This window comes from Neoarius graeffei, chromosome 2 (assembly GCF_027579695.1).
Source record: "Neoarius graeffei isolate fNeoGra1 chromosome 2, fNeoGra1.pri, whole genome shotgun sequence".
In the NCBI taxonomy this organism is placed as follows: Eukaryota; Metazoa; Chordata; class Actinopteri; order Siluriformes; family Ariidae; genus Neoarius; species Neoarius graeffei.
In genome coordinates this window covers 53,102,992-53,175,080 of record NC_083570.1, presented here as the reverse complement: position 1 = coordinate 53,175,080, position 72,089 = coordinate 53,102,992, and the positions used below count along the sequence as shown (strand labels likewise).

Here is a 72,089-nt window from a genome sequence, read left to right as displayed (position 1 = left end):
TACGGTTTTGTCGATGTCTGACACATCTGTGCCTTCATTTAAAAGAAGCACGTCCATGCTGGCAAAACCGAAAGTAATTTGACGCGCTCTAGTGATGGAAATCGAAGGGCCTATGTCCGGTGAAATATGGCCTTATACGCAGTACTCGAGTTGAGGGGGGGGGGATGTGGGGGGAGGCATCCCCCTTCTGAAATAAAAATCTCAAATCATCCCCCTTATAAAACGGCCATCCCCCCATCACATATCTTGGGACATTTTACCAATTAACGTGGAAATTAGCCTACTATTATTTTAACAAATATTACTACCATTTCAACATTAGAGGCTTTGAACAGTAATAGCCTACATGTAGTTGGATAAAAATGACGCATATTTATTTATTCAGTTGCACCTCTCATTCAGGGGCGGCACGGTGGTGTAGTGGTTAGCGCTGTCGCCTCACAGCAAGAAGGTCCTGGGTTCGAGCCCCGGGGCCGGCGAGGGCCTTTCTGTGTGGAGTTTGCATGTTCTCCCCGTGTCCGCGTGGGTTTCCTCCGGGTGCTCCGGTTTCCCCCACAGTCCAAAGACATGCAGGTTAGGTTAACTGGTGACTCTAAATTGACAGTAGGTGTGAATGTGAGTGTGAATGGTTGTCTGTGTCCATGTGTCAGCCCTGTGATGACCTGGCGACTTGTCCAGGGTGTACCCCGCCTCTCGCCTGTAGTCAGCTGGGATGGGCTCCAGCTTGCCTGCGACCCTGTAGAAGGATGGAGCGGCTAGAGATAATGAGATGAGATGAGACCTCTCATTCACACCTATACGGAGGTTTCAGTCACTGAAAACAGCTACTTTTGCAAACTCTGGGCAGAGTGGAGATTTCTGAAAACTCCATCTTCAGACACTCGTGTAAATCGGGAAAACGAAGCAACAGTGGGCGAGAGGGTACGCGCGAATATAATGAGTCATAGGTGTGAATCTTTCACCGAATGCCAATTGTCCCGGTTCTTCATGAAATCGCACGCGCACGCACAAATTCATTAGGTTAACTTTCAAATAACTGTTCTTGTGCACTTGCGACACCGGAGCCACTTTCCTGAATTTTGAGCTTCGGAGTATTGGCTTCTTTATCTATTTAATCAATTAATTTATTTGTTACATACATTAAATTACTAATGTAAACCATTAGTATCCTATTTAAGCAATAGCTGTTTTCGCCACTGTTTTCTGACCTTTTGTGCTTAGTGAATGAGACACTTCATTACACTCCACTGACCGACTTCCAATTCCGGACTTTTTTGAAAATGTAAAATATAGACCTATGAGATGTTTTTTTGGGACTTAATTCACGTTGCTCCTTCACTATTAATTTTTGAGACTGACGAGGCACTAAATACTGTGGAATTATTTTCTCCTTACTATGAAGTTTGGCATCTTAAACAAGTGTCGGGAAATCTTGCAGCCTCCAATGTTTAAGCGAACTGCTGAAACCATAATGTTTAAAGATTAAATCGTAGGCTAATCAAACCAAAGAAAAACACAGCCTTTCCAGAACGTTGTGTGCCGAAGCCTGTTTAACCTACAAAAGGCTTAATAGCAAAGGTCCTGCTGCGGCTTCAACAGGGCTGTTTAGATTTTTCACCTGATCACCTTTCAATAGGCAAATATCATTATTATTATTATTACTACTACTACAATAAGCCTAGTATTAGTAGTAGGCAAGTAGTTGCCTAGTAGTAGGACAGCCAGATTGTTTCATCAGTGGAGCCGCCGTTAAAAGGAAACTGATGTGGAGCGCCGCGGCTCGCCTCGGGGTGAATCGCATCCCGAGGCATGGGGCTGGCCCGCCCTGGCAGCGCTGGTTCGTTGGGGAGAGGGCAGAGGTCACTGGCTGCCAAGTTTGGAGAGGCTGGGACCTCCCCTGGCCGAGTTACGAGTGTGCAAAGTTGGGCTGGAGCCGCCGATAGAAACGAAACTCAAGCCGAGCACCGCGGCTGGCTGCCTACGCCGAGCCTCCCCGGGACTAGATAGTAGCGGAGGCTGTATTTATTTATTTAGGCCTATCTAGCACAACAACTTATTCCTTTACATATACTCAAACATAGCACAAGAAAGGGTTCAACAACAGGCAATCACAGCAGCTTGGTGAAGTTCTAAATCACATCGGTGTCAGACCTATGGGCCTACCCCCCCCCCCCCCTTTTCTTCCTCGGATCTGCATCAATCTCATTATTGACCTTTATGGCCCTTTTCCACTACCCTTTTTCAGCTCACTTCAGCTCGCTTCAGCTCACTTCAGCCCGACACGGCTCGCGTTTCGACTACCAAAAACCAGCACGACTCAGCTCGTTTCAGCCCCGCTTAGCCCCTAAAACTCGCACCGTTTTGGAGTGGGGCTGAAGTGAGCCAAACCGTGCTGAGTGAGGCTGGGGGCGTGAGCAGACACTCCCCTGTGCACTGATTGGTGAGGAGGAGTGTCCTCACATGCCCACACACGCCCCGCGAGCACGCTGGGATCTGTAAACACCGCAAACCCGGAAGAAGAAGAATTATGAATTACGAGAATTTCTGAAGCCTTATGCGCCTCGCCTCATCTATACGCTCTTGCCAGTATCTGTCCGCGTTGTCGGTGACAACAAGCCACAGCACCGAGACCAGCAACACTAACGACTCCATGTCCTCCATGTTTATTGTTTACTTTTCGGGTCGTGAGACTACCGCTTAAAAGCTCACTGAATCAGTGACATACAGAGCATCGTGGACGAGTTCGCGGAGCGCAAGGCTCGCCCTTCAAATAATGCGCGCAGTAGGCTATTGATGTTTTATTATGAGCCATGTACAGTATGTCGCCGAATGTTTTTTTGTTTGAGTTACATGTTCGTTTGAAGGACTTAATGTACAAAATAACATAGTTGCACCCCGTAGTGTTGAAATTGGTAAACACAGTGCATTCAGTGAGGTTTGCACCGCCCTCCTTTTATTTCTGACTCTTCCTGTCACCACTCTGAGCGCTCATTCGTATGCCCTTCAAATAATGTGCGCAGTATAGGCTATTGATGTTTTATTATGAGCCATGTACAGTATCCTAATGTTTTTTGTTTCTGAGTTACATGTTCGTTTGAAGGACTTGATGTACTAAATAACATAGTTGCACCCGGTAGTGTTGAAATTGGTAAACACTGCAGTTGCGGACATTTTGTAGCCTAAAATGATGTTATGATAAGCTTTAATAAAATGCCCGGTCATTTGCCCCGCCCCCGGCCCGGCTCTGACTTGTTCCGCCACTGTCACTGATGTCACTGTTTGCGCTGCTTAACGACATCACGTGACGTCCACCCACTTTCGCTAACTCCACCCAATGTGTCCACCCACTTCCAGCCAGCACGGTTCAGCGCGGTTGTAGTCGAAATGCAACTTCAATAGCCCCGCTCAGCTCGACTCGGCACGGCACGGCTCAGCCGCGTTTGTAGTGGAAAAGCGGCATTAGTGCTCCCAGTTGACGGAAATCCGTCGTAGCGACGGAAAACTTTAATCCACGTAATTGGGCGACAGACATTAGCTGTGTTCACATATATACCGGTACGATAGTGGTATAACTATCGATACAAAGTATACCGGTACAGTTTAGTGCATCTGTCCACACAAGCGATGCACTAGTGTTTGCGGTTTTCTTTCACGGTAGTTGAAATGCACGTGCGCGAAATGTTTCCGTGGTTACCGAGTAACTTCCTTCCGAGAATATGGCGGATGAAACAACGTGTGTGTGCTTTTTGATGTCAATGTACAGTCTGTATTTCTGCTGGTCATTTATTCAGTCGAATCGTATAAAACGCGCGAGGCAGTTGAGAAAGAAACAAAGAAAACGAATCTCCCTTTCTCCCCCCTCACTTTCTTTCTCTTCCCCTCTTCCTCCTTTCTCCCTCCCTTTCTCCCCCCTTTCTTTGCTCCATGTAGCTCCATGGTCGTTTTGAGCCATTTTGACGTTTTATTTACAGCTGGAAAACGCGTGCGTATTGCCGGAAGACGTAGGAATGGTTCATTGCGCATGCATATTATATTTGTATCCATACAGAACCGCTTCATCTGTCCACACTACAGCGAAGCGCTACAGTACCGGTACTGTAGCGGTACGAAACCCATACATTTGTGGGTTTCGTACCGCTACAGTACCGGTATAGTTGCTAGTGTGGGCAGGTGTTGCGATACGAAAGTAGTTTCGTATCGGTACAAAATCTCTAGTGTGGACAGGGTAAAGCAACCATGGTGCAGGAGGCGGGGCTTGCTGGGCTCTCATGGCTCCTCCCCGGATGCCCACAGTCTCCACCCCTCCGGCGTCCAGCTGTAACAGTCACCCCTCTCTCACTCTCGGCCGGATTCGGGTCTTTCATGGTGCGGGCTTGCGAGAGAAAGATGAAGTTCTTGGTCGCGATTACGATTATTGTCGCCTCGGTGTTTTTCCTCTTGCTGCCGAACGGCTCGCAGGCTGATGAGAAGAAGAAAGGGCCCAAAGTCACGGCCAAGGTAAAGAAACAAACCCCGCAGACTGAAAGCTGCACTAATGGACGCTGCTATTCCACGGTGATGCTAACTAGAGCTAAAAACTCATTAAAAGTCGCGCGCGCACACAGTATTTCCCTGTTTATTAGATATTTACTATAATATAAACATCTAAATGTAGCTTGTAATATTTCCAGTGTGCTTCCTGGCGCGTTTTGTTGAGATTTAGTATAGTGACGATGCCGTATTTGGTGTTTTTTACGCGTTAGTAAGTTGATTTGTTGGTAGATGTGGAGTGTGTATTATGCAGCAGCCGCATCCGGGGCTTTGTGCGCGCGCTCTGAATGCTGTGTAATGGCGCGTGCTGTGGAGGCCACGTCTGCGTTAACCGGCTGGTGCGCAGTGCGTTTGCGCAGCACGCGCTCGCTTTCCTGATTCACTGAAAGCTCATGTTTCTGAACTGCCACACGTGCACGCGCCCTATTGTTCTGTCCACCCAGACACATGGTGCGTTCATGTGCTATGGGAATTATGGTAAATACCAAACGCCGACATGGAAAGCACACACGAACGCCTCCTCTTGTGGTATTTTCCACTGGGCAACTCGTAGAAAATTTTGATACACGAGTTGCCGAGATGAGATGAATGCTGCGTTCATGTGTTATGGGAAGATATTTTCCAGTTGGGAAGTGGTATTTACCAGTGTGTTGTGTTCACATGCTTTTGTTGTTGTTGACAAATTAAAGATGGTGGACCAGATTCAGAATCAGGCCTGTTATTCCTTGCCTTGTTCATCAGCTGCAGCAGGAATACGAGTTATCAAAAGTCAAATAATGCTGAATATTTCCTGATCATGACAAGTAGAGATTTTCTTAACACAGTGGTTCTCAACCTTTTTGGGGTCCTGGACCCCCTGCATATTTTTGATCGACCCTGAGGACCCCCACCCGATCTGGAGGCTAGTGTGCAATTTGATAGAAACAGCAGAAACTGCATTTTAAATTGCATTATGGCATTTATTCACTCTATTCACAACACAACAGCATAGTTTCCAGATGTAACAAAACAGGATATTTATGGCATAAATATCCTATCTGCATAAATTTTATGCAGCATCTTCTGAACATTATGTAACAAAACAGAACTTTTATATAGTAACTTTCAGAAATATGAATGTAATGAAACAGATTTCATCTTCTGAACATTATGTAACAAAACAGAACATTTATATAGTAGCTTTCAGAAATATGAATGTAATGAAACAGATTTTTTATGCACTCTTCAAGAACAAAAACAAACATAAGTATGAAATCTCAATGAATATAATATATAATTAAGCAATAATATAATATAATTATGTAATTAAGTCTTGGTTTTATCTGTAGAGGCAGATGGTGTGTGTGTGTGTTATCAAAGCAAAGCATCCTCACTTCTGTTTTTGTGCCACTTGGGTGTGGTGTAGTGAGGTTTGTAACATTAGCTTAATTTTGAGCGCCAACCGGAACCTTGCAAGTTAATGAGTTTTACCACATCAGCTTCCTGCAAATATTTTTATATATCTTATATATTATACAACTCTGTAGTTTAGCTAGATAAAGGTCTCGGTCACATTTGAACAAAATTTTTATTTTTTTTAAAGATATTTTATTTTCTCGGACCCCTTGCAATTACACCACGGACCACTAGGGGTCCGCGGACCCCCGGTTGAGAATCGCTGTCTTAACACATTGAATGCCACGCAGTTTTTGGAAATTTGGCTGTAGCCACAATGAGAGTAGCTAGTATCTAGATCATTGTTGGCGTTCTTTGGACAGCCACAGAATATTTTGTATTAGGCTATAATATACGTATTATAATAATATAATATACATAACATGACTCGTTTAAAAGGTGAGAGTCAGCTTTCCGTAGGTGAAAACCACTTCTTTCTTGGTTCATAAACTAGTCTTGTACCGCTCGCCGCCATGTTGAAAAGGTTAAAGTTCATCTCATCTCGGCAACTCGTGTATCAAAATTTTCTACGAGTTGCCCAGTGGAAAATACCACAAGAGGGGGCGTTCATGTGTGCTTTCCATGTCGGCGTTTGGTATTTACCATAATTCCCATAGCACATGAACGCACCAGAACTTTAACCTTTTCAACATGGCGGCGAGCGGTACAAGACTAGCTTATGAACCAAGAAAGAAGTGGTTTTCACCTACGGAAAGCTGACTCTCACCTTCTAAACGAGTCATGTTATGTATATTATAATACGTATATTATAGCCTAATACAAAATATTCTGTGGCTGTCCAAAGAACGCCAACAATGATCTAGATACTGGCTACTCTCATTGTGGCTACAGCCAAATTTCCAAAAACTGCGTGGCATTCAGTGTGTTAAGAAAATCTCTACTTGTCATGATCAGGAAATATTCAGCATTTTTTGACTTTTGATAACTCATATTCCTGCTGCAGCTGATGAACAAGGCAATCTATAATTGTTTTAGCCAAATAACAGGCCTGATTCTGAATCTGGTCCACCATCTTTAATTTGTCAACAACAATAAAAGCATGTGAACACAACACACTGGTAAATACCACTTCCCAACTGGAAAATATCATCTTCCCATAGCACATGAACACAGCATTATTTATTGTGCACTCTAGCCTATCAGTAATGTGTGCTGGGGTTTGTCGCTCTGGTTCTTTGTCCCATCACGGTGTAATAAAATTATACAACCCAGAAACACCCACGTTAGGTTGTGATCCAGACAGCAGATGTTGCTAATTTGCATGTCAAATCACTTCCTGTGTTCTTTAGCCAAACTGAAAGTGAGCTTTGATTCATTCTGTGTAGATGCAGAGGTTTTGGTGCAGCAGGAAGACCTGGATGAAAATGCATACATACAGTACCAGTCAAAAGTTTGGAAACACCTTCAAATTCAGTGGGTTTTTTTTTCCCTACGTTGTAGAACTGAACTCATCAAAACTATGAAATAACATATGAAATTATATGGTAAACAAAAAAAATTGTTAAAAAAAACGTTTCATCTTTTAGATTCTTCAAAGTCGTCACTATTTACCTTTTTTTTTTAGATTTTTTTTTGGGGGGGCTTTTTCCACCTTTATTGGATAGGACAGTGTAGAGACAGGAAATGAACGGGAGAGAGAGACAGGGAGGGGTTGGAATCGAACCCGGGTCCCCGGATTTAAAGTAGGGCGCCTTATCCACCTGAGCCACGATGCATGAGGTAGTCACCTGGAATGCTTCTCAATTAACAGGTGTGTCTTGGCAAGAAATCCCATTTTTGACTTCTTAATGCATTTGACACCAACCAGTAAAGAGTAAATAATAAAAATACAGTAAATAGCCCTGTTTGACAACTGTAGGAATCCATATTATGTCAAGAACCACTCTTGAAATGACAGTCATTACTTTGACACGAAGTGTCTTTGTATTAATTAACTAAAAGAAAAAACATCGAATTTGAAGGTGTTTCTAAACTTTTGACTGGTACTAGGGCTGAACGATATCGTTATCGTATCTATATCTAGATATGAACATTCAAGATATTAATATCAAAAAAGCAACAATATAGATTTCCCCTCCCCGCGCTCGCCCTGCATGTACAGCTCTGGCAGTCACAACAAACATCATTTTTACGATTGCCCTTGAATGCACCGCTAAGGCCAACCAACCACAAATCTTATTTCATGCTTGCTGTGGATCGACAGCTGAAGCCAACCAATGACAAACATATGAGGGCGGGAGTGAGGGAGACGGAGACCGACGCGCGCACACTACAGACACAGCGGGGAAATTAAAAAGAAAGAAAGAAAAGGAGTGTGGAAAATAATGCAGCCGGTGGCGGTGCAGAATCTGACTTGGTGCCAAAACACAAATCATCCTCCATTATTTGGAGGTATTTTGGATTCAAAAAGGACGATGTTAACCAGAGTGAGGTGTTGTGCAGGTCGTGCTTAGCAAAAATTGCAACGAAGCAAGGAAGCACAACAAACATGTTTCACCACCTGAAACAACACCGTCGCATGCTGCATGAAGAGTGTATGACAATGAGAGAAACACCGGGGACTTCTCAGTCATCCCAAAATAAGCCAAAGCAAAGTTTGATTGCTGATGCGTTCAGTAGCGTTACACCGTACGAGTCGACGTCCACCAGACATAAAGAAATTATAAACGCTATAACATACCACATTGCAAAAGACATGGTACCTGTGTACACAGTCTCGAAAGAGGGCTTTAAAAAAAAAAAAAAAAAATGGTTCGGACGCTGGACAACCGTTATAAAATACCACCCCGAACACATTTTAATCAAGTGGCCATTCCAAAACTCTATAATGAGTGTAAAATGAATGTTGAATCCGAGCTCCGTGAAATCGATAATTTCGTCACAACCACGGACCTGTGGTCGAGCCGGACAACCGAACCTTACATCAGTTTAACAGTCCATTTTATTACAACAAACTTCGAACTCAAGACCCGCTGTCTGCAGACGTCCTTCACGAGGGTCTAATTCGTGCCGTGACGGCACTTTTTTCCCACTAGTTCCATATCATGCGAATTCCCTTTACTGTCTATCTGCGCATCTCAGAATGACACAGGACAATGGGCGAACTAGATTTTTTTTTTCCCCAGCCACGGTACGCCGGAAATCCGGCGCGGCGCCGGAACGCTATCACCCCTGCTAGCGATTTCGCGACTTCGCGCCCCCTTGCGTTGTGGCGGTGAATAACATCGTGCACACCTATTACTCCCCGCTCAACGATAAATTACAACCGTCTGCGAAAAGCTATCTGCGAAAGCCTTGTCGCAAGAGCATGCAGAGGCCTTAAGGAGCTTGGACTGCAGTCAGTGTTCCAGTTCATCCCAAAAGTGTGTTCAGTGGGGATGAGGTCAGGGCTTTGTGCAGGACACTCGAGTTCTTCTATGTTAAACTTGTTTGTCCTGGAGCTGGCTTTGTGCTCAGGGGCATTGTCATGCTGGAACAGGTTTGGGCCTCTTGGTTCCGGTGAAGGAAAACTTGTAACTGTACAGCATACGAAGATATTCTAGACAATTTTGTGGTAACAGTTTGGGGATAAACCACACATGGCTTGACTAATCACACCCGTTGTTTAGATTTTCTAGGAACATCCCAGCTCATGAAATCTATCCGAATTCAGTTTTGAACACTACTTCATCCTAAAGGTTCCCATTTCTGTACAAGAAATTCTTTTAATGTAACCTACCTGTCTGTCTTGTCTCAGGTATACTTTGATATCCGAATTGGAGATGAGGACGTAGGGCGCATAGTTATCGGAGTGTTCGGAAAAACCGTCCCGAAGACCACTGAGAATTTCCTTGCCTTGGCTACAGGAGAGGTGCGAGCTTTCATCGTTACTTATTCAACCAAATTCACTTACACGTTAAGATTAATGCCAGTTACATAATATACTGAATTAATGCATAAACGAGTGACACCGAGTGCTCTTGTGCCTCAACAGAAAGGATTCGGTTACAAGGGCAGCAAGTTCCATCGTGTGATTAAGGACTTCATGATCCAGGGAGGTGACTTCACCAGAGGAGATGGAACTGGTGGTATGGAACCTATCTTCTGTCTACACCTTTAACATTGTCATTTATTTTTTGATTGATCTGTATATATTGGAGCATATTTTGCACCCATTTAACAATCCACCTCACCACAGATTTAGTTAATGAACAAAATCCAACAATTCAAAAAAAAATAGTGGTTTTTGTTTTTTTAAAGTTCATGAACTTCCCACCTACAGCAGACAATAACTCCAGAAAGACATTACTTGTAGTCTTAATTGTCTGACTTATTTCGTTTTATAGTGGATATAAAGTGTACACACCCTGTTAAAAAAAAAAATGATTTCAAAACTTTTCCCACCTTTAATGTGATCTATAACCTGTACAATTCAATTGAAAAACAAATCTGTTGGGGGAAAAACATAAAAAAAAGTACAAGAAGCTGGTTGCACACCCTTAAACTAATACTTTGTTGAAGCACCTTTTGATTTAATTACAGCATTCAGTCTTTTTGGGTTCACACCTACCATCAACTAAATGATTCTGATTAACCCCAAATAAAGTTCAGACATTTACTCAGTTGCCTCCTCCAGCAAAAGCCAGCGTTCACAGAGAGCTTACAAAGCATCAAAGGGATCTCATTGTTGAAACGTATCAGTCAGGAGAAGGGGACAAAAACATTTCTGCGGCATTAGATAGATATACTATGGAGCACAGTGAAGACAGGCATCAAGAAGTGGAGAAAATATGGGACAACAGTAACATTACTGAGAACTGGACGTCCCTCTAAAATTGATGAGAAGACAAGACGAAAACTGGTCAGGGAGGCGGCCGACAGCAACGCTGAAGGAGCTGCAGGAATTTCTGGCAAGTACTGGTTGTGTACTACGTACATGTGACAGCAATCTCCCGTATTCTCCATATGTCTGGACTATGAGGTAGGGTCAAAGAAAAACATCCAGGGCCAGCTAAATTTTTCAAAAAAAAAAAAAAACACTCTTGCAAAAGCATGTGGGAAAATGTGTTATGGTCTGATGAAACCAAGGTTGAACTTTTTGGCCACAATTCCAAAAGGTATGTTTGGTGCAAAAACAACACTGCGCATCACCAAAAGAACCCCATACCCACGGTGAAGCATGGTGGTGGCAGCATCATGTTTTGGGGTTGTTTTTCTTCAGCTGGAACAGGGGCTTTAGTCGAGGTGGCGGGAATTATGAACAGTTCTAAATACCAGTCAATTTTGGCCCAAAACCTTCAGGTGTCTGCTAGAAAGATGATGAATTTCATCTTTCAGCACGACAATGACCCCAAAAAAGTTTTGGAACGGCCCAGCCAGAGCCCAGACCTAAATCCAATTGAAAATCTATGGGATGACCTGAAGAGGGCTGTGCACAAGAGACTCCCTCGCAATCTGACAAATCCAGAGCGCTTTTGCAAGGAAGAGTGGGCAAATATTGCCAAGTCTAGATGTGGCAGGCTGATGGACTCCGACCCAAAAAGACTGAATGCTGTAATTAAATCAAAAGGTGCTTCAGTAAAATTAGTTTAAGGGTGTGCACACTTGGGGCCTCTGCATGCTCTTGCGACAAGGCTTTCGCAGATAGCTTTTCGCAGACAGTTGTAATTTATTGTTGAGCGGGGGAATAGGCGTGCGCGATGTTATTCACCGCCACAACACAAGGGGGCGCGAAATCGCTAGGAGTAGTTGGTGGGTGTGGTTAGGAGTGTTTATCCTCCGGTTACTTATAATGACTAGAACTGGAGTCGTATAGATGTACGTACTTCCTCGATCAACCGCTCTTCGTGCTGCTCCATCTTCGCTCGTGTTTTTAAAAATGGCGGTAGTGAAAACAAACCAAACCAGGAAAGTAGGGAAGCCGAAGTGCGTGTACAGCGGATGTAGAGTGGACCAATCGGAGCCCTCTTGTCTGCGATGCTGTCTGTGAGGCTTCTGCGGTGGTCACAATTTTTGGGAGGTGCGCGCAGAGCGTCTGCGAAGGGGGGGGGGCTACGCAGACGCCATCTGCGACGCCATCTGCGAGGACTGCGTTGTCAGCATAAATTGGCCTTTATGCAACCAGCTTTTTGTATGCTTATTATGTTTTCCCCCCAAACAGATATTTTCAATTGAATTGTACAGGTCACATTAAAGGTGGGAAAAATTTTGAAATTATTTATCGTGGTCTCTTTTTTACATCAGAAAAACCTATCATATCCACTGTAGATTAAACCCACTCAAAAAGTCAAATCCACTAATAACTATAAGAGCTCAGTAATAAATATGACTCTGGTAATCATGGGGTTTGGTTTCCAACAAATAATCAGACCCTCAAGACCCCAATTTGAGGACCAGAACACTTTACGTTCAGGGTTACAGATAATCTGCTGTATTAAAAACAACGTTGTTTTACAGTTTAAATGCATTAATGCCCCTATGCAATTAGCTTCTCTACAGGCCATGTCTAGTTTAAATGTCAGATTAAAATTTTATCCCATTACAAGTGTGTAAGCAGTTCTGTTCTGCTGCTTTGGTAGGAAAAAGTATCTATGGCGATCGCTTCCCTGATGAGAACTTCAAGCTGAAGCACTATGGCCCAGGATGGCTGAGCATGGCCAATGCAGGCAAAGACACTAATGGTTCCCAGTTCTTCATTACTACTGTGCGGACGACATGGCTTGATGGGAAACATGTCGTCTTTGGCAAGATCCTGGAGGGCATGGTGAGTTTCTTCATTTATCTTCAGAAACTCAGTAAAATTTTACAGAAAATGGCTTTTATCAGAGCATCTGTTATAATTGTCAGTGGTAAGTGGTGATGGAGTCTTGTTTTGTGTGTTGCACCATGGTCCTGAAGAAATGCCATTTTCTTCCAATGTATACAAGCTATATAGAGGAATGACAAAAACCCACTTGACTTGGAGGGCCAGCCTTTTTGTTGCTCCTGTTTATTCCTGAATCTTTTTTTTTTCCCCCCCTCAGGAGGTGGTGAACAAGATTGAGAACACAAAAACAGACGCCAGGGATAAACCTCTCAAAGATGTCATCATCCACGAATGTGGCAAAATTGAGGTGGAAAAGCCTTTTGCTGTTGCAAAGGAGTAAAATCACCCTGAGGAGAGCAACAGGACTGTGGGGTTCTGGGGTTTTAGCAGGTGTGCTGTACCACTAATATTTTAGTGGCATATGTACATGTGAGTGTTTTGGCGTTTAAACCCAACCAGCCTCACACTCCATCTGTAGCGGTCCACCTTGGGTCCATTTCAAACAGGCATTCCATATGGTCACACAGTGACCCACTTAACACCTGCTTTTTGTAAACAAATCTTCAATAAAGGATCCAGGTTTTGTTAACTGTCCTGTGTGACTTACTAATATGCACACCATGAACACACACGGTTTCTTTTATGAAATGTGTACACAACTACCTCTACGCGTCTTTAAAAAAGTGAATGGATTAATTCATGGATTAACAGAGAACTGACTTGGTACACCAGCTAGGAGTGAAACCTTAAATAGAGACGGCCTTTCGATTTCATAAAACTGGTGAAATTTAGTTCCCTCTGAAATGGTCGTTGTGATATGTTTATTTCTGTAATATCTCACAAAATATCAGGCCATTCTGTGGCTGGGAAGTTATTTAATTTGAAGGGATTCCCGAGCAAATAATATGCATGAAATCACTCACTTTGTGCAGTCAAGCAGACAGGGGAAGTCCATGTGCGCATGCGCAGGTTTACCTTGACCGTGCACTGACTGTTCCATCATTTTGTCTAAACGAACAGCTGATCTCACAGAGGTGCTCACTGACCACTGATATTTATTAGTTTGGTCCTGTTTATTTTCCTTCACAACATAACGTCTTTTCTTCTTGCTTTCTGTTACTCTAGTTGGTCTTTCAGGTTTCATTCGCGTCCTCCATTTTTCTCTCCTGTTTCAAATTTGTATCCCACAATGACTTGCTTGCCTGAAGGGGGAAAGCCTACCACATCATGCATCACATATCTTGAATTGGGTCATGGTGAAGCAGGAAAAAGCAGCGGAAAACTTAGCACCACATGGCCCTAAATTCATGAATTGTTCTGTTGGGGGAGGGGGACTAATAAAATTGGAAGTCTGTGATTTGGATTTAGTAGCTTTCGGTCCACTAAACAAAAATAGCGTGTCAGGGAAAGCTCTTTTTATGACCTACACTTGGAAAAATCTGAAAGGCAGTACAGCTTTAAAGTAATCTCAAATAAACTAACCTTCCTTGATTTCAGGTGTTCCAGTCGAGGTCTTGTCAGTCCTCCAGGTCTGTGCTGTACACCAGAGACAGTCTCTTCCGCTCCTGTTCTATTCACTGCTTGATTCTATTAACCCAGGCCATTTTTTATTTTGTATCAATTGTTTTATTTGGGGTATTTGAAATACATTTTACAAAGTAACAGAAGCCTCTTCAAAATAATTAGTTTTTCTTTTGTTTCAGACATGTAAAAGCTTTTTACCTTTACCTGACATGTTTCGACGGTGTAACTTCCGTCTTCATCAGAGGGACCCTCTGATGAAGACGGAAGTTACACCGTCGAAACATGTCAGGTAAAGGTAAAAAGCTTTTACATGTCTGAAACAAAAGAAAAACTAATTATTCTGATTTAAGAAGAAGACATAATGAACGTAATATATTTATTTAGAAGCCTCTTCATGTGCTTGAGGATCCTCTGCATATCAGGGGTGTGCAAATATGGTATAGAGGTAATGTGGTGGACTAAATTTTTCCTTTATTTACTTTTCTAAAAGGAACCATTTTAAATTTTTAAACAATTTCATTCTACTCTGGTCAAAATTACATGAAACATTCTGTAATATAAATTATGTTTATTGAATTATGCTCAGGGTTCACATTTTTTTACTTTCTCAAATTTTAGTAAAGCTTTAAAAAAAAATTTTTAACTTAATTCATGTGATCATAAATCAAACTCAGTGTACTGTTTTTTTGATACAACATGGCACAGTGGTCCAGTAGGTAGCGTTGCACCCTCACATCTCCGGGGTTTGATCCTGAATTTGGATTCATGAGAGCGTTCTCCTTATGTGGGTTTCCTTTGGGTTCTCCAGTTTCTTTCCAGCTTCCTAAAACATGCTGGTATTTGGATTGGCGAAGATAAAGGTGTGTGTGTGCACGCATGCATGGTGCTCAGTGACTGCTGTCTCGTCCAGGGTGTATTCCTGCCTCACACCTGGTGCTCCTCCATAAAGCACATACTGAAAGTGCGTGAGTAAGTGAGAGATACCAAACCTCCAGAACACTCCACATTCCAAACAGTGTTTGCTTCCCCCCCGATTCATTCCTTACAGAAATGACGCTCATGGAAGCCATATCAATTTCTGAGGGGTTTTTATCTGAATAAGAAAAAAAAAAAAAAAGCACCATGCCCACCAGTCAAGGTCTCAAAAGCAGGAAGCCTGGTCAGTGTTGGAAAAGGGTTCCTGTCCAGTGTCTCAGGTTGCCTGCACTTCTGGCAAGGAGCTCAGGCTGCCTCGGTCTAGGACAATAGAGGGGATAGAAGGAAGTCTGGTAACATGTTGAATACTGGGCTTGGAACACGTCCTAAATCCCACCTTATTGTCTCTGGGGAAAAAACCCTGCAGGACACCAGCGACAACTATATCCGGTAGATCTGCAGGAAGAGATTCAAACAATGAGGTGATGTATTTATTAGAGTTTTGATTAACTGCATTTATCCTCAACAATACACTAAATGTTAATTACAGAAACTTAATATTCATCAAAAGGTGTATACGTAGAGCATGTTCAAATGTACACTCATATTTCATCGATTTAGCATTTGGTGAATCTGTACAATCAAACTCAACTCCTCATGTCTGATGGGAATTTGTGCGTCACGTTTTAACAACCTAAAAATAAATTCTTATTTTGCAGTTAAATAATCAGTCAATCATTGCAGCAAGTATAGTATGCAGGCAGAGTATATCAGAATGACAAAATAGAAAAATATGCCAAGTTAGGGTGGTGCACGGCGGTGTAGTGGTTAACGCTGTCGCCTCACAGCAAGAAGGTCCTGGGTTCGAGCCCCGGGGCCGGCGAGGGCCTTTCTGTGTGGAGTTTGCATGTTCTCCCCGTGTCCGTGTGGGTTTCCTCCGGGTGCTCCGGTTTCCCCCACAGTCCAAAGACATGCAGGTTAGGTTAACTGGTGACTCTAAATTGAGCGTAGGTGTGAATGTGAGTGTGAATGGTTGTCTGTGTCTATGTGTCAGCCCTGTGATGACCTGGCGACTTGTCCAGGGTGTACCCCGCCTTTCGCCCGTAGTCAGCTGGGATAGGCTCCAGCTTGCCTGCGACCCTGTAGAACAGGATAAAGCGGCTAGAAATAATGAGATGAGATGCTAAGTTAGTTAGTTATTCCACAAAATCAAGTAATATTTTTTGGGGTTTTGTTTTCGAGTAGAGCTTTTATTCCGTCCTCGGTTGGTTCAGCAACACGCTCCGCCATTTTGTTTTTCTCTACTCGCGGTATATGAGCTGATTGGCTACTCTACTACTAGGCTATCAGTGCATGCGATTGCTCATATCCAGTGAATGTGAACAGAATAATAAGTGGAATAACTATTTATTATTCTTCCCACATTCACTGGATATGAGCAATTGCATGCTCTGATTGGCTACTCTACTACTAGGCTATCAGTTCATATATCATGAGTAGAGAAAAACAAAATGGCGGAGTGTGTGGCTGAAACAACAGAGGACAAAAACAAACAAACCAAAAAAAAAAAAAACCTCTACTCAACCCCCCCCCCCCAAAAAAAGCAGCAAAATTTGGAATAAGAAAGTATTTGATGGTAAGAACATTTTTTTCAAGAATTATCGTATTTTTCACAAATTGCTACTGTCATTTTGCCGATTTGTTTACATTCTAAGCAGAAATCGTTTTGTACAAAAAGTTTTTATTTACACTACCGTTCAAAAGTTTGGGGTCACTTTGAAATGTCCTTATTTTTGAAAGAAAAGCACTGTTCTTTTCAATGAAGATCACTTTAAGCAAATCAGAAATGCACTCTATACATTGCTAATGTGGTAAATGACTATTCTAGCTGCAAATGTGTGGTTTTTGGTGCAATATCTCCATAGGTGTATAGAGGCCCATTTCCAGCAACTATCACTCCAGTGTTCTAATGGTACAATGTGTTTGCTCATTGCCTCAGAAGGCTAATGGAGGATTAGAAAACCCTTGTACAATCATGTTAGCACAGCTGAAAACAGTTGAGCTCTTTAGAGAAGCTTTAGAGAAGCTTCCTTTGAGCAGATTGAGTTTCTGGAGCATCACATTTGTGGGGTCGATTAAATGCTCAAAATGGCCAGAAAAATGTCTTGACTATATTTTTATTTTCTATTCATTTTACAACTTATGGTGGGAAATAAAAGTGTGACTTTTCATGGAAAAACACAAAATTGTCTGGGTGACCCCAAACTTTTGAACGGTAGTGTATAGAATTTGCCAAAAATAAAAATGCTCCGTTTCTCAAAATCCAGTGAATGTGGATAGAACAAAACAGTTATTCCACTCAATCTCGCCGTATGTGGCTTATAGCCAACTCGGTGCTACACGCCTCGTCAGCCATCAGCTCATGTATGACTCAATTTCATGGAATAACTTAATTGTACATGCAGGAAACTCAATCTAAAATCCAGATAACATGATTTAATGTGAACATGTGTAAATGCAAATTTAAAAAAAAAAAAGCACAGATGTGGATCTTTATCAGTTCCACTGTTGACTAACAGACCTAGGATGCAGAGTTTTGGGTGTTCTGTCTATATGAAATAAGGATTTATTTACTAGTTCAGGATAGAAATGAGCTCCCTGTTGTCGCTTGAGGGCATGAACTGTCCATCACTTTATTAGTTGCAATTCGAAGTTGTTAGATATGGCTTTCAAAGCTAATTTGAACACAAATTAAACCAAGCAGTAATCATTGTGAAAAACGGCTCTCTGATTTACATGTTCCATGTGAAGCGCCGCACGAGTTTCACTGGCAGATTAACAAAGCAAGTTAACTGTATGTACACATATGTACACTTGCCAGAAGTACCATGATCTCCGCTACTTCCTTTTCATAATGTTTCTTTACTCATTTAATAAAAGAGGTCATATACAACAGGATAAGATGAAATCATGGTTGTAGTTCTTAGTTTTTTGCAAAATCAAACACTAAACAGGAACTAATTACATGTAGGAACCAAATGTTGTGAATGAGGAACTGAAGAAACGTCGGAACACGGGTCATATTATTGGTCCGAGGAATCAAATTTTCGAGCCAAATTTAGGTTCACTGCTTTATCAGGTCATATTGTGGGACAGGGTGGTGCAGTGGTTAGCACTGTTGCCTCACAGCAAGAAGGTTCTGGGTTCGAACCTCATGGCCGATTGAGGCCGGTCTGTTGCCCCTTTTCCACCAAATCAGTTCCAGGGCTGGTTCAGGGCCAGTGCTTAGTTTGGAACCGGGTTTTCTGTTTCCACTGACAAAGAACTGGCTCTGGGGCCAGAAAAACCGGTTCCAGGCTAGCACCAACTCTCTGCTGGGCCAGAGGAAAGAACCACTTACGTCAGCGGGGGGGCGGGGTTGTTAAGACCAACAACAATAACAAGACCGCGAAAGATTGCCATTTTTAAGCGACAAGAAGCAGCAGCTGTACAAACGCGAAGTCATCCATTATTAACCCCGCCGACAGTAGTCGGAGGGGTTATTATTTTCACCTGCGTCAGTCTGTGTGTCTGTCTGTCTGTCTGCAAGATATCTCAAGAACCAATGGATCGATTTGGACCAAATTTTGTACGTGTTGCCAATCACCCAGGAAGGAAACCATTAAATTTTGGAGGTCAAAGGTCAAGGTCATGGCAGAACTTCGAAATTTTCGCCCAATGTATTTTAATAGGGAAAAGGCGGGGTTTGCACTCGTTAGAGTGTCCCTGTCTAGTTATTATTATTATTATTGTTGTTGCTGCTTCTTCCATGTTGTTTTTGCTTTGATGTTCGCGCCAAGGTTTATGTAAATGTAGCGCCGTAACTGACGTGGCTCCGCTTAGCACCGCGAGCTATGGAAAAGCAAACTGGTTCTCAGCTGGCTCGCAAGTTGAACGAATTGTGAACCAGCACCGGCTCCAAACCAGCCCTGGAACTGATTTGGTGGAAAAGGGGTACGTGTGGAGTTTGCATGTTCTCCTTGTTGGGTTTCCTCCCACAGTCCAAAGACATGTGGATTAGGTCAACTGGCAACAAGATGTGAATGTGAACGGTTGTTCGTTTCTCTCTGATGGACTGTCGACCTGTCCAGGGTGTACCCCGCCTCTGACACAATCTCAGTTGAGATCAGCTCCAGCTTCCCCACGATGCTCAATGAATGAGCGGTATAAATGATGGATTTACACAGGACATGCTCAAGCTAGTCATCAGTCTCATTCAAATAACTTCATTTTTATGTCTTGCAACAGTCATGAGTCAGAAGCAGGTTTCACTGCAGGTCTGCACTCGTTTCTACTCAATGTTGAGGAATAACAGCCATACGGAGAAGAGATTATTTCAGTACTGACTGATGTGCTATGTACTCACAATGTACTATAAAAATGCAATTGCATCAGCATCCACATTGCAAAATTCACAGATTTGTGACGCCATACTCTAGGCAATATTTTGTCTATAAAACACTGTTGTGTCTAAAAATATGTCTGTTAGTGTTAAAAAAAAAAAAACCATTACAACACTCCGTGAGTGCGCGCAGTTTAATCCGCTCTGTCATGCCAACGGCCCTCGAGTACTGCAGCACAGGCTCTCCGTTCCACTCCAGCAGGCACGCCTGCATCTCGAGCATATTCACTTTCACACGCATATAACCCAAGCGTGTCTAGACACTTAGAGCTGCTCACAAGTGGACAAAGTGTTCTCAACATTCATTTAAAGATGATGCCCAAAGGCAAAGCTTTGTACCAGGGAACCCTGGCTCTTACACAAATGCCACAGAAGATATCAAATGGTGATGATAATGTATGCATTACCTGACTCTGAAGCAAGGAGATAGGGATCACATGAGAAACCCACCACTCTCTGATGGAGCAGCTCACTGCTAGAAGAGATTAAGAACACGAGTGAGGTAACTGGTTACCCTGCTGCTTAAAGGAGAACTGAAGTCATTTTTAAAACTTGCTTTATTTCTTAATTAACGTGTTATTCAATTACGTTTTCGGTTTGAGTAACCTTATATCGTGACTCGTATTGGCAACTAATTGCAATTAAATATTACACTTCTCAGCCTATTCGGTTTTTAGCCGTGTTGAATTTAGTTCGTTTGGTCCACGGCAGGCGTCGCTTATCCGCGTGATCTTCATGAGACTTGTGCGAGACTTCGAAACGTGAAATGTCAGCACCACCGTTTTGAAAACCGTTTTCCAAACGAAATATTGCACAAAAACGAGTTTAAATGACGATTACTGCCTACTTTTTTCAAACTTTCCTGATCGCTATTAAAACAAACAAAACTTCTGGCTTGATTACATCAGCGTTCGAAAGAAGGCGCACGTGTCTTTTGACAATGTTGGCAGATGTTGGTCGCTTTGATTTCCGCTGTACGTTTTACTTCCGTCCTACGATGTCTCGCACAGGTCTCAACGAATCTCATTTACGGCTATCGCTTTGACATATGGACTGATATATTACAGAACACATTTCAAAACACTCATTACTTGCTATAGCAGTGACAAAATAGCGATCAAAAATGCGTTCCGATATTTAATAAAACGAGATAGAAATTTTGATTAAAAAAATTTTTGCCTTCAGTTCTCCTTTAATATCATTCAACAATTTGCCAAACTGCGCATAAAGAAGACATAATGAAATGGCAAGCTTTTAAATGTGTATAGTACACCAAGGTCCTTGGTTACTGGTGGAAAGGTATCAGAAAATAAAATGGTGTTAATTACTATGATCCAAAAAAAAAATAAATAAATTCTGTTATACAACAATGCTTAACAATTTGCAAAATAGCAGTCTATTGTGTTCTGAAAATGAAATGCCCAAACTACTGCAGTGTAAATGGGTTTTTTTTTTCCCCCCCTCGATTTACAGACTGATATAAAATCAGGGCAAAATGCCACAGGTGAACTTTATCAATCTGTTCAGAATGTTCATGTGTTCCTGAAATCTGCGTCGAAGACATGAACAGGTTTCAGCTTCCTGACAAAAACACATTTTGCCCCGATAACTCATCTTTACCAGACCCAAAGCAAAACTGTTCATAAGCAGCTGATTTAGTGTGCCCTTCACAATTATTGGCACCCCTTATAAAGATTAGGGGGAAAAAAAAAATCCACCTCTTGCTGAAGTCACTTCATCTCACACTGACAAAATGAGAAAAATCCAACCTTCGACTGAAAAATTTATTCAGCGACAAACAAATCCCTCATCATCTCATCTCATCTCATTATCTCTAGCCGCTTTATCCTTCTACAGGGTCGCAGGCAAGCTGGAGCCTATCCCAGCTGACTACGGGCGAAAGGCGGGGTACACCCTGGACAAGTCGCCAGGTCATCACAGGGCTGACACATAGACACAGACAACCATTCACACTCCCATTCACACCTACGGTCAATTTAGAGTCACCAGTTAACCTAACCTGCATGTCTTTGGACTGTGGGGGAAACCGGAGCACCCGGAGGAAACCCACGCGGACACGGGGAGAACATGCAAACTCCACACAGAAAGGCCCTCGCCGGCCCCGGGGCTCGAACCCAGGACCTTCTTGCTGTGAGGCGACAGCGCTAACCACTACACCACCGTGCCGCCCAGCCCTCATCAAGAAATAATTATTTTCAACAAAAAGGCTCCAGCTTGACTGCGACCCTGTAGAACAGGATAAAGCAGCTAGAGATAATGAGATGAGATGAGAAACACGTGCCACTATTCTTGATACCCCTGGAAATTATAGTGAACACGATGTAACTGTAGCATGTTTCCCATTTAATTGTACATTTTTGAGTTGACTGGAGTGTGTACGAACTTTCAAGCTGTAATCCATGACTTCCTGATTAAAGCTGTCCTGCCTTTCAGCTTTAAGTGTAGGTCATAAAAAGAATTTTCCTGACACCCAATTATTTTTGCTTAGTGGACCAAAAGCTACTAAATTCAAATCACAGACTTCCAATTTTATTAGTTTTTTTTTTTTTAAATAGAACAATTCATGAATTTAGGGCCACATGGCCCTAAATTCTCCGCTTTTTTCCCCCCCGCTTCACCATGAGCCAATTCAAGATACTATGCCATGTATCACATGGTGGGCTTTTCCCTGTTCACGCAAGGCATTGTGGGATACAAATTTGAAACAGGAGAGAAAAATCGAGGATGTGAGAGTGCAAATGAAACAGAAGACTGATTACAGTGACGGAAAGAGAGAAGAAAAGACATTGTTGTGAAGGAAAGGAAGCACAGGACCAAACTAATAAATATCGGCAGTCAGCGAGCACCTCGGTGTGATCAGCTGTTCATTTAGCGACAAAATGATGTAACTGTCAGTGCACGGTCAAAGTAAACCTGCGTGTGCACACACGGACTTCCTCTATCTGCTTGACTGTGTGAAGCAAACGATATCATGCACATTATTTGCTCAGGCATCCCCTCAAATTAAATAACTTCCCAGCCACAGAATGGCCTGATATTTTGTGAGCCATGACAGAAATAAACATACAATCACAATGACCAAATTTCAGAGGGAACTAAATTTCACTGATTTTATGAAATCAAGAGGCAGTCTCGCTTTAAGGAAATTTGGCTTCTGTCTCACGTTATATTTGTACCCCAGTTAGTCATCAATCAACATGGGAAAGATAAGAGAACACACAAACCAAATGGGGGGGGTGGGGGGGGGGGGGGGGGTGTTTGACCTTCACAATTCAGGGTATGATAGATAGATAATCTCATCTCATTATCTCCAGCCACTTTATCCCTCTACAGGGTTGCAGGCAAGCTGGAGCCTATCCCAGCTGACTACGGGCGAAAGGCGGGGTACACCCTGGACAAGTCGCCAGGTCATCACAGGGCTGACACATAGACACAGACAACCATTCACACTCACATTCACACCTACGGTCAATTTAGAGTCACCAGTTAACCTAACCTGCATGTCTTTGGACTGTGGGGGAAACCGGAGCACCCGGAGGAAACCCACGCGGACACGGGGAGAACATGCAAACTCCACACAGAAAGGCCCTCGCCGGCCATGGGGCTTGAACCCAGGACCTTCTTGCTGTGAGGCGACAGCGCTAACCACTACACCACCGTGCCGCCTAGATAGATAATCAATATATTAAATTTTAAAAAAGGCTACTCACTTGAAAATGCCCATTTCGAGATACTGTTAGAGCAATAATAAAGTGGACTTCAATTGGAACCGTTACAAACTTGCCTGGAAGAGGAAACAAAGTTTATTTTGCCTCCACGTACAGTGAAGAAGATGGTAAGAGAGGCCCCCCCCCCCAAAAAAAAATAAATAAATAAATAAAAAAGGATGCCCCCTGGACGCCTCCCAAGGGAGGTTTTCTGGGCATGCCCCACTGGGAGGAGACCCCGGGGGGCAGACCCAGGACACGCTGGAGGGATTACATCTCTCAGCTATCCTGGGAACACCTCGGTATTCCCCTAGAAGAGCTGGTGGAGGTGGCTGGGGAGAAGGAAGTCTGGGCTGCTCTGCTTAGGCTGCTACCCCCACGACCCGGATCAGCGGTAGAACATGGATGGATGGATGGATGGATGGATGGATGGATGGATGGATAAAAAAAAAAAAAAAATCCAAGGATCACTGTTGGTGAATTAAAAGTAAATTCTTGGGGTTCCCAATTCTCCAAAACCACCATCAGACACCACCTCCATGCCAAGAGATTATTTGGAGTGTATGTCAGAATAAAGCCTTTTCTGTCAGTTAACCACAAACATAGGCACCTGAAGTTTGCGAAACACTACTACAACTTTGACTGGAACCGCGTTCTATGGTCTGATGTAACAAAAATGGAACATTTTGGCAATAAACGCTCAAGGTGGGTTTGGCGTAAAAGGGAGGATGGCTATAATGAAAAGAACCCGATCCCAACTGTAAAATAAAGTTCTGTGATGTTTTGTGGCCGTTTTTCCTCCAAAGGCCCTGGAAACCTTGTTAGGATACATGGCATCATGGACTCCATGAAATACCAGGACATTTTAAACCAAAATCTGCCTGCCTCTGCCAGGAAACTAAAACTGGGTTTCATTGGATCTTCCAGCAGATCAATCATCTGAAGCATTTGTCCAAATCAACATAAAATGGTCAACTGACCACAGAATAAGCTTCTGCCCTGGCCGTCTCAGTCCCCTGACCCGAATCTCACTGAAAACCTGTGGGATGAGCTGAAGAGGAGGGTGTGCAAGAGAGGGCTGAGTATCTAGAGAGACTGTGTAAAGAGGAACGGTCTCAGATGCCCTGCTCTGTACCTCCAACCTTATAAACTGTTCTAGGAGACTCAGTGCTGTTTTACTGACAAAGGGAGACTGTACAAAGTATTAAATGCAGGAGTGCCAATAATAGTGGCACATATGTTTTTTGTTGAGAATAATTATTTCTTGATGAGGGATTAATTTTTTCTCTGAATACATTTCAATGAAAGGTTGGACTTCTCTCCCCCCTCAGTGTTTAGTCTAATGTTTTTCTAACCCTTTTTACTAATCTTTACAAGGAGTACCAATAATTGTGGAGGGCACTGTATTTGGTTTCTCACTAAGAGGTATTTTTGCAATGCTTTAAATAATCTTTTACACACACACACACACACACACACACACACACACTTTAAATGGAAAAAAAAAATGTTCTCTACTATTGGTTAAACAATTATATGTATATTGTATTTAATGTTTCTGTAGGTTTTGCCACTCAACAACAATTTGCTTGCCGCACGGTGAAGTGCTTTATATGGAAGATGATAATATTAATTCTTATTAAATCTTATAAATAAGTCTTATAAAAAAAGAGAAATGATGACAAAAATTGCTACTATGTTTGTTGTTGTGAACGAGCAAGTCGCCAGAGGTCCGTAACTGGGGTCCATAACTTAGGATACGGACCCGCTCGCCAGCCAATCAGAGCGCAGGATTCGATGAAAACCGGACCACGAAAACAATAAATATATGTTATTTACCAGCTGGGAGGTCCGTATCGTGAAATACCATGACCGAGGTCTTGAAAGTACTGACCGAGGCCCTCTGAGCTGAGGTCAGTATTCAAGGCTGAGGATTTTTTTTGTGTATATATATTACACATAGTACAGGACACTTTTTTGATGGAATAAAAATGTGTTCTATTCCCTTCTAGTGGGTTTCATTCATTTGGTTTGATAGCATGTAATGCTGTATTAACTTATATATATATATAAAAACTAAAAATACATAAATAACTAGGCTACATAAAGCAAAAGGAATAAATGTTAATTTTAAATATATTAACCAAATTAATTAATTAAAAATAAATTAACTGATTATCTCAAAAAAAATGGCAAGAAAAATAATTTATTGTGAGCACAGCCATTGTCCGGTTCCGTAGTTTTAACATTATACAATGAAGGAAAAACTAAAAACATTTTTATTAATGGGATCTTATTTTGCTTTGAACTGAGCTTTGTTAACTGAAAATATTAGTGCCAATTTTTTTTTCCTTTCTTCCTCTCAGAGGACAGCAAAGTGACTAAATGGAATAAATTAATGTACAGCATGTAGTAGGGAGTGTGTTTCTCTGCTGCGTCTTTGCTCATTTTCATTAAGCATTTCCATACATTATACCATAGATCACATTCTGCACCTAACCCAGTGTAAGTGATGAAACCATGTCCTGCATTTTTCATCAACAGGACTCTGGAAGACTCTTACCTGTTCCCCCGTTGTTGTGCGTCTTTCTGCTGTTCTTCACTAAAACAGTAATAAAAAGTCACAAAAAAACAACTTATTACACAATTATAAAAACAATTAATGTTATAAATTATTATACCTCTGTCACTACAGAGTGTTTTGAGGTCAGTTGTGCAATTCTAGCCTTATGGATGGTTACATTTGGACTCGCGTTCGCTAACAAAATGTTTCACAGCAGAGACAAGCTTAGGGTCAAGGAGTCAATCTGCATATGTTGTCATTTAACCTCTTGAGGACAATGTAGACAAATCTTAAACTCACGCACTCGTTTATAGGAGTTTCAAATACCTTGGAAATTTAATCAGTGCTTTGGATGTGACATCAAGAAAAGAAACTTTTGAGGGAGACTACACATTTTCTAAAAAGTCTGAATTTTAAAGACCATCACGGAATGGTCTCATCTTCGACTCATTCAATATCATACTAGCTGAATGGAATATACCTGATAGACCACTCAACGCCAGCTAATATTATTTAAATGTGTCACGGTTGCCATCTGGATGGAGTACATATGAAAAATACGAGTGGCGTATTTCCCAATAAAACACTCGTGTCCATATAATATATGGAAGTACGCATTTTAAGTGCCTTTTTAAATATATACAAGGTTGACATTTGTGTGGAATTGCCATGCCACGATATCACATTGTGATAACATCACAACATAAGTGAAATACATACCGATAACTGCAGATCTTATTTGCCGTGTGGAAGTGTTTCACCTCCAGGAAATCCAGCAGCTCCTGAGGAACCACTTCGTTCTTGTACAGGATCACCTGCATGCAGAAATCATTACTGTAACATTACAGCTACACCACTATATTGTACAAGCAGCATATAGAGGAGGTGGGTGTGTGACCTACTGCTCTACCTGTATGTAGTCCTCCAGCTCCTGCCGTCTCTGCTCCATAGGTTTAGCACGCAGCTGGGTCCTCTTGCTGGGGAATTCAGGTGGCTGCAGGATCTTCTTGAGCTTCCGGTGCAACATCTGGAAATCGCTCTGCCGACGCAGAACATAGTGCTTCCTTCCATTGAACAAAATCTCCACCCTGAAGAGCTGTGAAATAGACAAACTCCAGTTAGGATCCAAGCAGATGAGGAAACACACACACACACACACACACACACACACACACACACTACAGTAATTGTCCTTTCTAAGGGATTTCTAAAACAGTGCCCTCTAGTGAACTGACTTGGTAAGGACCACATGGATATCAGTTTCTACATACTGTATACCCAACTACTGTAGTGTTTATGCATGATAAATATAAGGCATCACTGTCTAATGTGCTGAAGTCTCATCTCATTATCTCTAGCCGCTGAAGTCTCTTCTGATAATTTTCTCTCTCTTATTCAGGTCATATGAATGCTATGATGAGGCAGCTGGCTATTCAGCAAAAATGGACAGCAAGCCAATAGACAGTAGGGTTGGTCATTGTAGCTCAGTAAGATAGGCTGCTGAGCTCGGACACATCTTCCCCTGTTGTGTAGGAGATAGAGAAACTGCTAAACATGCTTGTTTCTGGGCCATACCAGTGTGATGTTTCAAGGGCATTACAAGAAGTGTGAGCTATTCTCGTAACCCTGGCAAAAAGGAGAAGCCACGGTTGCACCAGACAAAAGTGTTTTGGATTACTTCTAATAGTGCATTAATAATGGGAACAGACAAAAAAAAAAAAAAAAGCCGTCTGAAAATGCATAGGATAGGTCAAAGAAGGTAGAGGCTGTGACTAGCCGATTTATGATCTGTGACCCAGTTTGCATTGCACATATACATCATGCATTAATCCAAACAGACTGGGACTGGAATCACGCAGCGCCGAACAGAAAAAAAGTCAGTTGTTACATTCATGTGGTTGAAGCAGCTCGTCAGATATGAAGCTTTTAGGACAAATAAAGGCAAATGTTCATAAACATGGGATTCTATTGGATGCAATATTGTGATCACATGGCACCATGTGATGCTTTTACTATCAGCATGTAATGATATATTGTGTTATGACAAACTGCGATACAAATTTGACAATATGAATCCATGAAATGAAAAATGAATTGTGATTATCATCAGGCTACGTAATCTCTTGGGTTTCCTTAGCTGTAATTGCATTGTTTAGGCAGCACAGGGCACAATATTATACAATAGTGGGAATACATGCGACTTCACCATAGGTGGCAGTAACACAGGTCTAATGCCGCAAAAAAAAAAAAAAAATCTCAAATGGGAAAGGACTGTTGTGTGATTGACTGTACAAATACATTCAACAAGAAATCAGAGCTCCCCTTTTACAGACTGCTGAAAGCTAAAGAAAAGAGAAGCAAATGCAGGTAATACAAATGTTCATAAAAGTTTACTACGAAAAGGCCTATGTATTATTTAACTTTTTCATTTAAAAAAAAGGGAATATCTTAGTTAATATTTTACTCCAACCGTTATAAATGCAGGGAAATAATTATTTTTAGTTATTAAGAAAATGAAAAACTTTATTTAACAAAGTTGATAAAGAAGAGAAACAAAAATGTTGATTTTTTTGGTCATAAAATTCTTTTTTTTTTCAAAATATATCATGGGAAAATGATATCATAAACTGAATTGAATCATGAATTGGGTAAATTGTTACATACCTAGTTTACTGTATTCATTCAGTCATCTTCAGTAACTGCTTTAGTCAATAGAAATAAAAAAAAAATCAAAATCCACTGTGATAGTTTTGTTTAAAGCAGGTAAAAACAATAATTCGATTTTTCAGTATGAACATTGTCACAAAGTTGTTTTACAGAACTCCAGATTATAGATACAGATTTTAAAGTTATCCCTAATGAGAAAGCCAGAGGTGATGGTGGCAAGGAAAAACTCCGAGACGACATGAGGAAAAAACTTTGTAAGGAACCAGACTCAAAAGGAAACTCATTCAAACCCATTACTGTTCTACACCTGTATACTACAGTATTGAGCAGTACTTCTTAGAAACTGCTTCAGTATAAGCATCAGGTCATTGTTGATTTCAGTACAGTTTTAGCTTTAAGAATATAATATCCAGGTAAAGTTATCAGCTATATCAAGAATGAGACTTGAGCAGGGCGGCACGGTGGTGTAGTGGTTAGCGCTGTCGCCTCACAGCAAGAAGGTCCTGGGTTCGAGCCCCATGGCCGGCGAGGGCCTTTCTGTGCGGAGTTTGCATGTTCTCCCCGTGTCCGCGTGGGTTTCCTCCGGGTGCTCCGGTTTCCCCCACAGTCCAAAGACATGCAGGTTAGGTTAACTGGTGACTCTAAATTGACCGTAGGTGTGAGTGTGAATGGTTGTCTGTGTCTATGTGTCAGCCCTGTGATGACCTGGCGACTTGTCCAGGGTGTACCCCGCCTTTCGCCCGTAGTCAGCTGGGATAGGCTCCAGCTTGCCTGCGACCCTGTAGAACAGGATAAGCGGTTACAGATAATGGATGGATGGACTTGAGCATAGCTTTTAGCAAGTGGACTCATTACACTGTCCAAGTGCTAACATCCACAATAAACTTTAGGGCATATGGAAGTGGTGTAGCATCCATAGCAACCTCACAGCAAACTTAGGCCATCCATGCAGGGCCATCGTCAGCTGCAAATAATAAAAGTGGACGAGAATGGGCTTTAAAAAATTAATCCCAAAATAAAATAAGTAACTCTCCATAAAGGACAGAGTATGGGGGGGAGGGGGGGGGGGAGAGAAACCATGCAAGTTCTTTAACAACACAGGAAGCACAGATTTTATAGAGTCATTTCACACCTGAGTGCATGTTAGAGAAGGTGCTCCAACTGAGCAACAGCCAACAAACGTCACATTCAATCATGGCAGCAAAAAGTCATTGGTGAAGGAGCTCTTCACCAGATTCCCACAGAAGCATGCACTTGAATTGCATTTTTATACTGCAATTGTACATCACAAACTGGAACATTATACAGCAACCCACTTAAACGTCAACTGTTCAGTATTTTCCACTTTGCCAAAATTGTCTGAACATGTATTACTCTGGTGCTGAGGAATTTAAGCTGAGGGGCATGCCCTCACTGCCATACCTGCAGTGAGTGAGATTGAAAGTATCATAAAATCCATGTTCAAATGAAAGTATCAGACCTGATAACATGCCTTTATGCATCGACATATGAATCTCACATTGGCTAATGTTAATGTTCATGAGTCCACCATCAAGAGAACACTGAACAACAATGGTGTAATGGCAGGGTTGCAAGGAGAAAGCCACTGCTCTCCAAAAAGAACATTGCTGCTTGTCTGCAGTTTGCTAAAGATCCCGTGGACAAGCCAGAAGGCTATTGGAAAAATGTTTTGTGGATGGATGAGACCAAAATAGAACTTTTTGGTTTAAAATGAGAAGCGTTATGTTTGGAGAAAGGAAAAAACATTGCATTCCAGCGTAAGAACCTTATCCCATCTGTGAAACATGGTGGTGGTAGTATCATGGTTTGGGCCTGTTTTGCTGCATCTAGGCCAGGACGGCTTGCCATCATTGATGGAACAATGAATTCTGAATTATACCAGCGAATTCTAAAGGAAAATGTCAGGACATCTGTCCATGAACTGAATCTCAAGAGAAGGTGGGTCATGCAGCAATACAACAACCCTAAGCACACACGTCGTTCTACCAAAGAATGGTTAAAGAAGAATAAAGTTAATGTTTTGGAATGGCCAAGTCAAACTCCTGACCTTAATCCAATCGAAATGTTGTGGAAGGACCTGAAGCGAGCAGTTCATGTGAGGAAACCCACCAACATCCCAGAGTTGAAGCTGTTCTGTACGGAGGAATGGGCTAAAATTCCTCCAAGCCGGTGTGCAGGACTGATCAACAGTTACTGGAAACGTTTAGTTGCAGTTATTGCTGCACAAGGGGGTCACACCAGATACTGAAAGCAAAGGTTCACATACTTTTGCCACTCACAGATATGTAATATTGGATCATTTTCCTCAATAAATAAATTACCAAGTATAATATTTTGTCTCATTTGTCTAACTGGGTTCTCTTTATCTACTTTTAGGACTTGTGTGAAAATCTGATGATGTTTTAGGTCATATTTATGCAGAAATATAGAAAATTAAGGGTTCACAAACTTTCAAGCACCACTATAGGTCTGCGAAGCGTCATCAAGGGAAACGCTGGCTACTTTGAAGAATCTAAAATATGAAACATATTGTTTAACACTTCTTTTGTTTACTACATAATTCCATATGTTACTTCATAGTTCTAATATCTTCAGCATTGGAGAACAATGTAGAAAGTAGTCAAAATACAGAAAAATCTATGAAGGAGTTGGCGTGTCTAAAAATGGTCAGAAATGGCACTTTTGATTTTCTTTCAATACGCTTACAACAGTGTCAAATCTAACACATTACAAGTATTGTTAATGCTAACGATAACTGCTTTAAAAATGCTGTTCGTCTGCTTTGCTCTCCTGCGCAGGTCATCACTCAGATGTGTTCAAACAATTTCTGAGCAGCAGAGACACTAGATAAGCACACTGTATAAGAATTATATGTACCATATAAGAAAAATGTACTGTTTTCTCTTTTTTTTGGACTGTTCACTGTTTAATGAAGGACTAGATAGTGTATTATTCCTCTTTAGGCTTTGCAGGTCTCCCCTATTATAAGACTCTTATTTCCATGTGGGAAAATTGAATGACTTTGTTGACTTGGACCTGTTATTTATAGCCAGTGTAGATGCTCCAGTAGTCTTTGTATTGACAAATCTGTTTAAAGTTTGGGGTTAGGGTACAAGCTCTCAAAACATTTGAGGGCCTCATGGGGAAGTACAACTGCTACGGCCATGTTGTTCGACTTAACTTGAATGTTTAATAGTAAGCAAATATAACAACAACAACAAAAAAAAAAGTCATTGTATGAGGCAAAAATCTAACTTGAATGCATTTCAGCTTTCTGAATACGACCCTGTGCTGTTATCAGGGAGACTTTTTTTTTTTTTTTGGGTTCTGTAAACTTCAGCTGAAGATTTCACGTCCATGAAGTTTCCCATTTTCCCCAACAATACCGGAACTAGCAGTACTCACTTCCACTTCATATCTGTTCTCACTCTGAGCAAAAAGTTTCACTTCTCATGTGCCTCACCTCTGAGAGAGCACAGGTCTTTGACTTGTTCCTTGTTGAGAGAATGGGAATGCAAGACAGGCCTAATCAAGCATGCTTTGACAAGTCAGGCTGAAATCTACCTGTGTGATGCAATACACCCTGGGTCCTTCCTGCCCGAGGCGCAATGACTTATGCATAAAACATCTTCTCAGCAAGTACGAAATGGCAACTTCATGTGCAAATGCTACACATGAAGAATGGTGTGTTCTGTCATCTTTATTAGTTAAGTGAGTTAGTCGGAGAGGAGACTCTGTAACTCTGTGTGCTCTGGAGAACCAGCAGGAATGTGAGAAACTGCATGATTCATCAACACCCAGGCTGAAGTTGCCCTTTTGTGGAGTTTTCGAGCCAAATCCTGAAATATATGTTTCATACTAGATTTCTCTGTTTAAAAAACAGCAACATTGGAATAGTTAAATTGTTCAGTTACATATTATTAAGCAAGGAATTTAAAAAAAAAAAAAAGGCGTGCTGACGGGGTGTGAGGTGAAGTTACTCTTACCACTCCAAAGTTGAATCTTTAAATAATATTGGCTAGCTTTTTTTCGTGGTATATCAGATATATTCCATTCTGCTAGCTGAATGGAATATATCTGGGGCAAACTACTGCCCGCGGGCCACATCCGGCCCGTTGGCGTTTTTAATCCGGCCCGCGGAAGACAATCATATAAACACGATTGAGCAGATCTATAAACTATAAGCGTCAGTGTTATCACGTAGACAAGTGTTCTAGAGATCCGTCTTTCCAGTCAGTCGTATTCATGCGAGATTACATTTGCAGAATGGTGCAGCGCGTGCCATGGAAGTCATTCTGGCGCCCGTGCCACTGATGATCTCGAGAACACAGGATAAAACTTTACAGTGAGTGGTCCTAAAAAAAGAAAAGTGGACAGTGAGTGCAGGGTGTTCAATAAAGAATGGACAACTAAATATTTTTTGCTGAAGTCCGATCAAAGGCTGTATGCCTTATTTGCAAAGAAACCGTTGCAGTTTTAAAGGAATATAACATCAAACGGCACTTTTCCTCCAAGCATGCTAATTATGCTAACAACCAGTCAGCGCAAGAACGGACGAATACAGCTCAGCGGCAGTGTTGCCAGATTGGGCAGTTTTAAGTGCATTTTGGCGGATTTGAACATGTTTTGGGCTGGAAAATGTCAGCAGTATCTGGCAACACTGCTCAGCGGTTGCTGAGTGAATGTGAGTATTAACACTTTCTCTTTTTAAAACCATGTTGGAGCTGTCATAAGATGGTAGTCACATGTTTACAGACATAATAATATAAAAAGTATAACTCTTAGTAATTTTGGTTGTCGTGGGTGGCTGCTGTAGTGCTGGTGTTTGTTTTTAAGTACCGTGTGCTTTTGGGTGTCTGCTCCGCCCCTCATTTATGTCCCTGTCTGCTATTATAGGTGTATTATGAGCAGCTGACCTTGCTTCTGCTTACATCTGTTCCTGGACTTTTGCCTGTGGAGGTTATTCTGATCTATGAGTGGCCTTTTGGAATATGAAAACCTGTTTGGAACCTGTGTTTTGATTTTTTGAGGACTGGAAATATTTCAGTGAGTGACTTTGAACCTGAAAACCAGTTTGGAGTTTTTTGCTTTCTTGAGCTGTTTTGTTTGATTTTGTGGGCTGGATGGATCCAGTGCCAAACCACTGAACTGCAAACATGTTGGCATGGTGTGGTACCCAAACTGTTAAACTGCAAACATTTTGGAATGGTATGGTGCCTCTCCTACTAATGGTGGTTGGTTGTACTGGCAGGCTGGAAGTGGATGGTTTAAAAAAAAAAAAAAAAACCCTCAGGTGTAAATCTACGAGTTCAGTGAAATGTACAGAAATGATATGTACTGATATGTAATTTAGTTCAATTTAAAATGATATGCAATTTAGTTGTATGTATAAAATGATACAAATACACTGGCATCCTACTCATCCTGGCAGCTCAAAGATGTCATTTAAGAATCAAGTGTGCTACTTTTCTTACTGTCGTGTGTGTGTGTATGTATGTATATACACATATGGGAAAGAAAGGCATCACACAACACCGATGCCCAATGGTTAGTGGACCTAAGAGCTGACCACAGCAACCTCCCAGAACAAGAACCAGTAACCATCTCAATGGCAGACGTCCAAGAAAGAGTGTCAAAGATGAAGAGCTGGACAGCACCAGGCCCCGATATGATCCATACGTACTGGCTGAAGAAGCTAACTGCACTCCATGAACGCCTAGCAGCACAGATGAACCAGCTGCTGAGGGATGGAACCCACCCAGAATGGCTAACCCAAGGCAGGACAGTCCTAATCATGAAGGACCCCCAGAAGGGACCCATCCCATCCAACTACCGGCCAATTACCTGTCTCTGCACAACATGGAAGGCCCTGTCAGGCATCATTGCGGCAAAAATGAGTAAGCATGTGGCTCAATACATGAGCGAGGCACAGAAAGGAATTGGCAGTAACACCAGAGGAGCCAAACACCAGCTACTGGTCGATAGAACAGTCGCCCGAGACTGTAAGAAGAGACAGACCAACCTGTGCACTGCCTGGATTGACTACAAGAAAGCCTACGACTCAATGCCACACACATGGATACTGGAATGTCTGGAACTGTATAAGATCAACAGGAACCTAAGGACCTTCATCCAGAACTCAATGGAAATATGGAAGACAACCCTAGAGGCCAACTCAAAACCCATTGCCCAAGTCAACATCAAGTGCGGCATATACCAAGGAGATGCGCTATCACCACTGCTGTTCTGCATAGGCCTGAACCCCCTCAGTCAGATCATCACGAAGAGCGGCTACGGATACCGATTCCGTAGTGGGGCACCAATCAGCCACCTGCTCTACATGGATGACATCAAGCTGTATGCCAGGAACGAGCGAGAAATAGACTCGCTGATCCACACCACCCGGATCTACAGCGATGACATAGGGATGTCATTCGGATTGGACAAGTGTGGCCGGATGGTCTCAAAGAGAGGCAAGATGATCCGGACTGAGGGGATTGACCTACCAGAGGGCAACATAGGTGATATCCAAGACAGCTACAAGTACCTTGGCATCCCACAGGCTAATGGAAACCATGAAGAGGCCACAAGGAAGTCAACCACAGCCAAATACCTCCAGAGAGTAAGGCAGGTCCTGAAAAGTCAGCTGAATGGTAAAAACAAGGTCCGAGCCATCAACATGTACGCACTACCAGTCATCAGATACCCTGCTGGTATCATAAACTGGCCAAAGGAGGAGATAGAAGCCACAGATATCAAGACTAGAAAGCTCCTCACCATGCATGGAGGGTTCCACCCCAAGTCCAGCACCCTGAGACTATACACTAAGCAGAAACAGGGAGGCCGAGGGCTAGTGAGCATCAAGACCACGGTCCAGGATGAAACATCGAAAATCCGAGAATACATCAGAAAGATGGCCCCAAAGGATGAACTGCTAAGTGAATGTCTCAGGCAGCAGAACCCTGATGAGAGTGCAGAGGAGGAGGAACAGACAACCTGGAGAGACAAACCCCTACATGGCATGTACCACCGTCAGATAGAGGAAGTGGCTGATATCAAGAAATCCTACCAGTGGCTGGATAACGCAGGACTGACAGACAGCACAGAGGCACTAATCATGGCAGCACAAGAACAGGCCATAAGCACAAGAGCCATAGAGGCCAGGATCTACCAGAGTAGATCAGACCCAAGATGCAGACTGTGCAAAGAAGCCCCTGAAACAGTCCAGCACATAGTAGCAGGGTGTAAGATGCTAGCTGGATCAGCGTACATGGAGAGGCACAACCAAGTGGCTGGGATAGTATACAGGAACATCTGCAACCAGTATGGAATAGAAGTACCCAAGTCCCAATGGGCCATACCACAGAAGGTGGCTGAGAACAACAGGGCCAAGGTTCTGTGGGACTTCAGCTTCCAGACTGACAAACAGATCCTGGCTAACCAACCGGACATAGTGGTGGTGGACAAAGAGCAGAAGAGGGTGGTGGTGATAGATGTGGCGATCCCAGCTGACGCCAACATCAGGAAGAAGGAACATGAGAAACTTGAGAAGTATCAAGGGTTGAAAGAGCAGCTGGAACGGATGTGGAAGGTCAAGGGTTGCGTGGTCCCCGTGGTAGTGGGGGCACTTGGGGCAGTAACCCCCAAACTGGGAGAGTGGCTCCAGCAAATCCCAGGAACAACATCTGAAGCCTCAGTCCAGAAGAGCGCACTCCTAGGAACAACGAAGATACTGCGCAGAACCCTCAAACTCCCAGGCCTCTGGTAGAGGACCCGAGCTTGAGGATGACATGGATACCACCCCCCACCCCGCCGGGGGTGAGAAGGATATTTTTTTAATATATATCTTTTCTGGATGGATCCAGTGTCAATCTATTGAACTGCAAGCATTTTTCTGCTCTGCCTTTGTTGACTGAGGACTAAAATAAATGTCAATCTGATCTGCATTTGGGTCTCTGTCAGTGAAGGCCTTACAATAACACTAAAACTTTTCCGGTTTATGTTCGATATGTATGAATTTGGTGTTGGCCCGGCCCACCTGGCAAATTTCATAAGTCAATGTGGCCCCTGAGCCAAAAAGTTTGCCCACCCCTGAGCTAGCATGATACTGAGTGAGTCAAAGAGGAGTTCAGTATCGTGCTAGCTGAATGGAATATATCCAATATACCGCTCAACGGCAGCTGAAATTGTTGTTATTATTATGCATACACATTCGATGGAACAACATTCTAATGAAGTTTTGGTAGCTTTTCAGGTGTCCAACGCATTTTTCTCTTTCAAAATCTTCCGTATTTAACGAAGTAAACCTGGCAGCCATGTTTGTTTACAAATTGTCACAGTTGCTCGCTAGCGTGGAAGTTTTACGTCTCCAACGTGTGATCTCATGTTGTCTTGACAACCATGCAATATCAGAAACCATATTTAATGCTCATTCTCCATTGGGTAGAGTGACGTAATACACATAGGATAAGCGATACACTAACAATTTTGCATGCTATCAAACCAAATGAATGAAACCCGTTCGAAGGGAATAGAATACATGTTTTTAATCCATAAAAAAAAAAGAAAAAAAAAAAAAAGTGTCCTGTATGTATAATAATTTCCTTTATACAATGGTTAGTTCTGGTCCACTAATTTGATTGGTCGAGCAATGTTTCAAGAGTGTTTATAGCAGAGCTCCCCGTGTACAAAGTGTGTGGCACGAAGCTCTATACTTAAGAGAATATGGTAATGCATCGACCTGACTTTTGATGGTGTTTGCAACAGTACAACGTCTGTATGTACGTGTACCACCACGGGGAAACCAATCATAAGTGCAAGGCAACGGAGCTCAAAACACTTGGCCACCGGACAACGAAATTTGTATCCTTATTTACATAAGATAGATGGGGTTTTATCCAGCGCTTATTTAATTTGCTTTTTAAAAATAACGTGGGATAATTTACGAACACATTTTACAGAAAATATTCATGACAGTTTCATATAAAACTAGCTCAAACAGCGTTATTAGTCCACTAGCTTGTTGGACAACACAGTTGTCCAACATCCATGAGCTCATACACTGCATTTGGTCGAGGAGTACATTTTCCAGTAGGTTTTTATCCTACTGGATTTTTTTCTTTTCATACCAGGCAACACGGCGGCACGGTGGGTGTAGTGGTTAGCGCTGTCATCTCACAGCAAGAAGGTCCGGGTTCGAGCCCCGTGGCCGGCAAGGGCCTTTCTGTGTGGAGTTTGCATGTTCTCCCCGTGTCCGCGTGGGTTTCCTCCGGGTGCTCCGGTTTTCCCCACAGTCCAAAGACATGCAGGTTAGGTTAACTGGTGACTCTAAATTGAGTGTAGGTGTGAATGTGAGTGTGAATGGTTGTCTGTGTCTATGTGTCAGCCCTGTGATGACCTGGCGACTTGTCCAGGGTGTACCCCGCCTTTCGCCCGTAGTCAGCTGGGATAGGCTCCAGCTTGCCTGCGACCCTGTAGAACAGGATAAAGCAGCTAGAGATAATGAGATGAGATACCAGGCAACACATCTTTGCATTGTATGCTTTTTAACTCGAACGATTCCTTACTCTGCACGCTCACAAACAATTATTGTATAGTTCAATAGCAATTATGAGCATCCTTCCTCAGTTGTAGATGATCTAAAACTACCGCCAATCGATTTTGATTAGTTCTCATGCCCGATAATATTTGATTGTAACTCTATAGTAATGATGTAAAGTGAAAGTGCTGGTTCACTGCTGTCCACCAGGCACCCAGCAGAGTCACACCATAATAAATGTGGTGGTGGTGGTGTTTCTGGCGCATGGCATGCGGCGTCAAAGAAAGGAATAAATATGTATCATAACTGTGATGCTGGGCGGCACGGTGGTGTAGTGGTTAGCGCCGTCGCCTCACAGCAAGAAGGTCCTGGGTTCGAGCCCCGTGGCCGGCGAGGGCCTTTCTGTGTGGAGTTTGCATGTTCTCCCCGTGTCCGCGTGGGTTTCCTCCGGGTGCTCCGGTTTCCCCCACAGTCCAAAGACATGCAGGTTAGGTTAACTGGCGACTCTAAATTGAGTGTAGGTGTGAATGTGAGTGTGAATGGTTGTCTGTGTCTATGTGTCAGCCCTGTGATGACCTGGCGACTTGTCCAGGGTGTACTCCGCCTTTCGCCCGTAGTCAGCTGGGATAAGCTCCAGCTTGCCTGCGACCCTGTAGAACAGGATAAAGCGGCTAGAGATAATGAGATGAGATGAGAACTGTGATGCTCATCTCATTATTGGGGTCACAGTCACAAGACAATGCAGCAATTTACTGACATGAAATACACGACACTACACAGTTTGATGGTTCATATGCTATAATAATATTCTATTCAGATTAATTTTGTACCCTTGCAAATATTTTGCTCTACACTCATTAGGAGCTCCGCTTTTAGGCAGTCGCTAAATATATATCATTAACTATAAATCATACCAGGACATTTCACCATGTGTATTATTTCACTCGCCTATGTTCGCCATGCAAAAATCCAATTCTAGTCACAGTCCCACTGAAACGGTTACTCAAGTAGTGACATCATCAATGATACATTTTTCCTGAATATAACTTCTGATGGAAAAAATAAAAGCGCGTCAAATAAAGATGAAAAGGAAGAATTTCACTGGAAGCACCTTTAACAGGAATGTACAGATCAATATGTGCTTGATAGCCAGCTAGCCGATGGGCTATTGGAGAATGTGGCTTCTTTGGGATTTTTTTCTATTTGCGGAGCAAAAATGAAGAAATTATTTGGCCATATTGTGCCTGAAATGTCAGTTACCCATTGTTCATTTCTTATTTATAAAAATACTCATATAAAAAGTGTAATATCAGACTTGCAATTGTCAGTTATTATTACCTGCAACTGAATCACGGCAACGCTGAGGTTTTTAAAACACGGTAACATTTAAATCCCAAAGTGTTTATTCGTCTTATACGACAGCAGTTTGCCAACGCTAACAATTTGTATTTATTACAGAATGATGTTATACTTTTAATCCATTTCCAGCTACACGTTGTGGAATGTCTGTAAACAAATTAGTTCCTGTTATCACTTACTGTATATTCTGAGATCTATTGACAACAACCTCTGTGTTCTCTTGTTATTACTGGATTTATCTGCTGCATTTGATACTGTCGACCATGACTTACTACTCAAACGACTGTCTGCTCGATTTGGTTTTACTGAAACTATTCTTTCTTGGTTTCAATCTTACCTGGGGGATCGCACTCAGTTTGTCCACATCAAGGGGACTTCATCTGGCGTGTGTAAACTGGCGTGCGGTGTTCCCCAGGGCTCCATGCTTGGTCCTATTTTATAACTTCTGTACCCGTATACTTCGCCACTTGGAGACATTATACGTGCCCATGGTCTGGATTTCCACCTGTACATAGATGACACCCAACTCTACACTTCCTTTAGTTGCAGTGTTGAAGACAACGCGCTCTGGATTGAGTCATGCATTGCTGACATTGAGAAGTGGATGACGATCAACAGACAAACTTAACAAGGATAAGACTTAACTTTTGTATCTTCATTCCAAATTCCAGTCCTATCAATCACTGGATTGTCTGAAGATACCGTTTAAACTTCTATTCATGCTCGGAACATTGGAGTCATTTTTGACTCAACTCGGTCTGTGACTAATCACATCAATTCTGTTGTTAAATCTGCCTTCTACCATCTAAGGAATGTTGCCAAAATAAGACAGCACTTATCTTTAGAGACTACCAAGATTTTAGTTCATGCTTTTGTGTGCTCCAAGATCGACAGCTGTAATGCTCTGCTTTTTGGCCTTCCTAAATGTTTGGTCAAGAAAATTCAGACTGTCCAGAACGCTGCAGCCTGGGCTATTTACATGAAGGGCAAATACGATTATATAACGCCTGTCTTACAGGAGCTGCTTTGGCTGCCAGCTGAATTTAGAATTTTGTTCAAGATTAATCTACTTACTTTTAATTGTCTGAATGGTCTTGTGCCTTCTTACCTACAAGAGCTTTTGACAGCGTATAAACCTAGTAGAAACTTGCGTTCCTCTACTTCTGCTATCCGGCTTGTCCCAGCCTCCTACAGACTGAACAATTACGGTTTTAGGTCTTTCTTCACATGCTCGGTTTCTTTGGAATAAATTGCCTGACCATGTGCGTATTTCCGAGAATGTTAATGTTTTCAAAGCCAGAGTTAAGACGCATTTTTTAGGCTGTTTTTTTTTTTTTTTTTTTAGTTGTTGAATTATTATTTACAGGTTTGTGATTGCAAAGTGCTTAGAGCATATTTGTATAGGCGCTAAATAAATTGTATAATTATAACAGCTATAAAGTCGATCCCTCACAATCTTCTCTTCCCCCCCTTTTGAAGTTAATAAAACAAACAAACAAAACAAAACAAACAAACAAACAAACAAACAAGCCCACAGCTCGTCATTTTACCAAGAAACCACAAAGTGTAAACTCCTCTGTCCTGAAGATCTCGGAAAACTTAAAGTTACAGCTGACTGTTACAACCAAACACTGAGACTAGAGACTCCTTCCATAAACCTCTCCTCACAGAAAACTTCACCGTATCAACTATTACGCATTTATGTGAATCGTCCATTATACAAGTCCCTGTGTACATCGTAACTATAGAAAACCTGTGATTTACCTTAAAGCTAAACTACAGTCAGAGCTGCCGTTACAGGAAACTAATCAACACCTTTTGACCAATCAGATTTGAGAATTCAACGGCATTGTCTAAACCTTTGGGTAAGTAAACATTCTTTTGTATAATGCGTTTTAAAAACTGCATAATCTTGCTGGAGAACAAGACGTTAAAAGGGAGGAATACAAGCTGAAAAGGTTGTGTGGAATTAGTTTTGCACACAATTTACTTCCAATTCATGTCGTCTTCTTTCACCTGCTCGCATTAGGGGTCGCCACAGCAGATCATCATTTCGAAACAGTTAGATAATTTGCTATTGAACTTCACCTGTACTGAAGTGAAAATTCCTTTTTTTGCTTCAGAGTAATACGACTAGAGAATCTCTGCTGGAAAGCGTCCGTGAACTGAACCCTTTATTAGTGATCATTTAACAGGTCCATGTTTATAATGATCCCACAAATAGCTACTGTTCGCCACTATTCTCCCATCAAAGTCTTCTTTGGTCACTTTAGATTGGACCACACTGACAAACTTTGGTATTATCCAATCATGATCCAATCCAAACAAATTCAGCACTCGAGTTTCATAAACTGGCAGTAAAGTAGACTCGAATAGTATGGCTACAGTACACAGACAAACACACGATGTCTATACATATTAAAGACATTTAAATGTGCGGATTTCATTCATGTGTAGCACTAAAAAATAAAAAATAAAAAAAGATTTTGGGTTTAAATGGTTTGAAGAGGAGGGTTTACAGTGGTTCTGCGGTCCAGTGTATCGCCTCCTCTGTATTAGCATTCATTTATTTTGGTAACTGGGTAAGAATTGTAACATAAGCTGTCCAATGTTCTCCAGCCAGGCTCATCAGTCATATCCTAGCTGAACAGCTGAGCATGTGGGAGGATGTAAAGTAAATTTCCTTTTATTGCCCTTTGGTCAGAGGTTTTTGGCAATGATCAAGAGACATAACTGAGGGTGGAACCCAAACGAACTGCGTCTGTCTCCGTGTGCGTTTTTATATCTTGGTGGGGACCAAATGTCCACAAGATTGATAAATCTAACATTTGGCTGGTCCTCACAAGGATTTTTTTTCCCCATTTATTTAAAAATGTAAAGGAACCATTGAGATTAAGACGAGGGTTAGATTCAAGTGTAGCACAGCATTAATAATTCTACAAATGAATGATATAATTCACAAAGATTAGAGAGAGAGAACGTACACCTTAGAATAATGCTAATAATCTAAAAAGCAAAGAACAGTGAAATGGAATCAGGTCAGTTTCAGCATTTACGCAGCTCGACTCTATATCAGAACAGCAATCAACAAGAAAATGGCTATGAAAGACTTTATAACACACGGCGCACATCAACATGTACTACTGTTATCAGTGTTAAAACACATTACACCCAATCAGGAAAATATATGGGGCGTGTCACCACAAAAGGAGTTCAGCTGGTCAAAGTTGTTTTATTGGATATTCTAGCTCTACAGTTAAGTATCTAAACTAAGGGGTCATTTGTTAAATATGGTGCAGACAATCCAAAGAAATTAGTGACATTTTTAAGGCATCATCATTTTAACATAAAATCAAGTTCAGAGAAATCAGCTGTAAACTTTGTGATGTGTGGGACGCATTGATTTGGTCTACAAAGTCATATTTTATATGGACACGAGTGTTTTACTGGGAAATATACCACTCGTATTTTTCATAAGAGCTACATCCGGGACATGGAGAACCAAAACCGTGACAAAAATCTCGTGTCACTCATGAGGAAATCGATGAATTGTTTTGATAAATTTGGGTACTTTGTTTGTGAATGTATCTATATGATACAAAGAAAATGACACGTTGACTTGAAGACCTGAAGGTTTATCTTCTCGTGTTGAAAAACTCACATGAAATACATCGCAGATCTCAGTGACATTTAAATAATATTGGCTGGCTTTGAGTGCTCTACAAGATATATTCAATTCAGCTAGCATGATACTGAACGAGTTAAAGAAGAGTTCAATATCATGCTAGCTGAATGGAATGTATCTGATAGACCACGAAAAAAAAACCCATCCATTATTATTATTATAAATAATAAAAAAAAAAAAAAAAATGCATACAGGCGGCACGGTCACCTCACAGCAAGAAGGTCCGGGTTCGAGCCCCATGGCCGGCGAGGGCCTTTCTGTGCAGAGTTTCCATGTTCTCCACGTGGGTTTCCTCCGGGTGCTCCGGTTTTCCCCACAGTCCAAAGACATGCAGGTTAGGTTAACTGGTGACTCTAAATTGAGCGTAGGTATGAATGTGAATGGTTGTCTGTGTCTATGTGTCAGCCCTGTGATGACCTGGCGACTTGTCCAGGGTGTACCCCGCCTTTCGCCCGTAGTCAGCTGGGATAGGCTCCAGCTTGCCTGTGACCCTGTAGAAGGATAAAGCGGCTAGAGATAATGAGATGAGATGATACATACACGCTTTCTTCATATCAGCATTCTCAAAGGCCAACGCCAGCTTACCCACGACTTGGTGCTGTTAGCGCGGCAGTCTAGTTACCTTCCAGCCAGCATAGCAGTACCGTGAGCGAAGGCCAATGCTAGCTTGCCCGTGACTCTGTGCTGTTAGCGCGGCAGTCTAGTTACCTTCCAGCCAGCATAGCAGTACCGTGAGCGAAGGCCAATGCTAGCTTGCCCGTGACTCTGTGCTGTTAGTGCAGCAGTGCAGTTACCTTCCAGCCGGCATAGTGTTAGCGAAGGCCAATGCTAGCGCAGTCAAGCTGAATATTATTATTATTTTCCTTATGCAATTTACTTAGTCAACACTAAGTAGGTAAAAATCAAATACTGACAACTACACACAGCAGAGCGACCTGGCAGCCAAAATTCTTTCAAAATCTTCCACTTTTAATGAAGCAAACCTGGCAGTCATGCTTGTTTACAAATTGTCACGGTCACTCACTAGCATGGAAGTTTTACATCTCTGCCGTGTCTCTTTTCCAGTTTTTCAATGTCCGTTGGTATGTTTTTCTCTTATAAATGTGTGAAGAATATATAATGAAGTTTTGGTAGCCTTTTGGGTGTTCAGCGCATCTGTAGTTTCAGTTTATTTATTTAGTGCTTAAACCTAGCACTGGATTAACCCCGTTGTCTCTCTTTCCCGGTAGACGAAGAAATGATTCTGCACTTGCGCAGCAGAAAAGCTGTCCTTGGAGCTTTGCATGAGCTCTGATATGTGATGTGTTGTCTTGACAACATGCAATATTATAACAATACTGAATGCTCATTCTCCATTAGGGAGCATGGTGTAATACATGGAGGATAAGCGATATGACAGCAATATTGCATGCTATCAATAGAAAAAGTGGCCTGTATGTATAATAATTCACGATATTTCACTCTGATGACGTCACTCCCAGTGTTTTCCTGCTGACTAGACGTGCATGGTCAAAATGGCGAACCGGTTCAAAATTTAAATTCTTTTGATTAACTTGCATTTTTTGTGGATATGTCCATATAATGTAAAGAACAATACACGGTGGCACGAAGATATAAAGTTTATCTTCTTGTATTGAAAAATATTTTACTGGGTCACTTTGCTCACTCGTGAAATATACATTCACCACTCGAAGATAAACTGCATATCTTCATGCATCAGTGTAACATCTTCCTATATATAATTTTTTTTTTGATGCACTCATTTCAAATTGTTATTTCTCAGGATGAACTTTTGCTACACTGGACTCATTTTGTGGTGACACGCCCCATATTACTGCTGTACTGCAGTGATTCCCAAACCGTGGTCCGCAAAGGCCTTGCTGAAAGGCCAAACTCCAACTGGCTCAAGTCTCAACTTAAAATTAATTTTTTTATCCAATTTCATTTTATTACAGACATCAGTTAGTACATATACATTTTACATTACAGTGATGTAAAAATTAGTTATTAAAAATATTTTAGAAATAAAACTTCCCTGTGCTTAGCCATGTAAGGTGATGATGCTACAGCCAACATAGCATGAACTAGTGACGCTAACATTATCTAAACAGTAAACACCTTGACACAGTTGGATATAGACTCTTCAGTCGCTGACTTTAACTAATTGACTATGCCAATTCTACAGGCTCATCTGTCTCAAAAAATAGTATGTGTATTATTAGTAGCAGCTAGTCATCAGGCATGGACTTGCTATACTGTGCAAAAGTCTTAGGCACCCTATTTTTTCATACAAGCTTTGTTATAGATTTCTATTTTAGGACTTCTACATTATTGACTCAGTACAAAAACATTTTAGAGTTCCAAATGTTCGTTTTCCAGCACAAAATTAAATGTTACAAACTTTTTTTTTCCTGTATCTGAGCAGCATGTTACATAAGAGAGCACTTTTCAGATTAAAAAAGAAAACATAATGAAGGCTGCTGAGTTTTGCTGCAAAATGAAGAAGCGAGTGTGACAGTCAAAGTGTCCAGAAGAACTGTGGCCGGTTCTGTAAGATGCTCAGTAAAACCTACAGATAATTTCCTTATAAAACTGCACTCATTGTACCTGATACTACTATTTTTTTTTTTAAAGCAAAGGGTCGTCTCATACCAAATATTGACTTTGTTTCATTTATTATGGCTTACTGCTGTTTATCGTATATTTTAATACTGAAACATCTCATTTCATTATTTTTAAGCCATTTTGGTCTACAGCATTTCTTTACATGTACCTAAGTCTTTTGCACAGTAACGTATCGTATAGGTGAGGTGGCTCTTTCATTGCAGTGGGAAGTGGCATTTAGGAAATCTAATTTGGTGCATGGGCTTAAAAGTTTAAGAACCTTTTTTCGACTGCAGCTGAATATTAAATATCACTTCAGAGAGTTTCCCACTTCCCAAAATACATGTTTAGTAGTGCTAAATTGCCCCTAGGTGTGAATGAGTGTGTGTGTGTGTGTGTGTGTGTGTGTGTGTGTGTGTGTGTGTGTGTGTGTGTGTGTGTGAGTGAGTGAGTGAGTGAGAGAGAGAATGAATGAAACTACTTTTTATTAGAAAACACCTTTACAAAAAATTTAACCATGGAATGGAAATCCAATAATAAGCACGTGGCATATTATTAAAATGATATTCAGCCGAATAGAGCGTTTTAAAATGAAACACTGTTTAACGTCAAAGAATGAGTGAGTGTGTTTGTGTGTGATAATATTGTAATCCTGTTGATTCACGTACTAGGTCCTGTTCATCTGTGTTTGCCAATTACACTCCTATAGCACTGTGCCAGCTGCAATGCCAAGAACCTCAAACCTGCTAAGAATCTTATTGCTACAGTGACGAATCCTTTGAACGTAATGGAAAGGGCATAGCGTGGTCTGCGTTGCTCTTAAACCCTGGGGAGGGAGAGAGAGAGAGAGAGAGAGAGTCTTGATGGTACACACTAGCCCGTAGCGTGTTTTGGGTCAGAAATACTGCCTGTCCTGCAAAGAGCTCCATTTAGCCTCTCCGTTTCCTTCCCTCCCTCCGTGTCTGCCTCACTGACACACTCTCACACACTCACTCTGTCTCACACACTCACAGAGCTGCCATTGTCACCAACGGCATGGTTGCATGCTTCCACTAGGATGAAGTCCTAAGACACAGGACCCTCGTGTCCATACAGGCACTTAGACACAAGGCCAATGTGTTCAACATACCAGCTCAGAGTGCTCGACAACACACAATCAGTAATACAGCTATGCTTTTCACCATCACACACAGCCTGATGTGTCTGGCTTTCTCAGATTCAGAAAAAAAAAAAATTTCATGCTTGGAGAAATCCAAGGAATCTAGAATGCCTCGAGTTTTTCAATTGGTCAGCTTGGATAGTATTAATAGTAACCAGAGGTGGGCAAAGTCCCCAGCTTCATTACTTAAGTCAAAGTACAGATCTCACTGGTCAAATGTTACTCTGATACAAGTGAAAGTTGTCCAGTCAAATTTTTACTAAAGTACTGAAGTACTTGCTTTTAAAAATACGTAAGTATTAAAAGTACACTCTGTCAACGCATCATTGTATTATTGCCACAACGCTTACTAAACCAATGCTGTGACCAAAGACAGAAATGTGAATTCACAAAATGAACGCATGCTGCGCCATCATGGTGGTTTAACGTTAAGCTAGCTAGTCAGTGATGCTCCACCTGACATGCTAGCAAACTCTTTTCAAACTCAAAATCATATTGGGTAGCTAACGCTACTAGAAAAGAAAGATTTCTACATTCTGTTTATTTGGCAAGATTATGCTAAAACATATTTCTGAAAGCACTTCAGATAAGTTAACGTTATGTTAGCATAACTCCATTTTTACATGCTAACTAACAGTGTCCATGTTAACTAGCTATGTGTTAACGTTAGCCGTGGACAAGGCGATGGCAACTTGGAGGGCAAATCCATAGAAAGTCATCTGACTAACCAGACTGCACAGCTACATTTGCAGTGTTCTCGCTAGCTCTAAAAGCACAGACAACTTCATTGCAAGCTTTCTCTTGGAATAAAATATATGTTTATATACCTCAATATGCTTCCGCAGGTTGGACAGCAAGTTTTTGTAGGCTGTGACGTGGTTCGTTTTCGATAAACAAAACAAACATTGAAAATAAAACGCATCTTTAATCCTTTCAAAAAACTGAAACATGGGCCATGGGTGTGTTCATTCCCCAGAAGACCCGCCTCCTTCCGTTCTGCCATCAGCTGATCGTGTTCAAATAATGCTGCTGAGAAAATCACTGAACTTGATTTTATAGTCTATGGACGTGACGTGACCCTAGTGATTACTGATCGGCTGTCTCAGTGTCACCTGGGAAAAAAAATCAATCATAGAAAAGAAAAAAAAAAATCCACTTTCAAAGCTGCTTCATAGTAACGAGTAACGAGGACCTTGATAGAAATGTAGTGGAGTAAAAAGTACGATATTTGTCTTTCAAATGTAATCAAGTTAAAGTCACAAGTTTCCAAAAAAATAAAGTACAGATACTCAAAAAGTGTACTTAAGTACAGTACTCAAGTAAATGTACTTCGTCACCGTCCACCTTTGATAATAACGTTCCTCTTTGGGCTGTATTAGATGATTATTTTCCTCTAAGAGTACACCTGGTTGTGTTTTAAGGCATACACGGTACACAGTGAGCTTGGAGTTGGCAGTTGTTCTGCATCATCACAGTGCTGTGTGTATAGTTGGAGCTAGACTTTTGGTGAATGGCATTTGAGTTTTGATTGACATCAACACCTTTCAGCATGCTGTGATTCAGCTGTCTCGTATACGGTTTTACTTTTAGTTGGAAAGATGATCAACACACACACCCAAACGATTCTCATGCATTGTCCTGGTTCGGTGTGCAATGGGAGATTATCTGTATTTATTGCATCAGATGACGCATGTCACGGCATGTCTGACTTCACATGCCCCCCCCCAAAAAAAGATGCCCTGGTCTGTGTTGGAATACCAGTTAAAAGCCAAGCTGCTTCATATGCGAATCTTGTCTGGTATGATTGAACACATACTGAAGAGCAAAATAAATGTTTCCTTTGTCACCTTTTGGGTGAGAGTTAAGGCACTGATCCAGCACCATGGTGGAAAGGTGCCTGAGAGTGATTGTGTGTGATTGTGTGTGTGTGTGTGTGTGTGTGTGTGTGTGTATATTCCAGTGTTTACTGACCTCTATGTATGTCCTGTAATTCAGAAAAATGCATGTGCTTAGAAGGAGGAATACTTAAAGCAGCACACTGCTGATCTGAATGAACAAACTACATTCAGCTTGGTGAGTGAATTAGAGGCGAATTTAAGTTTCGCTTTACATGTAAAAAGTCATGTAATAACGAACAAGTTCAATGGAGAACTTTGTCTGAATCATGCTTAGACATGGAAAGTGAAGAAATCTCGATGAGCATGCTGGACACAAATGAGTGGAGCCAATGTTTTATCTCCACGACGATTCATTATCACAGTGCTAAAGTCATTGTTTATGGAAGCCAATTTCCGCCGCCACAATAATGAGAAGGTTTCGCATAATAAGAAGAATTCTTATGATTATGACTTTCAATCTCATCATTATGACTTGCTATGTCAATAATGAAATATGAGAATGTAACTCAATTATGACTTAGTATCTCAATAATGAAATATGAGAAACCCCGATTCCAAAACAGTTGGGACAAAGTACAAATTGTAAATAAAAACGGAATGCAATAATTTACAAATCTCAAAAACTGATATTGTATTCACAATAGAACATAGACAACATATCAAATGTCAAAAGTGAGACATTTTGAAATTTCATGCCAAATTTCATGACCGCAACACATCTCAAAAAAGTTGGGACAGGGGCAATAAGAGGCTGGAAAAGTTAAAGGTACAAAAAAGGAACAGCTGGAGGACCAAATTGCAACTCATTAGGTCAATTGGCAATAGGTCATTAACATGACTGGGTATAAAAAGAGCATCTTGGAGTGGCAGCGGCTCTCAGAAGTAAAGATGGGAAGAGGATCACCAATCCCCCTAATTCTGCGCCGACAAATAGTGGAGCAATATCAGAAAGGAGTTCGACAGTGTAAAATTGCAAAGAGTTTGAACATATCATCATCATCATCTACAGTGCATAATATCATCAAAAGATTCAGAGAATCTGGAAGAATCTCTGTGCGTAAGGGTCAAGGCCAGAAAACCATACTGGGTGCCCGTGATCTTCGGGCCCTTAGACGGCACTGCATCACATACAAGCATGCCTCTGTATTGGAAATCACAAAATGGGCTCAGGAATATTTCCAGAGAACATTATCTGTGAACACAATTTACCGTGCCATCCGCCGTTGCCAGCTAAAACTCTATAGTTCAAAGAAGAAGCCGTATCTAAACATGATCCAGAAGCGCAGACGTCTTCTCTGGGCCAAGGCTCATTTAAAATGGACTGTGGCAAAGTGGAAAACTCTTCTGTGGTCAGACGAATCAAAATTTGAAGTTCTTTATGGAAATCAGGGACGCCGTGTCATTCGGACTAAAGAGGAGAAGGACGACCCAAGATGTTATCAGCGCTCAGTTCAGAAGCCTGCATCTCTGATGATATGGGGTTGCATTAGTGCGTGTGGCATGGGCAGCTTACACATCTGGAAAGACACCATCAATGCTGAAAGGTATATCCAGGTTCTAGAGCAACATATGCTCCCATCCAGACGACGTCTCTTTCAGGGAAGACCTTGCATTTTCCAACATGACAATGCCAAACCACATACTGCATCAATTACAGCATCATGGCTGCGTAGAAGAAGGCTCCGGGTACTGAACTGGCCAGCCTGCAGTCCAGATCTTTCACCCATAGAAAACATTTGGCGCATCATAAAACGGAAGATACGACAAAAAAGACCTAAAACAGTTGAGCAACTTGAATCCTACATTAGACAAGAATGGGTTAACATTCCTGTCCCTAAACTTGAGCAACTTGTCTCCTCAGTCCCCAGACGTTTACAGACTGTTGTAAAGAGAAAAGGGGATGTCTCACAGTGGGAAACACGGCCTTGTCCCAACTTTTTTGAGATGTGTTGTTGTCATGAAATTTAAAAATCACCTAATTTTTCTCTTTAAATGATACATTTTCTCAGTTAGAACATAGATGACATCAAATGTTCTGAATAAAATATGGAATTTTTAAACTTCCACATCATTGCATTCCGTTTTTATTTACAATTTGCACTTTGTCCCAACTTTTTTGGAATCAGGGTTGTATAACATAGTATCTCATAATGATGAGACATGAAAGGTTTCTCATAAGTATGACTTGGTAGATCATAATAATAATAATAATAATAATAATAATAATAATGACAGTGTCTCATAATTATGAAGTATGAGAAACCTCATATAGGACTTACTTTCTCATGTCAAGAGATACTCTCATAATTATGACTTAGTATGTTGTAATAATGAAATATGAGAAGGTACATGACTTGCTATCTCAATAATAAAATGACAATGTTTCCCATAATCATTACCAAGTACCTCATACTTATGATTTGCTATCTCAATCATGCAATATGAGATAGTTTCTCATAATTATTACCAAGCATCTCAATAATGAAATGAGAGTTTCTCAATTATAACCATCTCATTTCATTATTGAGATTGCAAATCATAAGTATGAGATACTTGGTAATAATTATGAGAAACTCTCTCATTTCATTATTGAGATAGTATCTTGTGATTTGCTAGGTCATTATTATGAGATACTTGGTAATAATTATGAGAAACTGAGCATTTCAATAATGAAATAGTTTCTCATAATTATTACCAAGTATCACACATTTATGATTATGCTCTCAATAATGAAATGAGAATTTCTCATAATTATTATCAAGTATCTCATACTTATGATTTGTTAGGTCAATAATGAAATAAGATAGCGTCTCATAATTATTACCAAGTATCTCATAATAATGACTTAGTATCTCATACTTATGATTTGCTATCTCAATAATGAAATATGAAATATTTTCTCATAATTACTACCAAGTATCTCATTTATGATTATGCTCTCAATAATGAATTGAGATAGTTTCTCAATTATTACCAAGTATCTCATATTTAGGATTATGCTCTCAATAATGAAATGAAATAATTTCTCATAATTATTACCAAGTATCTCATATTTCATTATTGAGATAGCAAATCATAAGATAGCTTCTCATAATTATTACAAAGTATCTCATAATAATGACTTAGTATCTCATACTTATGATTTGCTATCTCAATAATGAAATATGAAATATTTTCTCATAATTACTACCAAGTATCTCATATTTATGATTATGCTCTCAATAATGAATTGAGATAGTTTCTCATAATTATTACCAAGTAACTCATACTTATGACTTGCTATCTCAATAATAAGATAGCGTCTCATAATTAATACCAAGTATCTCATATTTATGATTTGCCATGTCAATAATGAGATACGAGAGAGTTTCTCATAATTATTACCAAGTATCTCATAATAATGACTTAGTATCTCGTATTTATGATTTCTCATCTCATCATCTCTAGCCGCTTTATCCTGTTCTACAGGGTCGCAGGCAAGCTGGAGCCTATCCCAGCTGACTACGGGCGAAGGGCGGGGTACACCCTGGACAAGTCGCCAGGTCATCACAGGGCTGACACACAGACACGGACAACCATTCACGCTCACTGGAAATATGAGATAGTTTCTCATAATTACTACCAAGTATCTCATATTTATGATTTGCCATGTCAATAATGAGATACGAGATATAGTTTCTCATAATTATTACCAAGTATCTCATAATAACGAGATATTAAGTCATACATTTTGAGAAAATGTTCTCATTATTATGAAATATTAAATCATGATGACATGGTGTCTCACAGTCATGATTATGAGATACTATTTTGACTTCAGGTTTTGTTTTAAGTGGCAGAAACGGGCTTGTATCTTGAATTAGGCTTTGGTATGAGTGAAAGCACAGCACTCAGTACTCACTTTCCGTGACTTCCCTGCCTCGTCCACTTCCCTGTGCAGAGAGGGAATCGACACCTCAATCATCTCAGTCATTCTGCATCGCCTGTCGGAAACCCGGCGTCTAGTCCCGGTACAGGTGGAGAAGAAAAGCAGTCCGGTGTCCGTTCCAGCTCAGGACCCTTCCGCCATCGCCTCGGTGCGTGGGAGTGACTTCCTCTGCGTGGAGGGGGAATAAAGAGCGAGCCCACAGCAGGTGAAGCGAAAGCGCTCAGCTCACAACCGCAACGCCACATGAAAGCGCTCAGGCGCAGCACTTACAAGATACAGCTTAAGCCCCGCCCATAAACAAACACACCGCTGCCCTGATTGGCGCTTGACCACGTGCTCCGCCCAGAAAACAAACAGAAACACGCCCTCGTGATATTTACAGTACAAAAGTATGCACTGCAAAAAAATGATCTCTTGTTGAGAGAAAATATCTTGAATATGGGTGAATTTATCTATTATTTCTTATTAGAAGTTTACTAGAACTCAAATATCAGATTATTTAGCTTACTTTGAGACGCTTTTACTAACTTCAAGCCTTAAATTTTCTTATTCTATCGGCAGATAATTTTGCTCATTTTAAGCACTCAATTCTAGAAAGAAGCAAAATTATCTGCCAATAGAATAAGAAAATTTAAGGCTTGAAATTAGTAAAAACATCTCAAAGTAAGCTAAATAATCTGATATTTGAATTCTAGTAAACTTCTAATAAGAAATAATAGATAAATTCACCCAAAGATATTTTCTCTCAACAAGAGATCATTTTTTGCAGTGTGCAAAAAGTCTTAGGCACACTTTTTTTTTTTAGAACAAACTTTGTCATGGAATTTTTATTTTCTGACCTCTACATTATCAAATCAGTAAAAAAAAAAATTCAGATTTCCAAACAGCTTAGTTTTCCGACACAAAGTTAATGGAAAAAGAAAAAAAGCTTCTGAAGGCTGCTGGGTTTTACTGCAAAAGTGTGAGAAAGTCCTTATCAAACTGCACACACTGTACCTGAGCCTAAGGGTCTTCTTTATATATGCTTCAGTATAAGTATAGCAAGTATACTACAGACCATGTACTTTTAAAGTATACAAATTTAATACTTTTTTGGACTAAATTGGAACATTTCAAGTATACTTTAAAGTTCATTTTAAGTTTGCAAACGTACACTTTAAAGTATACAAGTACACTCATCTATATACACTACCTTTCAAAAGTTTGGGGTCACTTTGAAATTTCCTTATTTTTGAAAGAAAAGCACTGTTCTTTTCAATGAAGATCACTTTAAACTAATCAGAAATCCACTCTATACATTGCTAATGTACTAAATGACTATTCTAGCTGCAAATGTGTGGTTTTTGGTGCAATATCTCCATAGGTGTATAGAGGCCCATTTCCAGCAACTCTCACTCCAGTGTTCTAATGGTACAATGTGTTTGCTCATTGCCTCAGAAGGCTAATGGATGATTAGAAAAGCCTTGTACAATCATGTTAGCACAGCTGAAAACAGTTGAGCTCTTTAGAGAAGCTATAAAACTGGCCTTCCTTTGAGCAGATTGAGTTTCTGGAGCATCACATTTGTGGGGTCGATTAAATGCTCAAAATGGCCAGAAAAATGTCTTGACTATATTTTCTATTCATTTTACAACTTATGGTGGGAAATAAAAGTGTGACTTTTCATGGAAAACACAAAATTGTCTGGGTGACCCCAAACTTTTCAACGGTAGTGTACTACCATTGTACTAGTTATATACTTCAAGTCCCTATTTTTAGTTTATTATTGTATACTTTAAGTATACTGTTATAAATGTTGGCTATTTCACTAGTTTACTTGTTATACTTTAAGTTTGCTTGGCATATTACTTGTAGTTTACTATTTATATACTGGAAATATACTCCAAGTATTCTTAAAGTTTACTCATACTGTATGTACACAAGAGTGTGATGCATTTACAAAATCACAAGACAGAATGTTGAAAACAAGTTTGATATATTTTCAAGCATTTCAAAAACAAAGACCTATGAAATCAAGTCCTTCCTTACTGGAGAAAATGAAAGGAAAAAGTGTACATTTGCATGTAAAAATGTAAACATAATGGTCTCTTGATCAATAAAGTCAAGTCAAAAGTTTTTCTGTTTTTGTGTATGATTTTAAGGTACATAAAGATAATGCAGTTGAGCACACATAGTATATACCGTAAAGTTTTAAACTCCAGCATTATATTATATTAATATATAAATTAAATGTTAAGCATGAGTCAATGACTTGGCCTTATTATGCACTTGGAGCAAGATATACTAAGTATTAGTACTTTGTGGCAGAAAAACGTAAAAAGTATACTAAAGTATAAGTTTTAGTATTAAAGTATAAGTCTTAGCATTAATGTACTTAGTCTTAAACTTTTGTTTATACTTTTCAGTATAAGCCAAGTATATTTCACTATACTATTCTTAAGTATATAAAATATAGTTTATAAAAAGTCAACTTCAAGTATACTTCCTCAGTTTTAGTAAAAAAATAAGTATACTCATAGTACACTTGAATAAACTTCTTTTTGCTAAGGGTGTTTACTGCACGGTGTAGTGTTTTTCCCCCCTTTTAAGGATAAAGATTTAAATTAATTATTTATGAAGTAATCTTTACTTTGCAGCATGTGCCTAAGACTTTTGTACTTTAAACTTGCAGCATGACTGAGTTCAAGCTTAATTTGTAATGGTCAGAGGTGGATAAAGTCCCCAACTTCATTACTTAAGTCAAAGTACAGATCCCACTGGTCAAATGTTACTCTGATACAAGTGAAAGTTCTCCAGTCAAACTGTTACTCAAGTACTTGCCTTTAAAAATACTTAAGTATTAAAAGTACATTTTCTGTCAACGCTTACAAAACCTAATGCCGTTACCAAAGACAGAAATGTGAATTCACAAAACGAGCGCATGCTGTGCCATCATGGTGGTTTAACGTTAAGCTAGCTAGTCAGTGAAACTCCACCTGACATGCTAGCAAACTCTCTTCAAACTCAAAATCATATTGGGTAGCTAACGCTACTAGAAAAGAAAGATTTCTACATTCTGTTTATTTGGCAAGATTATGCTGAAACATATTTCTGAAAGCACTTCAGATAAGTTAACGTTATTCATGTTAGCATAACTCCATTTTTACATGCTAACTAACAGTGTCCAAGTTAACTAGTTACAGTGCCTTGCAAAAGTATTCACACCCCTTGAACTTTTTCACATTTTTCCACCTTACAACCACAAACTTAAGTTTTTTATTGAAATTTTATGTGATAGACCAACACAGAGTAGCACAGAATTGTGAAGTGAAACGAAAATGATAAATGGTCTTCAAAATTTTAAACAAGTAAAAATCTGAAAAATGTGATGTGCATTAGTATTCAGCCCCCCTGCGTCAATACTTTGTACAGCCACCTTTTGCTGCAATTACAGCTGCAAGTCTTTTGTGGTATGTCTCTACCAGCTTTGCACATCTAGACACTGAAATTTTTGCCCATTCTTCTTTGCAAAATAGCTCAAGCTCAGCCAGATTAGATGGAGAGCGTCTGTGAACAGCAATTTTCAAGTCTTGCCACAGATGCTCAATGGGATTTAGGTCTGGACTTTGACTGGGCCATTCTAACACATGAATATTCTTTGATCTAAACCATTCCATTGTAGCTCTGGCTGTATGTTTAGGGTCATTGTCTTGCTGGAAGGTGAATCTCCTTCCCAGTCTCAAGTCTTTTGCAGCCTCCAACAGGTTTTCTTCCAGGATTGCCCTGTATTTAACTCCATCCATCTTCCCATCAACTCTGACCAGCTTCCCTGTCCCTGCTGAAGAAAAGCATCCCCATAGCATGATGCTGCCACCACCATGTCTCACAGTGGGGATGGTGTGTGCAGGGTGATGAGGAGTGTTAGTTTTCCGCCACACATAGCGCTTTGCATTTAGGCCAAAAAGTTCAACTTTGGTCTCATCTGACCAAAGCACCTTCTTCCACATGTTTGCTGTGTCCCCTACATGGCTTCTGGCAAACTGCAAATGGGACTTCTTATGCCTGTCTTTCAACAATGGCTTTCTTCTTACCACTCTTCCAAAAAGACCAGATTTGTGGAGTGTACAACTTATAGTTGTCCTGTTTACAGATTCTTCCACCTGAGCTGTGGATTTCTGCAGCTCCTCCAGAGTGATCATGGGCCTCTTGGCTGCTTCTCTGACCAGTGCTCTCCTTGCTCACTCTGTCAGTTTAGGTGGACGGCCATGTCTTGGTAGGTTTGCAGTTGTGCCATACTTTTTCCATTTTTGAATGATGGATTGAACAGTGCTTCTTGAGATGTTCAGAGCTTGGGATATTTTTTTATAACCTAACCCTGCTTTAAACTTCTCCAGAACTTTATCCCTGACCTGTCTGGTGAGTTCTTTGGTTTTCATGATGCTGTTTGTTCTTCAGTGTTCTCTAACAAACCACTGAGGCCTTCACAGAATAAGTGCATTTATGCTGAGAGTAAATTACACACAGTAGGACTCTATTAACTAATTAGATGACTTCTGAAGGCAATTGATTGCACTGGATTGTATTTAGAGGTATCAGAGGACAGGGGGGTGAATACTAATGCACACCACATTTTTCAGATTTTTATTTGTTTAAAATTTTGAAGACCATTTATCATTTTCGTTTCACTTCACAATTATGTGCTACTCTGTGTTGGTCTATCACATAAAATCTCAATAAAAAGAATTTTAAGTTTGTGGTTGTAAGGTGGAAAAATGTGAAAAAGTACAAGGGGTATGAATATTTTTGCAAGGCACTGTATGTGTTAACGTTAGCTGTGGACAAGGCAATGGTAACTTGGCGGGAAAATCCATAGAAAGTCATTTGACTAACCAGACTACATAGCTATTGCAACATTATTGCTAGCTCTAAAAGCACAGACAACTTCATTGCAAGCTTTCTCTTGGAATAAAACATTTACATACCTCAATATGCTTCCGCAGGCTGGACGGCGAGTTTTTGTAGGCCGTGATGTGCTCCGTTTTAGGCAAACAAAGCAAACATTTAAAACGAAACAAATCTTTATTCCTTTCAGAAAACTGAAACATGGGTTCTAGCTATAGCCATGAGTGCGTTCATTCCCCAGAAGAACCGCCTCCTTCCATTCTGCCATCAACTGATCGTGTTCAGTTAATGCTGCTGAAAAATCACTGAACTTGATTTTATCCAGTCTATGGACATGATGTGACTCTAGTGATTACTGATCGGCTCTCAGTGTCACCTGGGAAAAAAATCAATCGCATTTTAGAAAAGAAAAAAACATCCACTTTCAAAGCTGCTTCATAGTAACGAGGTCCTTGATAGAAATGTAGTGGAGTAAAAAGTACGATATTTGCCTTTCAAATGTAGTCAAGTTAAAGTCACAAGTTTCCAAAAAAAAAATACTCAAGTAAAGTACAGATACTCAAAAAGTGTACTTAAGTACAGTACTCAAGTAAATGTACTTCGTTACTGTCCACCTCTGGTAATGGTGTGCGTGTGATCATGAGAAGAGTCATGAGCACTGCTAGACTCTGACTAATCACTGGATGCTGAAGCAGCAAATTCATTCATCTTGTCAGCAATTAACTGGTAATATATATATATATATATATATATATATATATATATATATATATATATATATATATATATCTCCTTAAGATACACTATATGGCCAGAAGTATGTGGACACCTAACCATCACACTCATATGTGTTCCGTCCCCAAATTGTTGCCACAATTTCCCTTCACTGAAACTAAGAGGCCTAAACCTGTTCCAGCATGACAATGCTCCTGTGCACAACACGAGCTTCATGAAGACACGGTTTGCCAAATTTGGAGTGGAAGAACTTGACTATCCTGCACTGAGCCCTGATCTTAATCCCAATGAACATCAGTGCTTGACCTCACTAATGCTCTTGTAGCTAAATGAACACAAATCCCTATAAATCTAGTGGAAAGCCTTCCTAGAAGAGTCTGTGATTCTCAGTCATCCAGGTCATGGTAAACTGTGGGTGGTAAAAAGGCCACTTCACTCTTCCTAGAAGAGTGAAGATTATTATAACAGCAAAGGACACAATCTGGAATGAGATGTTCAACAAGTACATATGAGTGTAATGGTCAGGTGTTCACATATTTTTGTGCATATATTGTACTTGCTGATTATTATGAATGTTTTTAACATTTAGATGAAAGGAAAAAAAAGCACTACCACCAAGACTTCTGATTTAAACAAAGAATAAATTATATACTCCTACAGTAGATTCTTGAAAGTGATGTCACTTAGACACAACCACAACCAGTGTTTTGGACCTTCTGCTTTTCCAGCTCCTGACTGTAAGAGAAACCATACGACTGGTTGAGAATCTACTTTTCATGACGTGCATCCTCTGTCCTTTTTATGCACGTCACCACTCTTCACATGACATGCAGTAACACTCACGCACAGATTCGTTTTTACTGCTGATTTCAGCTGCTTGTCAATGAATGAGTGGCAAGAAGACACCAGATTCAACAATCTTCTTCATAACAACAACATCCCCTCTCATTTGGTTTTTGACAAATCAGACAGTCAGTCAGCAAAGGTTATTATTAGAAGCAAGAAACACGTGAATTTGAGTTGTACAACCCCGATTCCAAAAAAGTTGGGACAAAGTACAAATTGTAAATAAAAACGGAATGCAATGATGTGGAAGTTTCAAAATTCCATATTTTATTCAGAATAGAACATAGATAACATATCAAATGTTTAAACTGAGAAAATTTATCATTTAAAGAGAAAAATTAGGTGATTTTAAATTTCATGACAACAACACATCTCAAAAAAGTTGGGACAAGGCCATGTTTACCACTGTGAGACATCCCCTTTTCTCTTTACAACAGTCTGTAAACGTCTGGGGACTGAGGAGACAAGTTGCTCAAGTTTAGGGACAGGAATGTTAACCCATTCTTGTCTAATGTAGGATTCGAGTTGCTCAACTGTCTTAGGTCTTTTTTGTCGTATCTTCCGTTTTATGATGCGCCAAATGTTTTCTATGGGTGAAAGATCTGGACTGCAGACTGGCCAGTTCAGTACCCGGACCCTTCTTCTACGCAGCCATGATGCTGTAATTGATGCAGTATGTGGTTTGGCATTGTCATTATCTCTCTAGCCGCTTTATCCTTCTACAGGGTCGCAGGCAAGCTGGAGCCTATCCCAGCTGATTACGGGAGAAAGGCGGGGTACACCCTGGACAAGTCGCCAGGTCATCACAGGGCTGACACATAGACACAGACAACCATTCACACTCACATTCACACCTACGGTCAATTTAGAGTCACCAGTTAACCTAACCTGCATGTCTTTGGACTGTGGGGGAAACCGGAGCACCCGGAGGAAACCCACGTGGACACGGGGAGAACATGCAAACTCCGCACAGAAAGGCCCTCGCTGGCCCCGGGGCTCGAACCCAGGACCTTCTTGCTGTGAGGCGACAGCGCTAACCACTACACCACCGTGCCGCCCCGGTTTGGCATTGTCATGTTGGAAAATGCAAGGTCTTCCCTGAAAGAGACGTCGTCTGGATGGGAGCATATGTTGCTCTAGAACCTGGATATACCTTTCAGCATTGATGGTGTCTTTCCAGATGTGTAAGCTGCCCATGCCACACGCACTAATGCAACCCCATACCATCAGAGATGCAGGCTTCTGAACTGAGCGCTGATAACAACTTGGGTCGTCCTTCTCCTCTTTAGTCCGAATGACACGGCGTCCCTGATTTCCATAAAGAACTTCAAATTTTGATTTGTCTGACCACAGAACAGTTTTCCACTTTGCCACAGTCCATTTTAAATGAGCCTTGGCCCAGAGAAGACGTCTGCGCTTCTGGATCATGTTTAGATACAACTTCTTCTTTGAACTATAGAGTTTTAGCTGGCAACGGCGGATGGCACGGTGAATTGTGTTCACAGATAATTTTCTCTGAAAATATTCCTGAGCCCATTTTGTGATTTCCAATACAGAAGCATGCCTGTATGTGATGCAGTGCCGTCTAAGGGCCCGAAGATCACGGGCACCCAGTATGGTTTTCCGGCCTTGACCCTTACGCGCAGAGATTCTTCCAGATTCTCTGAATCTTTTGATGATATTATGCACTGTAGATGATGATATGTTCAAACTCTTTGCAATTTTACACTGTCGAACTCCTTTCTGATATTGCTCCACTATTTGTCGGCGCAGAATTAGGGGGATTGGTGATCCTCTTCCCATCTTTACTTCTGAGAGCCGCTGCCACTCCAAGATGCTCTTTTTATACCCAGTCATGTTCATGACCTATTGCCAATTGACCTAATGAGTTGCAATTTGGTCCTCCAGCTGTTCCTTTTTTGTACCTTTAACTTTTCCAGCCTCTTATTGCCCCTGTCCCAACTTTTTTGAGATGTGTTGCTGTCATGAAATTTCAAATGAGCCAATAATTGGCATGAAATTTCAAAATGTCTCACTTTCGACATTTGATATGTTGTCTATGTTCTATTGTGAATACAATATCAGTTTTTGAGATTTGTAAATTATTGCATTCCGTTTTTATTTACAATTTGTACTTTGTCCCAACTTTTTTGGAATCGGGGTTGTATTTCAAACAGCAAACTGACCACTGAGACAGAGAAAAGGGGAAGTTCCATAAAGTTAGACAATTCAGTCAATTCACACTCGTAATGTTTTCAGAAATGCAAAGATGACCACGTGCTACAGTAATTAGATATACATACAGTAATTCGACTACAGTGCTGTTGAATTCTCAATTCTGATTGGTCAAAAGGTGTTGATTGATTTTCTATTACAGCAGCTCACAGTAGTTGACAATGGTTCCAGCTGCAAGGCAAAATCACAAGTTTGTATTAATACTCATTCTAATACATTATCATTTCAAGAATAACATTCACAGGAACTTGTATTATGGATTCTTGACATAATCTAAGGCTAATAATAATTTTTTTAAAAAGTACTATTGTTTATTACCAAGTTCACAAAATGTGTTATGTAAGAAAAGGTTTTTTTTTTTTCTTTTTGGTTAGGAAAAAAAAAAAACAGCATTAGTTTTCCGGGACGGTTGTCTGTGTCTATGTGTCAGCCCCGTGATGACCTGGTGACTTGTCCAGGGTGTACCCCAACTCTCGCCCATAGTCACCTGGGATAGGCTCCAGCTTGCCTGCAACCCTGTAGGACAGGATAAGCGGCTACAGATAATGTATGGATGCATAGTTTTCTGGGACTTTGAGGACTTTTTGCTTTCTTGATAACATTTGCTTATTTTTTTTCTCATTAACTTCAAGAAAGTGAATAAAGGAAAGGAACAATTGCTCCTAGAATGTGAGTGATAAAAGGAATTATTCTATCCACATTCACTGGATATGAGCAATCATGCACTCTGATTGGCTACTCTACTACTAAACTATCAGCTCATATACCATGAGTAGAGAAAAACAAGATGGCGGAGTGTGTTGCTGAATTAACCGAGGATGAAATAAAAACACTACTCAGAAACAAAACCCCCCCAAAAACACACACAAAAAAAGCACAACAAAATATGGAATGCAAGTATTTGATGGTAAGAACGTGTCTTTTTATTTTTCAAGAATTATTATTATAGCATTTTTCTCAAATTGCTACTGTCGTCAGTTTTGTTTACATTCTAGGCAGAAATTATTTTGTCAGACGTTTTGTATAAAGTTTTTATTTATCGAATTTATCAAAAAATAACGATAAAAATGCTTTGTTTCTCAAAATCCAGTGAATATGGATACGATAATAAAGTTATTCCACTCAATCTCGTCGTACATGGCTTATAGCCAACTTGGTGCTATGCGCCTCGTCGGCTATCAGCTCATATACAACGAGATTGAGTGGAATAACTCAATTCTTCTATTCACATTCACTGGATATGAGCAATCACGTGCTCTCATACCCCTTTTCCACCAAATCAGTTCCAGGGCTGGTTCGGAGCCAGTGCTGGTGCTGGTTCACAACTCGTTCAACTTGCGAGCCAGCTGAGAACCAGTTTGCTTTTCCATAGCTCGTGGAGCTACGTCATTACGTCGCTGTATACGTCAATTACGTCGCTACGTTTGCATAAACCTTGGCGCGAATACCAAAGCAAAAACAACACGGAAGCAGCAGCAGCAACAACAACAACAATAATAATAATGGATGACTTTGCGTTTGTACAGCTGCGGCTTCTCGTCGCTTAAAAATGGCGATCTTTCGCGGTCTTGTTATTGTTCTTAACAACTCCGCCCCCCTGCTGACATAAGCAGTTCTTTCCTCTGGCCCAGCAGAGAGTTGGTGCTAGCCTGGAACCGGTTTTTCTGGCCCCAGAGCCAGTTCTTTGTCAGTGGAAACAGAAAACCCGGTTCCAAACTAAGCACTGGCCCCGAACCAGCCCTGGAACTGCTTTGGTGGAAAAGGGGCATGATTGGCTACTCTACTACTAGGATATCAGCTCATATACTGTGAGTAGAGAAAAACAAAATGGCAGAGTGCATCAATTCAGATATATCACTTTATCAAGTATTTAAAAGAAACAGAAATAGCTAAAAGAATACAGTTCTTTTTTCGCCCCCACTATCTCCTGTTCCACAATCCAGCCCAGTTGGTGGCAGTAATACACCTTTATGTTGGTTTGCCAACCGCCCCCCAAAAAAACCTAAAGTAGAAGAAGAAAATAATGGCGGCGCATGTTGCTGAACCAACCAAGGACGAAAACAAAACCCCCAAAAATAAAAAAAAAGCAACAAAATATGGAATAAAAGTACTTCATGGTAAAAACGTATCTTTTTTTATTTTTCAAGAATTATTATAGAATTTTTCACAAATTGCTACTGTCATTTCATTGGTTTTGGTTACATTCTAAGCGGAAATAATTGTCAGACATTTTGTACAATGTTTATCAAATTTGCAAAAAATAAAAATGCTGTTTCTGAAAATCCAGTGAATGTGGATAGAATGAAACAGGTGCTATGCACCTCGTTGGCTATACACTCATGTACGACTCAGTTTCGTGGAATAACTTAATTGTCTCATGAATTTAATTACAAATGGTTAAAAAAATTACTCAATTAACAACTGTTGGCAAACTGCTGTAGTAGAAGAAGAATAAAACACTTTGAGACATGATATTTTTGGAAAATAATCACCTTTGGGGTGGTAACAGTAACTCCACTTCATTCCAAGCAGCATCACATCAACCTGTTGTTGATCACTGTCCTTCAACAGCATGTCCCGTTGTGTTTTACTCCTTACATATCTGACTTCAGGTACTAATATGTACAGAAGTTGCCAACACCTGCGGTGTTTACGTGAGAGTAAGAAGTAGGCCCTGTATGCATATTTGAGAAATTTGCATTTGATGCCGAAATATCAAAAAGGGGGGAAAAAACCCACAGGCAGTACCAACAGGTACTAAAAGCACAAATAATTTATGTATTTCTGCAGTGTGGGAAAGTTGTGCTGTTGAAACAGCAAACCTCTTCAGTCCTCTCGAGTGGAACCGTGACTGCTCACTGCTCAGCCGTGTTGGAGAACAGAAATTCTTTTCTGCATGAGCAAACAACTGGAAATGCTGCCATTTTGTCCACCTGAAACAATCCTATGACCATGAAAAATAAACTGAATACTATGTCCCTTTCCCCACAGCAGAAAAATACTGGATTCTGATAAACAGATTAAGACTTATGTTCTTTAAAATCGTTGTGATGCAACAAAAAATGTGAGGCTTTTTTGTAATACATGTGGAGTGAGTGGTGAAGTGGTTCAGCTGGATTTGAAGGCTCATCGAGATGAAACAAGTTGTATAGTAGGGAACCAGGAAAACTGTCTATATAATAATAAAAATCAACTAATGGTAGAGGGAAAATGATTATCAGTAGTCTCATTGAGGTTGTGTGTAATGCATCATTCCCTTTTTAGAAAGAGGAACGAAATGTAACTGAAAATGTATTCAAGTGAATGAGTTGGTGTATTGCTTTGAGTATAAGGTTTTATTTTCGGAATAGCTTTTATTCCCTTGTTATTGACCTAAACACATTATTGCATTTTCTAAAGGAAATATGAGTGCTTGCAAAGCAAAAATTTAAAAATTCAAGATAGACAGCGAGAGCTGTAGTAGTGACCAATGACTGAGAGTTAGTCATGTGAAAAATAAGCATGTCCCATGGAAGTTGGAGACGTATCTCAGCATAAACAAGCTCTCTTGTTTATGTTGAGATACGTCTCAACATAAGAGAGCTTGACATAAGATACGTCTCAACATAAACAAGAGAGCTTGACATTATGAACATAAACATTTCACTCTCTTGGACACAATGCGGCAGCACGGTGGTGTAGTGGTTAGCGCTGTTGCCTCACAACAAGAAGGTTCTGGGTTCAAGCCCAGCAGCCAACAGAGGCCTTTCTGTGTGGAGTTTGCATGTTCTCCCCGTGTCTACATGGGTTTCCTCCGGGTGTTCTGGTTCCCCCACAATCCAAAGACATGCAGGTTAGGCTAATTGGTGGCTCTAAATTGACTGTGAATGAGTGTGTGAATGGTTGTTTGTCTCTATGTGCCAGCCCTGCAATGACCTGGTGACCTGTCCAGGGTGTACCCCACCTCTCACCCATAGTCAGTTGGGATAGGATCCGGTTTGCCCATGACCCTGCATAGTATAAGTGGTTACGGACAATGGATGGATACAATACCTACAGATATAGGTGATATATTCCAACAAATGACACATAACACTGACATTCTGTAGTCATTTTCATAATTTAAATAAATAATAAAAAAAAGGTAAATACACTCTTAAATTTACTACACTTTCAAGACCATAAAATTAGAATCCAATGTTCCATATTAAGTGCCATTGATTAGTATCTCCTGCAGGTGGAACCCGTCTTAAAACCTGACATCTAGGGTCTGGTGTTCTCTTTACTATTGAAGTGTGTGGTGTCATGCCAAGATCTAACAGCTCTCTGAGGACCTCAGAAAAAAAAAATGTTGTGGATGCCTAGGAATCTGGCAAGGGATTTAAAAAGATCTCTAAATTATTAGAAATCAATCGTTCCACTGTAAGGAAAATCATTTACAAGTAGCATAAACTTCAAACATCTGCCATTTTGTCCAGGACTGGCTGCCCCAGCAAATTCAGCCGAAGACCAGACTGTTTGGTGATGAAGTCTCCAATAACCCCAAACTTTCATCACTGGATCTGGAGGTAACTCTTGCAATTGTTGGTGTGAAAGTGCAAACATCTACAATCAGAAAGAGATTGGACAAATTTGACGTGCATGGGAGGTGTGCCAGAACAAAGCCTTTGCTGCCCCAAAGGAATATTAAATGTAAAAGACCAGGCCTTTTGGAATAACATGCTCTGGTCAGATGAATCGGTTAGAGTTGTTTGGCCACAGTAAAAGTACACGTGTAGTGCAGACCAAAGACAGCTTTTCAGGAGAAGAACCTCATACCAAATGTGAAGCATGGTGGTGGAAATGTTATGCTTTTGGGTAGCTTTGCTGCCTCAGGGACTAGGAAGCTTGCCTTCATTTATTCAACGATGAATTCTGAATCATACCAAAGAATGCTTGATGATAATGTGAGGCCATCTGTTCAAAAGTTGAACCAGAGGTGGACCTTTCAAACAGGATACTGATCCTAAGCACATGAGCAAATCCACCAAGGAATAGCTCAAAAAGAAGAAATGGAGGGTTATGGAATGGCCTTGTCAAAGCCCAAATTTGAACCCCATTGAAATGTTGTAGGGAGATTTGAAAAAGGTAGTACATGCAAGAAAACCCTCAAACACCTTATACAGTGCCTTGTAAAAGTATTCATACCAACTGAACTTTTTCACATTTTTTCCACCTTACAACCACAAACTTAAAAGTTTTTTATTGAGATTTTATGTGATAGACCAACACAGAGTAGCACATAATTGTGAAGTGAAATGAAAATGAGCTTCAAAATTTTAAACAAATAAAAATCTGAAAAATGTGACGTGCATTAGTATTCAGCCCCCCCTGCGTCAATACTTTGTAGAGCCACCTTTTGCTGCAATTACAGCTGCAAGTCTTTTGTGGTATGTCTCTACCAGCTTTGCACATCTAGACACTGAAATTTTTGCCCATTCTTCTTTGCAAAATAGCTCAAGCTCAGCCAGATTGGATGGAGAGCATCTGTGAACAGCAATTTTCAAGTCTTGCCACAGATGCTCAATGGGATTTAGGTCTGGACTTTGACTGGGCCATTCTAACACATGGATATTCTTTGATCTAAGCCATTCCATTGTAGCTCTGGCTGTATGTTTAGGGTCATTGTCTTGCTGGAAGGTGAATCTCCTTCCCAGTCTCAAGCCTTTTGCAGCCTCCAACAGGTTTTCTTCCAGGATTGCCCTGTATTTAGCTCCATCCATCTTCCCATCAACTCTGACCAGCTTCCCTGTCCCTGCTGAAGAAAAGCATCCCCATAGCATGATGCTGCCACCACCATGTTTCACAGTGGGGATGGTGTGTGCAGGGTGATGAGCAGTGTTAGTTTTCCACCACACATAGCGCTTTGCATTTAGGCCAAAAAGTTCAACTTTGGTCTCATCTGACCAAAGCACCTTCTTCCACATGTTTGCCATGTCCCCTACATGGCTTCTGGCAAACAGGACTTCTTATGCCTGTCTTTCAACAATGGCTTTCTTCTTGCCACTCTTCCAAAAAGGCCAGATTTTGGAGTGTACAACTTATAGTTGTCCTGTGCACAGATTCTCCCACCTGAGCTGTGGATTTCTGCAGCTCCTCTAGAGTGATCATGGTACTCTTGGCTGCTTCTCTGACCAGTGCTCTCCTTGCTCGCTCTGTCAGTTTAGGTGGACGGCCATGTCTTGGTAGGTTTGCAGTTGTGCCATACTTTTTCCATTTTTGAATGATGGATTGAACAGTGCTTCTTGAGATGTTCAGAGCTTGAGATATTTTTTTATAACCTAACCCTGCTTTAAACTTCTCCAGAACTTTATCCCTGACCTGTCTGGTGAGTTCTTTGGTCTTCATGATGCTGTTTGTTCTTCAGTGTTCTCTAACAAACCACTGAGGCCTTCACAGAACAAGTGCATTTATGCTGAAAGTAAATTACACACAGTAGGACTCTATTAACTAATTAGATGACTTCTGAAGGCAACTGATTGCACTAGATTGTATTTAGAGGTATCAGAGGACAGGGGGCTGAATATTAATGCACACCACATTTTTCAGATTTTTATTTGTTTAAAATTTTGAAGACCATTTATCATTTTCATTTCACTCCACAATTATGTGCTACTCTGTGTTGGTCTATCACTTAAAAGTTTTTTATTGAGATTTTATGTTTGTGGTTGTAAGGTAGAAAAATGTGAAAAAGTTCAAGGGGTATGAATACTTTTGCAAGGCACTGTAACTGAAGGAATTTTGAATGGAAGAGTGGTGAACATTTTCAGCAAGCTGATGTCAGAGACTGGTGGACAATTATACAAAAAACCTACAAGTTATGTCTGCTAAAGAGAACAAAACTAGCTTTTGAAGCCAAGGGTGTGCAACCCCGATTCCAAAAAATTTGGGACAAAGTACAAATTGTAAATAAAAACGGAATGCAATAATTTACAAATCTCAAAAACTAATATTGTATTCACAATAGACCATAGACAACATATCAAATGTCAAAAGGGAGACATTTTGAAATTTCATGCCAAATATTGGCTCATTTGAAATTTCATGACAGAAACACATCTCAAAAAAGTTGGGACAGGGGCAATAAGAGGCTGGAAAAGTTAAAGGTACAAAAAAGGAACAGCTGGAGGACCAAATTGCAACTCATTAGGCCAATTGGCAATAGGTCATTAACATGACTGGGTATAAAAAGAGCATCTTGGAGTGGCAGTGGCTCTCAGAAGTAAAGATGGGAAGAGGATCACCAATCCCCCTAATTCTGCGCCGACAAATACTGGAGCAATATCAGAAACGAGTTCGACAGTGTAAAATTGCAAAGAGTTTGAACATATCGTCATCTACAGTGCATAATATCATCAAAAGATTCAGAGAATCTGGAAGAATCTCTGTGCGTAAGGGTCAAGGCCGGAAAACCATACTGGGTGCCCATGATCTTCGGGCCCTTAGACGGCACTGCATCGCATACAGGCATGCTTCTGTATTGGAAATCACAAAACGGGCTCAGGAATATTTCCAGAGAACATTATCTGTGAACACAATTCACCGTGCCATCCGCCGTTGCCAGCTGAAACTCCATAGTTCAAAGAAGAAGCCGTATCTAAACATGATCCAGAAGCTCAGACGTCTTCTCTGGGCCAAGGCTCATTTAAAATGGACTGTGGCAAAGTGGAAAACTGTTCTGTGGTCAGACGAATCAAAATTTGAAGTTCTTTATGGAAATCAGGGACGCCGTGTCATTCGGACTAAAGAGGAGAAGGACGACCCAAGTTATCAGCACTCAGTTCAGAAGCCTGCATCTCTGATGGTATGGGGTTGCATTAGTGCGTGTGGCATGGGCAGCTTACACATCTGGAAAGACACCATCAATGCTGAAAGGTATATCCAGGTTCTAGAGCAACATATGCTCCCATCCAGACGACGTCTCTTTCAGGGAAGACCTTGCATTTTCCAACATGACAATGCCAAACCACATACTGCATCAATTACAGCATCATGGCTGTGTAGAAGAAGGGTCCGGGTACTGAACTGGCCAGCCTGCAGTCCAGATCTTTCACCCATAGAAAACATTTGGCGCATCATAAAACGGAAGATACGACAAAAAAGACCTAAGACAGTTGAGCAACTAGAATCCTACATTAGACAAGAATGGGTTAACATTCCTATCCCTAAACTTGAGCAACTTGTCTCCTCAGTCCCCAGACGTTTACAGACTGTTGTAAAGAGAAAAGGGGATGTCTCACAGTGGTAAACATGGCCTTGTCCCACCTTTTTTGAGATGTGTTGTTGTCATGAAATTTAAAATCACCTAATTTTTCTCTTTAAATGATACATTTTCTCAGTTTAAACATTTGAGGTCATCTATGTTCTATTCTGAATAAAATATGGAATTTTGAAACTTCCACATCATTGCATTCCGTTTTTATTTACAATTTGTACTTTGTCCCAACTTTTTTGGAATCGGGGTTGTACTTACTTTCTCCACAGATGATATCTATTGATGTTTGTTGAAATGACAAAGGGTTCTTTTTCCTTGCTTTTTTCACCACCTTTATCTGTAGGCACCATCTCAAAAGGGTGAAGTCTTTGCTTGTTTAAATATGTTGAGAAAAGTAATTTCCATGAATTTTTTTTTAAAAACATGACTATTGAATATTAAAGCGAGACAGCCTTTCGATTTCATAAAATTGGTGAACTATAGTTCCCTCTGAAATTCGGTCAGTGTGATATTTATTTCTGTAATATCTCAAACCACATTAGGCCATCCTGTGACTGGGAAGTTATTTGATTTGAGGGGATTCCCGAGCAAATAATGTGCATGAAATCGCTCGCTTCACATAGTCAAGCAGACAGAGGAAGTCCATGTGCAGGCTAACCTTCTTTTGGGTTTTACAGCAGCTGGCATCCAGTGTTGCATTACTGCCATCTCCAGGTTTACCTTGACTGGGCACTGATAGTTACATCGTTGTCGCTAAACGAACAGCTGATCACACCGAGGTGCTCGCTGACCGCCGATTATTTATTAGTTTAGTCCCGTATTTCCTTTCATTCGCAACAGTGTCTTTTCTCGCTTTCCATTACTGTAGTCAGTCTTTCCAGTTTTCCTTCGCATCCTCCATTTTCCTTTCCTGTTTCAAATTTGTATCCCTCAATAGAGATCTTGCAGTCACGTGACCGGAAAGTACACAGCCACCATCTTGTCGGTAAAAAACACCGCTGAATACTGCTGCACTCGTGTACAGAATGGATCAATTTCAACCGACAGACTACACGGCTCATTTTTCTAATGAACAGATAACTAGATACATGTCTAAAATAAACGACCTACAGATTAGTGACCCTTATGGCTTACCGGACGTAGTTTTCACGACCGTGTCAGTGGATTTTGAACTGCCAGCGGAATACCCAGACGTGTATGATTACCTCATTAACTTTCCCTCGCTGTTCAGTGGTGAAGCACTGCGTGCTTATAAATCTCTGGACAGTTATTTTTACAGAAATTCAGGATTTGTCAGCGACTCAGACGTGGCATCTTGTAAACAAGAAAATAACAATCCTCATTGGACGGGTAAGTCACTTAAGTATTGAGTATAGCACTGACCAGCCGATTATAGAATAGAATAAGGTAATTCCAGCTGTAATTCCAAATCGTCCGTCTTGTTTACCATGGATCTGGCGTTGGAGAGGTAGAGGCTTAGCAGTGGAGGTTTGAGTGGCTGTTTTCTGAGCTTAGTCAACAGGCTGGCTCTGCAGCCTCGCTTTTGCTTCCGCTCCCGGCACCGCCTCCTTCACTTTGCTTCTGATAACAATCCACGGAGACCCCGCTGGTCTCGCTATCTCGTCCGGAATGTTGTGCATGCGATGGAAATCGCTACAAACCGTCATTTTCTGCCGGAAACCAATGTCCAGTAAGTCCATACGGTTGTAGTGGATATTGAAGTCCGGTACAGACGAACAACACGCAAAAATACACACAAAAAACAAAAACCGTGCACAGGTAGGGAGAGCTTGTAGCCACAGCCGTTGTAGAATTGTATATAGTAGGGTTTTCCAGAAGAAAAGGTAGAAGTAAAAGCAGAAGTAGAACCAGAAGTAGAAGGCAGAAATATGGCGTTTGACCGACAAGATGGCGTCTGTCACAATCTGGATCGGCTGTGACGTCACATGCAAGTGCTCCATACCCTGCACAAACAGGGAAAGCCCACAATGTGATGCATGACGTAGTATCTTGAATTGGCTCATGGGGGTGGGGGTGGGTGGGATTTAGGGCCATGTGGTCTTATTCATTAATTGTTCTACAAAAAAAAAAAAAAATTAAATCTAATAAAATTGGAAGTCTGTGATTCGAATTCAGTCGCTTTTGGTCCACTAAACAAAAATAATTGGGCCTCAGGAAAAATTCTTTTTATGACCTACACTTAAAATCTGAAAAAGGCAGCCTACCTTTAAGTCACAAATTCCACCATTCATATTGATTATTGTTAGATACACTGAAAGAAAGTAGAGTGTAAAGAGAGAGAAATGTAGATTAACATCTGGAAGCCAGTTAGAGACGGTAAGTGGACAGACTGACGGATT

The 72,089-nt window shown here is 40.8% G+C and overlaps 2 protein-coding genes and 1 long non-coding RNA gene across 4 annotated transcripts; 1 reads left to right on the top strand and 2 right to left on the bottom strand.

Moving 5' to 3' along the window:
• Nucleotides 1-4,288: 4,288 nt before the first annotated feature.
• On the top strand, nucleotides 4,289-13,358 carry ppib (peptidylprolyl isomerase B (cyclophilin B)). The gene is made up of 5 exons (XM_060914415.1): nucleotides 4,289-4,497; nucleotides 9,722-9,835; nucleotides 9,959-10,052; nucleotides 12,543-12,727; nucleotides 12,987-13,358. Exons 1-5 carry the CDS (start codon nucleotides 4,363-4,365, stop codon nucleotides 13,107-13,109), a joined length of 651 nt encoding a protein of 216 aa, XP_060770398.1. The 5' UTR covers nucleotides 4,289-4,362; the 3' UTR covers nucleotides 13,110-13,358.
• Nucleotides 13,359-14,584: 1,226 nt separating this feature from the next.
• Nucleotides 14,585-53,056, bottom strand: snx22 (sorting nexin 22). Of its 2 annotated transcripts, none has more exons than XM_060914413.1 (6): nucleotides 52,773-53,056; nucleotides 26,851-27,036; nucleotides 26,661-26,755; nucleotides 25,941-25,979; nucleotides 20,057-20,124; nucleotides 14,585-15,664 (listed from the first exon to the last, which is right to left on the bottom strand). In XM_060914413.1, exons 1-6 carry the CDS (start codon nucleotides 52,842-52,844, stop codon nucleotides 15,486-15,488), a joined length of 639 nt encoding a protein of 212 aa, XP_060770396.1. In that variant the 5' UTR covers nucleotides 52,845-53,056; the 3' UTR covers nucleotides 14,585-15,485. The 2 variants fall into 2 exon arrangements, with proteins under 2 accessions (XP_060770396.1, XP_060770397.1); XM_060914414.1 differs by having other exon boundaries at nucleotides 20,057-20,121.
• A 4,747-nt stretch (nucleotides 53,057-57,803) lies between these two features.
• LOC132873049 (uncharacterized) lies at nucleotides 57,804-64,077 on the bottom strand. Its single transcript, XR_009651525.1, has 3 exons — nucleotides 63,989-64,077; nucleotides 61,565-61,667; nucleotides 57,804-58,056 (listed from the first exon to the last, which is right to left on the bottom strand). It is a non-coding gene; the product is annotated as an uncharacterized LOC132873049 (long non-coding RNA).
• Between the last annotated feature and the right edge of the window lie 8,012 nt (nucleotides 64,078-72,089).

What these genes read in the sequence shown, in the direction of transcription:
- ppib (XM_060914415.1), top strand. Translation starts at nt 4,363, where the DNA reads ATGGTGCGGGCTTGCGAGAGAAAGATGAAGTTCTTGGTCGCGATTACG. An exon ending in GGCCCAAAGTCACGGCCAAG is followed by an intron (nt 4,498 to 9,721) that starts GTAAAGAAACAA and finishes GTCTTGTCTCAG; the next exon opens with GTATACTTTGATATCCGAAT. An exon ending in CAGAGGAGATGGAACTGGTG is followed by an intron (nt 10,053 to 12,542) that starts GTATGGAACCTA and finishes CTGCTTTGGTAG; the next exon opens with GAAAAAGTATCTATGGCGAT.
- snx22 (XM_060914413.1), bottom strand. Translation starts at nt 52,844, where the DNA reads ATGACTGAGATGATTGAGGTGTCGATTCCCTCTCTGCACAGGGAAGTG. An exon ending in AGGCAGGGAAGTCACGGAAA is followed by an intron (nt 27,037 to 52,772) that starts GTGAGTACTGAG and finishes TCTATTTCACAG; the next exon opens with CTCTTCAGGGTGGAGATTTT. An exon ending in TCTCCTTGCTTCAGAGTCAG is followed by an intron (nt 15,665 to 20,056) that starts GTAATGCATACA and finishes CTCTTCCTGCAG; the next exon opens with ATCTACCGGATATAGTTGTC.